General features: G+C 37.7%; 4 protein-coding genes across 8 annotated transcripts; 1 reads left to right on the forward strand and 3 right to left on the reverse strand.

Moving 5' to 3' along the window:
• Nucleotides 1-7,220: 7,220 nt before the first annotated feature.
• On the forward strand, nucleotides 7,221-20,094 carry ccdc33 (coiled-coil domain containing 33). Of its 4 annotated transcripts, XM_051884945.1 has the most exons (13): nucleotides 7,221-7,364; nucleotides 8,316-8,488; nucleotides 8,600-8,663; nucleotides 12,540-12,735; nucleotides 14,461-14,549; nucleotides 14,925-15,056; nucleotides 16,686-16,779; nucleotides 17,044-17,168; nucleotides 17,251-17,331; nucleotides 17,762-17,878; nucleotides 18,009-18,086; nucleotides 19,760-19,792; nucleotides 19,946-20,067. In XM_051884945.1, the coding sequence occupies exons 1-11, from the start codon at nucleotides 7,320-7,322 to the stop codon at nucleotides 18,069-18,071; spliced, it is 1,179 nt and encodes a 392-aa protein (XP_051740905.1). In that variant the 5' UTR covers nucleotides 7,221-7,319; the 3' UTR covers nucleotides 18,072-18,086; nucleotides 19,760-19,792; nucleotides 19,946-20,067. The 4 variants fall into 4 exon arrangements, with proteins under 4 accessions (XP_051740905.1, XP_051740902.1, XP_051740903.1 ...); XM_051884942.1 differs by lacking the exon at nucleotides 19,760-19,792 and having other exon boundaries at nucleotides 19,946-20,094; XM_051884943.1 differs by lacking the exon at nucleotides 19,760-19,792 and having other exon boundaries at nucleotides 19,857-19,997.
• On the reverse strand, nucleotides 19,847-27,472 carry LOC127507653 (cholesterol side-chain cleavage enzyme, mitochondrial). The gene is made up of 9 exons (XM_051884941.1): nucleotides 26,463-27,472; nucleotides 24,982-25,137; nucleotides 24,705-24,904; nucleotides 22,762-22,965; nucleotides 21,797-21,957; nucleotides 20,740-20,906; nucleotides 20,450-20,528; nucleotides 20,174-20,365; nucleotides 19,847-20,073 (listed from the first exon to the last, which is right to left on the reverse strand). Exons 1-9 carry the CDS (start codon nucleotides 26,717-26,719, stop codon nucleotides 19,951-19,953), a joined length of 1,539 nt encoding a protein of 512 aa, XP_051740901.1. The 5' UTR covers nucleotides 26,720-27,472; the 3' UTR covers nucleotides 19,847-19,950.
• A 4,206-nt stretch (nucleotides 27,473-31,678) lies between these two features.
• On the reverse strand, nucleotides 31,679-40,563 carry stoml1 (stomatin (EPB72)-like 1). Its single transcript, XM_051884663.1, has 7 exons — nucleotides 40,244-40,563; nucleotides 39,970-40,076; nucleotides 39,745-39,894; nucleotides 39,455-39,658; nucleotides 39,139-39,349; nucleotides 37,174-37,362; nucleotides 31,679-32,205 (listed from the first exon to the last, which is right to left on the reverse strand). The coding sequence occupies exons 1-7, from the start codon at nucleotides 40,419-40,421 to the stop codon at nucleotides 32,009-32,011; spliced, it is 1,236 nt and encodes a 411-aa protein (XP_051740623.1). The 5' UTR covers nucleotides 40,422-40,563; the 3' UTR covers nucleotides 31,679-32,008.
• A 61-nt stretch (nucleotides 40,564-40,624) lies between these two features.
• nr2e3 (nuclear receptor subfamily 2, group E, member 3) lies at nucleotides 40,625-50,822 on the reverse strand. 2 transcript variants are annotated; one of them, XM_051884665.1, is made up of 7 exons: nucleotides 44,125-50,822; nucleotides 43,912-44,015; nucleotides 43,553-43,822; nucleotides 42,702-42,883; nucleotides 42,258-42,498; nucleotides 42,035-42,140; nucleotides 40,625-41,912 (listed from the first exon to the last, which is right to left on the reverse strand). In XM_051884665.1, the coding sequence occupies exons 2-7, from the start codon at nucleotides 43,994-43,996 to the stop codon at nucleotides 41,780-41,782; spliced, it is 1,017 nt and encodes a 338-aa protein (XP_051740625.1). In that variant the 5' UTR covers nucleotides 43,997-44,015; nucleotides 44,125-50,822; the 3' UTR covers nucleotides 40,625-41,779. The 2 variants fall into 2 exon arrangements, with proteins under 2 accessions (XP_051740625.1, XP_051740624.1); XM_051884664.1 differs by having other exon boundaries at nucleotides 43,912-50,822.
• Nucleotides 50,823-58,614: the final 7,792 nt, after the last annotated feature.

Below are 58,614 nucleotides of genomic sequence, written 5' to 3' on the forward strand. Positions count from 1 at the left end.
AGTAAACTTTAGGGGGGAAAATGTAATGGCAATGAAAAAAAAATAGTCTAAAAAAGGACTGTTATGGCTCAAACAATGGGCATTCGTTTTGGGCGAGACTATATGCTTGTCCAACCAATGACACACAGGGAAACCTGTTTGGAAACTTTAGTTCAATCATGACAAATCTTCAAATAGTCAGACCACCAGCTTCCACCAGCTTTTTTCGTAAGTTGAATACGGAAGGCGGTCTGGCGGAAGCTAGATATTTTAAATCATTGTTAAATATGGATATTTTTTACACAAACACAACGCTTCGAATCAGAAGGCCTTTACTAACCCCCCGGAGCTGTGTGGAGTTCACGTTTATGATGGATGGAGGCACTTTCTTCAGCTTCATACTAGGGATGTGACGGTGAGAAAATTTTCCCACCGGTTAATCGACATGTGACAACACCGATAATACCAGTGTCACCGGGGGGCGGGGCCTCTACTTCTTTTTTTTTTTTTTCTTTTTTTTAAAACCGCGTCTTTTTATCTAAAAACGCGTGGAAAGCACGGCCACGTTGCTTTCTCCTTGTTTCCAAAGCGCTTGCGCTCCCGTGGCGTCTGTCATTGCTATGCATCTCGCAGCAGATCTAGGCAGGTGGAGCTAGGGAAGGTGGAGGGTTTCAGAGGAAATCTGCAGGACTAGCTTACAGAAAACAATGAACCAGACTATTTAAATGTTAAGTAAGCAATCTCATTGGCTGCAGAATTAGCAGAGGCTTCAGCTTGTACCATGTGATGTGATTGCTTGCAGACTGCATGTAAAGGATCGATCAGCCTGCACCATCTAGAGTTTCATGACTGAACTAGATAATTATTCTTCAAAATTGGTTTGTTGCTGTTAATGCTGCAGAATTTACACACTTTAGCCTAAAGTCTGCATTAAACGGAAGTTGCAATGATTTTTTCTTCTCTATTGTGATGTATGTCGAAGTGAAACGCTTCTCGAACAAGAACAAATTTAGGGCAGGACTTGATTTTGTCCATGGGGAATTGATTGAATGGTTGCGGTTTGCTATTGGTCGATCTCATGTGACTGACAGATTGTCCCGCCCTCCCATCATCAGAGAGAGAAGAGATGTTTTTGCAAGAGGGAGGGGAAGTTATTTTCATTAGATTACGAGGACACATGAATTTAAAAATAATGATGTGCACGGATAAATAATTTATAATAAATACTGCAATATTCCATAAAAAAAATTAAGAATTGTCCATTTTGATTTAATGGTGACTTTAAATGCATTTTGATTGTGTTGTGTTCTCACTAAAGATATCTGTTTTTAAAACATTGTTAAGTCAAAGAATGTGGTGTGTGTTAAAAATAGAAAGAACTGAACCAAGAAGCATACAGGAAAGGACATAGAGAGCGATAAATGAAGCGAAGGAGACAGAGCATCTCGGTGAAGAAGACTCTGGAGACGTCGCCCCGTTCTGAGGGTAATTGAGCTCCGTGTGGTGGCAGACTCAGTCCTGTCAGTCTTCTGAAGCCCCATTTGCTGTGTTTAGTAGGTTGTGTGCTGAATACAGATGCAGGGATAAAAAAGACAGCACAGACCGTACGGCACACCGCAATCACCGGCCAATCTAGTGTCACAGCCCTCTTACCCCATCTGTCAGTCTCTAACCTCACATCTTCTTCCTTTGTCCAGATCCGCCCTGGTCTGATGGAAACGGATCAGTTCTCGGCTCAGCCTGAGGTGGCAAGTGTTCTGCTGGTCTGAATGTGAAATGAAGGTTTTCTAAACGTTCCCCTTCCTGTTCAATGCAGTTTGCTCTCTCTTCTGCTCTCGTCGTCTCTTTCAGAGCACATAGCTGCAAGGACAGAGTGAATAATTCATTAGGAATTAAAGTAGTCAGTTTGGAGGAGTAATATTTACCTTATTAGATCTTGCTTATTATGTTTAATATTTTAAGCCTAAGAGGAAAGTCTTTAACTCTTGCTCAGACTTCCACAAATTGAAAATATACAAGAAAAAATTTGCCATAAGAATAAAATAAGCCACATTTTTGTCTTTGGTTTGTTATTTTTTGTTTTCGTCTGACTGGCGGGCAATTTTCACATGGTCAAGTGTTCGTCGTATGGTTGAAAAATTCTCTGCAGCACTCCTGATGGGTTCTGGCTTGCGGTGTTGCCATAGCAATACAAGTTAGAGGGAGGAATCATTGGATTAATTCACATTGTTATTTTTAAATGGAAGTCATTTAAAGAAATGAAAAACCCAAACAATAGCAATTATTGCCTCAAATTATTGCCTTTTTTTCAAAAAGAAAGCTGTTTTAGTTCTAAACTAATTGCATATTGTTATTGGACTCAGCATGGCTGTTTGCCGCAGTATTGCTTTTTGTCTCATGAGAGTGATGTGATAAACAGGCTCATCTAGACATGATTGACAGACACACACACTTACACACTCACACAGCCTTAAAGGGTTAGTTCACCCAAAAATGAAAAATTCTGTTATTAATTACTCACCCTCATGTCGTTCTACACCCGTAAGATATTAAGATATTCTGGATAAAATCCGATGGCTCAGTGAGGCCTGCATTGCCAGCAAGATCGTTTCCTTTTTCAATGCCCAGAAAGGTACTAAAAACATATTTAAAACAGTTCATGTGAGTACAGTGGTTTAACTTTAATATTATAAAGGGACGAGAATACTTTTTGCGTGCCAAAAAAACAAAATAACGACTTTATTCAGCAATATCTAGTGATGGGCAATTTCAAAACGCTGCTTCATGAAGCTTCAAAGCTTTACAAATCTTTTGTTTCGAATCAGTGGTTCAGAGTGCCAAAATCACATGATTTCAGTATACAAGGCTTCGTTACGTCATAAGTGTTTTGAAATTTCAATAGTTCACGTGACTTTGGCAGTTTGATATGCGCTCCGAACCACTGATTCGAAACAAAAGATTTATAAAGCTTCGAAGCTTCATGAAGCAGTGTTTTGAAATCGCCCATCACTAGATATTGTTGAATAAAGTTGTTATTTTGTTTTTGTTTTTTTGGCGCACAAAAAGTATTCTCATTGCTTTATAATATTAAGGTTGAAGCACTGTAGACACATGAACTGTTTTAAATACGTCTGTAATAGCTTTCTGGGCATTGAAAAAGGAAATGGTCTTCTGGCTATAGAGGCCTCACTGAGCCATCGGATCTTATCAAAAATACCTTAAAGGGTTAGTTCACCCAAAAATGAAAATTCTGTCATTAATTACTCACCCTCATGTTGTTCCACACCTGTAAGACCTTTGTTCACCTTCGGAACACAAATTAAGATATTTTTGATGAAATCCGATGGCACAGTGAGGCCTCTATTGCCAGCAATGTCACTGAAACTCTCAAGATCCAGAAAGCTACTAAAGACGTATTTAAAACAGTTTATGTGACTACAGTGGTTCAACCTTAATATTATGAAGCGACGAGAATAATTTTTGTGCACCAAAATAATAAAATAATGACTTTATTCAACAATATCTAGTGATGGGCGATTTCAAAACACTGCTTCATGAAGCTTCGAAGCTTTATGAATCTTTTGTTTCGAATCAGTGGTTTGGAGCGCGTATCAAACTGCCAAAGTCACATGAACTATTGAAATTTCAAAACACTTATGATGTAACGAAGCCTCGTTTACTGAAATCATGTGATTTTGGCGCTCTGAACCACTGATTCAAAACCAAAAATTCATAAAGCTTCAAAGCTTCATGAAGCAGTATTTTGAAATCGCCCATTACTAGATATTGTTGAATAAAGTAGCTATTTTTTTTTTTTTTTTTGGGCACACAAAAAGTATACTCGTCGCTTTATAATATTAAGGTTGAACCACTGTAGACACATGAATTGTTTTAAATATGTCTTTAGTACCTTTCTGGGCATTGAAAAAGGAAATGATTTTACTGGCAATGCAAGCCTCACTGAGCCATCGGATTTTATCAAAAATATCTTGAATGAAGGTCTTTAAGGATATGGAACGACATGAGGGTGAGTAATGAATGACATAATTTTCATTTTTGGATGAACTAAATCCTTTAATTTCATCATGGTTCTGACATCATATACAGATTAACCTGCTTCTGCAGCCTGGTTTCAGAAAATCCTTCTTTTCATCATGTCCTTTAAAGCAAAACCATAATATTCAGAGTTCATTGTTGTCAGATGATTGTCTAATGATTCATGGTGGCACTTAATGAATATTAATATGCGGTAACCTTTGGCATGGGGAGAAGAACACATTGTATTTGGAAGAGTACAGGTGTCATGCTGAGCTGACAGCCACTCTCAGAATAAGGAACAAGCTCCTCACAGCATGAGCAGAAGTCATTAGCAGTCACTGCTCATCAATCTCCTGCTACAGACCCGTGTGCCACAGTCCAGACCACAGCCTTTCTGTTAGCAGCACTGATTTAACATGGCCTTTCAGGAAACAGGATGGTGCTCTTTTAAGACAAAATAGCTAGAAACAAAATTAAAATTCATTAAAATCCTGAACATTTAAATTCAATGTGCTCAAATTAATTAATTTATTTTTCTAGCCAATACAAATGGTCTGTAACTTTATACTGATGCCTGTATCTGCATAAATGTAAAGTGAGATTGAGCAAGTATTATTTGGCTGGTCACGTGATCTCAAAATAGTGGCCACAGTGAGTGCAGACATCAGTGGAGGTACGAGAAGAAATTTACATTGCTAACTATATAGCAAAAGGCCCACCTATCAAAAGTTTTTTTTCTGGACCCAGGGTGGAGCCAACCTTATGTATATAAAAAAATTATTCTCTTCATCACGGCACCGGAGAGTGGGTGGGATATATTAGACAGCAAGTTAACATTTTGTCCTCAAAGTTGATGTATTAGAAGCAGGAAAATTGGGCAAGCGTAAGGATTTGAGTTTGACAAGGGCCAAATTGTGATGGGTAGACGACTGGGTCAGAGCATCTCCAAAACTCCAGCTCTTTTGGGGTGTTCCCGGTCTGCAGTGGTCAGTATCTATCAAAAGTGGTCCGAGAAAGGATCAGTGTGAACCGGCGACAGGGTCACGGCGGCGGCCAAGGCTCATTGATGCATGTGGGTAGCGAAGGCTGACCCGTGTGGTCCGATCCAACCGACGAGCTACTGTAGCTCAAATTGCTCAAGAAGTTAATGCTGGTTCCTGAAAGAAAGGTGTCAGAATACACAGTGTATCGCAGTTTGTTGCGTATGGGGCTGCGTAGCCGCAGACCAGTCAGGGTGCCCATGCTGACCCCTGTCCAACGCCGAAAGCGCCAACAGTGGGCTCGTGAGCATCAAAACTGGACCACGAGGCAATGGAAGAAGGTGGCCTGGTCTGATGAATCACGTTTTCCTTTACATCATGTGGATGGCCGAGTGCGTGTGTGTCGCTTACCTGGGGAACACATGGCACCAGGATGCACTATGGGAAGAAGGCAAGCCAGCAGAGGCAGTGTGATGCTTTGGGCAATGTTCTGCTGGGAAACCTTGGGTCCTGCCATCCATGTGGATGTTACTTTGACACGTACCACCTACCTAAGCATTGTTGCAGACCATGTACAGATCCTTTCATGAAAACGATATTCCCTGGTGGCTGTGGCCTCTTTCAGCAGGATAATGCACCCTGCCACAAAAGCAAAAATGGTTCAGGAATAGTTTGAGGAGCACAACAATGAGTTTGATATGTTGACTTGGCCTCCAAATTCCCCAGATCTCAATCCAATCGAGCATCTGTGGGATGTGCTGAACAAACAAGTCCAATCCGTGGAGGCCCCACCTTGCAACTTACAGGACTTAAAGGATCTGCTGCTAACATCTTGGTGCCAGATACCACAACACACCTTCAGGGGTCTAGCGGAGTCCATGCCTCGACAGGTCAGGGCTGTTTTGGCAGTAAAAGGGGGACCAACACAATATTAGGAAGGTGGCCATAATGTAATGCCTGATCGGTGTATATATATATATATATATATTACCTGCCTTCTGTTTGTTCTCTGCGTGCCACCAAACAGCACTGACTGTGGAATCCAAAGACGTTATCAGCAGATCCTTCAAGTCCTGTAGGTTGTAAGGCGGAGCTGCCTTGGATTGAACTTGTTTGTTCAGCACATCCCACAGATGCTCAATTGGATTGAGATCTGGGCAATTTGGAGGCCAAGTCAACACCTTGAACTCTTCATTTTCCTCAAACCATTCCTGAACAATGTGTGCAGTGTGGCAGGGTGCATTATCCTGCTGAAAGAGGCACTTCCACCAGGGAACACCATTGTCATGGGGTGTTCCTGGTCTGCAACAATGTTTAGGTAGGTGGCACGTGTCAAATTGACGTCCACATAAATGGCCGGACCCAGGGTTCCCAGCAGAACATTGACTTGTGCATCACACTCCCTCCATCAGCTTCCCCAGGTAAACGGTGCACACGTACACAGCCGTTCACATGATGTAAAGGAAAACAGGACTCATTGGACCAAGCAACCTTCTTACACTGCTCCAAGGTCCAGTTCTGATGCTTTTGTGCCCATTTTATGTGCTTTTGGCGGTGGCTCAGAGTGTGACGCACATGTGTATGTTGTGACGCATTCCTCCCATAAACATCATTAAACTTTTCTGTGACTTATGCCACAATAGATCTTCTATCTGTTCAGACCAGATGGGATAGCCTTCGTTGCCCTTGTGCATCAATGAGCCTTGGACGCCCAACACCCTGTCACCAATTTGTGGTTTTGTGCTCCTCGGACCACTGTCGGTAAATTCTCACCACTGCTGAGCAGGAGAAACACACAAGCCTTGCTGTTTCAGAGATACTCTGACCCAGTCGTCTGGCAATATCAGTTTGGCCCTTCCCAAAGTCTCTCAGGTCATTACTCCTGCCCATTTCTGCTGCATCCAACACACTGACTTCAAGAACTGATCATTCACTAATCATCTAATCTCAGAACTTGACATGTGACCTTGTTAGGAAATTATCAACATTTTACTTCACTTGTGAGTGGTCATTATGTTTTGGCTCAGCACTGTGTGTGTGTGTGTGTGTGTGTACAATTTATTTCATTATATTTCATAAATATATAAATGTATATTTCATTATATATTGTACATTTACATTTAAGTTCTATCAGTGTATCTGTGATCTTGATTAACATGAACGTTTTTTGCTTTCTGTTGAGCAGTTATAAAAGTTGCCAGGCAGGATTTGTGTTGTGGTAACCCAAGGTCAGGTTGCTAACACAGTCAGAGCCGTCTCTTCATCCAGCCATTTATTCACCTATTTAATATTCCTGACAAGATCTCAGAACCTTTCAGCCTCATGCAGAACTCTGAGAATGCACAGAATGAACCTGCGAGCGCACAGGTAACCTGTTAACAGATACTGGTGGTCTGATGTCCTTTACTGCTGATCTTAGAACAAGTCTTTGCATATGATGGTTTATGGCAGAATGGAGCAGAAATGGGGTCCTTGCTGAGTGAATGATAGAGAGAGGTTACACAGGGAGTGTTTGTTTGAACGAGATGGGTTGGTGGTAGTTGGACTTCTGTCCTATTTGCATTACATTGAGACAAAAACATATTGTATGTAGTTATCACAACAGACTGAATTTGGTGATGCGTTTAAGACCTTCCTCCTATCTTCATTCTCATGAAACTCTCTATGTGGACACGTTTTGGATTTTATGAGTAAATGTAGTTTACTATACACTTTTGAAAATGCAGAATTATTACAGGCCAGTGACCCGGTCTATAAGTACTGGATATAGAATAATATACTGTATTAGCTTGATGTTTGTTGTCTAGGCTTAAAAATAAGCTGTATTTTTACATTCTCTATGTGTTTAACTTTACATGGCAGGTATGTAATGTGTTATGCAAACCATACTGTTAAATGGCCTAATATTCAACTGTCTCTACTGCATTTTGTCAGGATATGTTATTAAAGTTGGCATGAACAGAATTTGCACTAGACTTTTCTAACTTATTGTGACATATATCCAAGTGAAACAGCTTCTTGAACAAGAAGAAATGTAGGGTGGGATTTGATTTTGTCCATTGGGACCTGATTGGATGGTTGTGGTTTGCTATTGGTGGATCTTATGTGAGTGACAGGTTGTCCCGCCCTCACGTCATCAGATAAGAGATGTTGCTGCAATAGGGAAAGTTATTTTGATTAAAGAGGCACATGAATTTAAAACAAAATTATGATGTGCACAAATGAATCATTTATAGTAAACACTGCAATAATCCATAAAAAATAAGAATTGTAAATTTTGATTTTATAGTGATTTTAAACGTTTGTTTTTTCCCTCAGATGGAAAGGGATTCCTATGATTTGCCGTCACATGACGCCCTCTCAAAGATCCTCCTGGAGTATCTTCACCTCGTCAAAAAGCCTAAAACTCAGACCAGGACAGAATCTGTACCACAGAAAAAATCTAACTCTCAGCTCAACCGAACATTTGATGTACATTCGGCACAAAAAAGGTAAAAGAATATCACATGATGGCTACAATGATCAATTACAGGTTTTGGGTTTGGTTTGAACCTATAATTTTCATTTACTTTTATTTGTTGCTGTAAATATTTCTTTTTCAGTCCCTCGGTACCTGATTTCAAAAATGACCCTCATGTAGGTGAAGTCACTGAACATCAAACTAAAGTAAGTAATAAAACTTTAGATTTATATTACATGTGCTCCTGCTAGAAGTTTCCCAGAAGTGCTGCCTTTCCTCAAAGAGACTTTCAAACTTATTCAGAACCAGACTTTTAGCTATTGGCAAATGGTATATTAGGCAATGTTGCTCATAAACACTTTTTTTATACTGGTTGAAACTCTCTTCACATCCTGATAGCAATCAATAACAGAAGTTATTGAAGTTACAAAAAATGTACATATCTTCTGTGGAAGTCTCAGGACCAAAAATTCGGTCCGAATGCAATGATAAGACTTGCCTATCAACCTATGTATTTCCATATCTCCGCGCAAACATCACACGTCATCAGCGCGCATCATCAGTAAGGCTATGCAGAGTTGTAGACAGACAGTCACCGAGTGCCACAAACAAACAGCAGCCATCTTTTACAGTTCCTCCTGAACCAAAACAACGAGCTTATGCTGTGTTCATGCAATGTCATAACCATAATTAAGAGATGGCAACCCGTGACGTTCTACTCCAAGCAGTTCACATCCTCAGACTCGGAATTACGCGTTTCTATGGCAACATTATCAACGCCAAAATAAATCCGCAGCAGTCAGGTGGTACAAGTAAGAGCTCTGTAAGTTGTTTATGTTCATTATTATTGTAATGTTATGTTCTTCGAGACATGGTCATTTAATGCCGTCTCTCGTCTTTGGAGAGTGCTCTGAAGGGAGTGTGGGATCTCATGCTTTCAAGGCTAACTTGTTAGCCTTTCCGAAATTTCCTACCCTACCTTTAATCCTTGTTCAGTATCTGCGCTACTTCTCTCCAAAAGTCATGACAGATAAAAATGCCTTTGTTTTTTTGTTTTTGTTTTTTTAAACTAGAGTAGTGTGTATCTCTTAATCGCCTCACAAACGCGCTTGTCAATGGGCGGGGTCTATTGTTGCTGCCTCTCCAGTCGTTTGTTGTGGTTGTTCCGTCTCTTCCAGGTTTTTTTTTTTTTCCCAGCTGCAAAACAAAGGCCCGGGACAGTGACGCCACCTTGTGAACCAAGTAATTAGAGGAAAAAAATAGAGTTCAGTACCTATACAGAGGTATGCCTGTGCCCGAATATGCATAATTCCATACTATACAATAGGCGAAAAACAATATGTGAGCTGAGTAGTATGTCTGAATTCATAGTATTCATAAAGGCGTAAAGCATCCGGATGACCTACTTCTTCCGGTTAGATTCTGAAGTGCTCATTCACTGGACACTTTACTATCCCATGTGGCCACGGGAGGGGATTTATGAATGGCAGTGAAGCAACGCAACTGATGCAGTAGGTCACATGACAGTGACAACATGGCTGATGTAGTACGTCTGAATTTCATTCATACTAAACCAAATGTAGTATTTACAGTATGCAATTTCAGACGCAGCATATGCAGCAGGTTGCGCGCCTATACTGCGTATTGTACTGATGACACTATTTACGTCACATATACTAGTATACGCATACCCTAGCATATGCGTAAAAATCAGAGTATACTTTATTTTGGCTGTTTTATTATACTTTATGAATATTCACACCATAATTCGGGAATTTAAATGAAAAGCCCTCAAGACCATCTCAAGGTGACCCTTATATGTCCACAGTGTTTATTCTACAGTATGTTTTGATGAAATGGGAAGACTGTATTGGCTTTGCTTTTCTCATCATAACGGAATCATTGCAAAGCACCCCACAGAGAAAGAAAAAGAGAAAGAGCAGCCCATATGTGCTTTTATAACGTGATTGTTTGAAGCAACAGTACAGACTAAGCAGGGCCTCTGTCTGCGGCATCTATGGGGACCAGTCTCTCTCTCCATACACTTTTTCATTGGGTTCAGATGATTCCCTCCGTCTCCTCCCCTCCGCGGGCCCCATCTCATCACCGATCATCATTCTCACCTTGCATGTGTGCCCTTTCAATTAAGCGCTCAATTTCTTTCAGACGACCCCAGGGAGCCACAAGCACACTGGCCCAGATTGGAATCGCCTAATCGGTCCCTCTCCCACCCCTCCCGTTTCTGCGCACCCGACACAGACCCCCTTCCTGCACAGAGTGACCCTGAGTGAAAAGCACACGCCTCGGTGGCATGTTACATGACATGCGACATACGACTAACACAATGGCACAAAAGGATGCCTGGAAGTGCGACACATCCCACAATGGCCCTGGTGTGCTGTCTGTTTAGTACAATACTATGTCTCAGTGCTATTGTTCAGTTCTATAGACTGAACTAAATACATGTTGACAAATGTAGATGTGCCAGAATGACTGCATACTAGTCTTATAATGACTTTGTTACACTTTGTTCATCCCATTTGTGTGAATACACTTGTGAAAAAAAAAGTACACTTCAGCATTTATTTTTTTTAAATGAGTACTTACAGAACTTATAATTACAGAAATAATATAGAAAGAATATACTTAAGTCTGAACTGAATGTAATGTCCACTTAAGTAGGACTTAAGTACACATCTTTATAAGTAATTTTATAATTCTGTTGTCTTTGAAATATGGTTGAAGTGTACTGCCGAAGTACTGACAAGAATTTGTGGTAAACTAAAACTTACTTTAACGTAATTCATGCAAGTCATGTATTTAAATGTATTTGTAATTAGTTTTTTTTTTTTTTTTTTTTTTTTAATGAGGAAGCTGAAATTCAGTTTTCTTTTTTTAAGGGTATGACTATGAGTGTGAACATATGATCTTAGCTCTACCTAGCTTTATTTTAGGTAATACTGTTTGCCTGAACGTTTTGATCCATGTCAGTTTCTGGAAATTAGTTTCTGGAGAAAGAAAAACAAAATACCTTTCATTTGGTGGACTTCATCCTAATCCCTCTATCCTCTGTACCTAGTTCTCATTCGGGTTCCAGTATGTGCCAGCAACTACAGCACGAGGATGACTGTTGATGACAGCCGCTGTTTTAACCCAACTACACTTACGACAGTATATCTGCCTTACTTTTAAAAATGGTTAAATGATACAAGCAAAGCATAAAAATGAATGTTAACTGGGCAGATAGTCTGGCTCAGACAGGCGTCACATACAAACAGACTGCTATTGATCGTGTTTTGGCGCGGTGTTTCCCTCAGACAGCATCCCGATTGAACATGTGACTTTGATTCCACCTAGTGGCGGGAAACTGCTTCTGCCCCTCCTTGACAGTTAAGCGTTGCATTAATGTCAAACGAATAATTATGCCAATGACCTCCAACTATGATGATCCTGTTTTGAGGCAACTCCTTACTAAAATATAAAGTCAACCATATATTTTCATGAATACAAACCCTTTTGTAGTCTTTGATTAAAAAATACATTAAGACAATAAAATACAAAAACTGACTACTTCTACATTGTCACCAAAGCAAACTGTTAAAATAATATGTGAAAAATATTTCCTTTTTATTAAGTTGAAAGCATATCTTTATCTAAATATTATCAACATTTGGCTAATGTGAATGTAAAAAAAAAAAAAAAAATCATTTTAACATTTTAAGCCAGCACTACTATGCATCACTCCAATATTGAATCTTGAGTAGCCTATTAAAGCTTTCAAATGGGATTGTCAGGTCAACATTGATTAACATTCAATGACAAAAACACACCACATGTTAAGATAAACACCAAATTACATGGTAGTGCAATGGTATTCTTTGAAGCACCTTGGATTACCATAAAAATACCTTGATAGGCTATATACCAAAGTACCATGGTATACTAGGGTTATGGTTTCTGCTCTTTCACTTTGCATGCTGTATTATTGAAAGAATCCCATAAACGGAAACTTATCGTTCACATTCTCAAACTATATTTGCAGGTCATTTTGTATGTACAAATCCATTTTTATTTCTCCATAGGAGTTGGAAAACTATCGTGCGGCTATGCATAAGATGGCGGATGACATCATTGGCCTGCGCTCTCAGGTGAGCAGACTGGAGTCTGAGAACAGTCAGCTACGGCATGACCTCTCCCTGCACCAGGACCTGGGCCACACCCTGTTGGACGACACCGACACTGACGTCATGACCAAGACCGAGATTGCTGACCGGATCGGTATAATTCCTCCCACTATAATCTCATTTAAGTATATAAAGATTAGCCAAGGCATTGCTCTTTATGTGTATACACTTCACCAGTTAAAACCTTAGCTGATTACCAGCTACAGTAAATGCTTTCATTTCTTCAGCCCTTTAGTAAAATGTTACCAGTCAAAAATTTTCTTTGGATAAAATCATCCCAGTTTTCTATCATAATATCACCCTGGCATCATATTGGAGACTTGCTGCCACAATGCTAACAAGTCTCTATCACAAAAAAACAAAAAAAAACAAAAAAAAAAACAAGCTTGCTTAGCAAACACTGCTAAGGTGCTCTGAGTGATGTTAGCTAATGATTTGAAGTATCATTCATATCCATAGTGCAAACTAACAAGTTATACTCTGATTAGTGTAACATTATGTATTAGCAATTGTTGGCTTACTTAGCATACACCATTAAGGTTAACACCATTAGCAAAATATTTGAGGTATCATTCATGCCTTTAGCACAGACTGACTGTGCTCTAAAACTTAATATTTAATGGTAAATACCAGCAATAGTTAGCTTGCTTTAGCTTAGCTAACTTAGCTAAGGTGTCATGAATGATTTTTAGCGCATCAGTTGAGGTTTCATTTACTGTATGTCTGTAGTGCAAACTAACAAATTACATTAGTAGTCAGCTTACGTATGTTTTGAGGTATTATTCATGTCTGTAGCACAAAGTAACAAATTATGCTTTGATTATATTAGTAATAGCTTAATTAGCAAACACCACCAAGGTGTTTAGAGTGGTTTTTAGCGCATGATTTGGCCCTATCATTTGTGTCCATAGCACAAACGAACAAATTACACTCTCATGGTAAGTATTAGCAATAGTTTGCTTGCTTAGCAAACAACACCAAGGTGTTCTGAATGGTTTTTAACGCAAATTATCAAAATTGATTGATAAATCGAAAATGGAGATTATACTTAATGGTAGCAGTAGCAATAGTTAGCTTGCTTGGCTAACACTGCTAATTAACATGGAGAGATGATGTACATATGTACATGCAGAAAGAATTAAACAACATCAGGTAAAAGTTTTGGGAAGCGACTATTGGAGTATCATATTTCGGATGTTAAAAGTTGTGAGCGTGAAGTGATTTGCACAGGTGTCATGTCCTCACTGAGCTGTGCTGAGGATTGATAAGACTTCTCATTTAGCTAAGGGAATCTGATAAGCACTTACTGCCTTATCTGCTGAAGGACAGTTTGCGTCCCTCACACACTCAAATGCACACAAACACAAGGCTCCGCTTAAAGGACACGTCAAAGACCTTTGAGGCCTTCAAAGCAAATGCAGGCTTTAATTTCCTCTCTATGGCGAATGTGCTGCTTGGCTTTCAGGGGTTTAGATAATGTCTGGAATGTTTTCTCCAAAAATATCTCCACAGTGTCATGGTCACACCATTTGTTGATGTTTCTGCAGTCCTCAGAAAGCATTTAAAACAGATTTTGATGTAACCATAAATACTAAATTATATCTATACATTACATTTAATAAAAAACAGAAATATAAATGTTCCCAGCTAACAGGTTTTCAGAACATATTTTGGTACCTCGGTTTGTCTTTAAAAGAAACAGAAGGAAGAGATTAATTTTAAATACGTTATACAGTAATGTTTTTTTATTATTATTGTTATTGTAATATGTTAGCTGGTTCATTATGTGCTCATTAATCTTCTATGACACTTTCTGCAGCCTCTCTGAAGTTCAAGCTCTCCAGTGAAAGCAGCAAAGCAGCTGCCCAGAAGGACAGAATCCAACAGCTTCAAAACGAGCTCATCAGGGTGGGTTAATCAAGGCCGTTCTCCCTCAGATCATTTAAAGTTTTTAATAAAAGCTGCAGCAGTGCTCAGAGACCGCACGTTTCCTTTCTGAAGCTCAAGGGGTCCATTGACTGGCATACATTTGCGATGTTTTCTGGCTTTAAGGAAATGCTGTATCAAATGCATTAATGGTTTCCTCTCAAGAACATTGATTGGATCAGGTCAATGAATTTGTCTCCAGACTGCATGGCATATTGCTTGTTGTATTTGATGCAAAGCTAAAAATACACAAGGCTGGCTGGAGTCTTAATAGACCCCTGGCGATTGAGTTAACCCACTGTATGGACTCATTGGGCCTGTGTGCAGAGTTTTATCTCTTTATTTTGTTTATTGCAGAAGAATGACATTGAGAAAGAGTTTGTCCAGCTGCAAAGAGCACATCAACAGCAGCAGGCTGTGCTAAAGAGATATCAGGCCCGTGGCAGTAAAATAACTGCACTGGAGGATACGGTTCGCCAACAGGAAAAGGTATTTAGCTTCTCAATACACAGTTTTTGTCATTTTTCGACCACCAAACAATCAAGCTATCAAAACACTCAGTTTGTTTGAGCATAAGTTTGGGACAAAATAATATTTCACCCCAAAATTAAAATTCTGTCATCATTTCTCACTCATATGTCATTCCAATAGTGTTATTTTAGTAATATTTATGTACTATTATAGTATTTATTCATATCAACTTTTCATTTAAGTTTATGTTATTCATCTAACATTTACACTGAATGGGCACTTTATTAGGTACACCTTGCTAGTACTGGGTTTTGCCTTCAGAAGTGCCTTAATTCTTTGTGACAGAGATTCAACAAGGTGCTGGAAACTTTCCTCAGAGATTTTGGTCCTTATTGACAGATTTGTCGGCTGCTCATCCATGATGCGAATCTCCTGTTTCATCACATCTCAAAGCTGCTGTATTGGATTGAGATCTGGTGACTGTGGAGTCAATTTCAGTATAGTGAACTCATTGTCATGTTCAAGAAACCAGTTTGAGATGATTTGAGCTTTGTTACATGGCGTTATCCTGCTGGAAGTAGCCTTCAGAAGATGGTACACTGTGGTCATAAAGGGATAGACATTTTATTTCAGCTTTATTTCATTTACTGAAAATTACCTTTAATAGTTAACACTGCATTCCAAAACCTCTGAGACTTTCTTCTTTGGAAAACATAAAAGTAGATATTTTGAAGAATGTCTCAGATGAAATGAATCCATGGCCCTGTTTACACCTGGTATTAAGATGCGTTTTGGTCGATCGGATCACACGTAGACGAGGCAGACACATTCCCGTTTACACCTGGTGTTTTAATTCGTCTCTTTTGTCCACTTTCAACAACTTCTGTCCTGATTTCTTTGAGGGGAGGGTCTATGGTCGGGTAAATGTATGGGTTTTTTTCAGATCTGTCGATCTAATGGACGAAATAAGCTTGCGCAATTTACATATGAACGTAACCGGAGATGACAAAAAAACATACAGAGAGCAGCAGCTTTTGTTTCTGCTCTGACAGCCGCAAGACCGGCCAAACGCAGTGAGTGCATGTTAGAAATCAGGAATGGTGAGAGAATATTGTGATTGGTATGTTTTTCATCTTCAAACCAAACTTGGGTCTTCAGCCAAAAAGTTTAAATCCCATCTGGCTAGCACGCTTCCCATAATGTTTATACGTTAGTTTAGTAGGTGGTCTTTTGTGGCTGTTCGAACGCATTCGACCACATAAGCGTTTACACTACAAAAGCAATCCGGTCTAATGCGTCTTCGACTACCTCTGGAAGTGGTCGAAAGTGGACAAGGTCAAAATGTTTTAGACCCTGCTTGCACCTGTATTTAGCGTCGTCCACTTGTGATCCGATCGACCAAAACTCATCTTAAGACCAGGTGTAAACAGGGCCCATGAGACTTAAGTGGTTTAATCCAAGTCCTCTGAAGACATATGATAGCTTTCTGTGAATAAAAATGATTATTATTCGCTAAATATATTAACTTCTTAGGTGCTTTCATGAAAAAATCTCTCCATGCTCTTGGTTGTGGTTGGATGAACTATTTCCTTATCTAGCAGGTATCTGATGTATAATGTATTGTATTTGTTTTAATTCACTGTGCAGGTCATTGAGAAGATGGAGAAAATATTGGATGCAAAACTGAAGGAAAGAAATAAAGAAAATTCAGACAAGAAGAGAACAGCTGTGAAACATAAAGGTGTGCCTTTACACCTGCTTTTGGTGGAATCACGCACAAAAAACATCAATTTCAGTTATAATTTAATAGTCCGAGCCATGGCTTAGTGGTTGGGGTGCTCATGCTGGGTTCGAATCTGGCCTGCGTCATGCCCTAATAACTGTTCTACTCTCTCTGCATAATTTCCAGTCCTCTTACTACTTTCTTTATCAATAAAAAGTGTTAAAAGCCCTCCAGAAATTGTGACTGACAAGTAATCGTACTATATCCTCTTCATCTATATAGATGAAGAGGAGCTCAAGAGAAGAGAGATTGAGTCTGTGCTGGCGGCAGAAAACTCTCGACTCCGAGCAGAGCTGGACAGGCAACGTAATCTACCCCCACCTGTCATCATTCAACAGCCTGTGCAGGTAAACCCAAGACCACCAGTAGTAGCCATGCTGCATGAATGCTTTATTGTGCACATTTTACTAATGGTTTTGATCCCATCAGCCTTTCTCAGACAGTGAGAAGCTGGACTTACTGACGCAGCTGGCGAGAGCTGAGGGTCGAATCCAGACACTGGAACAACAGGTTTGATCTTTAATGCTGTGAGAAGACATTTCACTTTGACACACAGTGTAAATTATGGGTTGGAGTGCAGTGGTTGGTGCGAGCGCTCTTGACACATTGAGCTGTGGTGCTTATGTGGGTGATCGAGGTTTGAGCCTGGCCAGTGACTTTTCTCATTTGTTCTTTCTTTCCCATATAATTTCCTGTATCACTTTACTTTTTTACCAAAGAAGCAAGTCCTAAAAAGTGACATTTGCCCAATCTGAGGCTCTGTTTCAAAACAAATTCAAGTTAAGTTATCATATTGTTTCTGTGTAGCTCCATAGAATGGATGTTTTCGTTTACACAAATACTGGAACAAAACACTCCAGTCAACACAAGAAATTATAATAAATAATGTTTTTTGAACACTGCAGTGCTTGTGTCTTTGTGATATTGGTCATTTGTGCAGCTGAAAGAGAACTCCAGACAATGGGGGAAAGAGAAACAAGAGATGTTGACCAGACTCAGTGAATATGAACATGGATTCGCTCGAACATCAACCATGATTCTTCTTGATCTGCCTGTGGTCAGTAAATGACTGCTGTTTATGTATACTTACAATTATTATTATTATTATCATCATATTTGTTTGACCTTGGAAATATATAGACTATATGGTATCGTCTATTGAGTCATCCTTTTTTATTTCCTAACAGAAAAGTGTGACTGAGTCTGTATTGGGACATTCTCGACACAGGCAACTGGAACCTCTGAAGTGATCACGTCTAATCAGTGTTAGTATTTTTCAAAATATTTTTGAAAAAAAAAAAAAAAAAAAAATCTGTGTATTTTTTTAATATAAAAACATAACATTTATATATGCCATTTTTTTCTTTTATTTATATTAATTCGAAACCTTCAGAATATGTGGATGTATTTATGTTTTAAAAATCTGTTCAAATTTATTTAAACATTTTTGTTTTTGAAATATAACAAGACAGTCTGACATTTAGTACCAGTCAAAACTTTGGACACACGCACTGTACTCATTGTTTTAAAATCTGGAAAATATTAATAATAAAGTCATGAAAACTTTTAAACAAATGAGGAGAGTCATCAAGAAAAATTTGTTAATTAAAATGAAATGTGTTATTTTAGTAGTTTTTATTAATATTTAAAACTAGATTTTATGTTTATATTTTCCATTTTTGTTTTAATTTCAGTTAAAGGTTTAGTAATTTTGTAGTGTGTTTTTGTCATTTTTATAAGTTTTTTAATGAATACGTAATAGTTTTTATTAATTTTTATTTCAATTTTACGTTTTTTTTAGTACATCAAGTTAAACTAAACGAAAATGAGAAATGTTTCCTTGGCAACTAGCTGAAATAAAATAAAATAAAATTTTGTTTTAATTAAAGGGATAGTTCACCCAAAAATGAAAATTTGATGTTTATCTGCTTACCCCCAGGGCATCCAAGATGTAGGTGACTTTGTTTCTTCAGTAGAACACAAATGATGATTTATAACTCCAACCGTTGCGGTCTGTCAGTCGTATAATGCATGGCAATGGGAACTCCATCTATAAGAGTCAAAAAAACATGCACAGACAAATCCAAATTAAACCCTGCGGCTCGTGACGACACATTGATGTCCTAAGACACGAAACGATCGGTTTGTGCGAGAAACCGAACAGTATTTATATCATTTTTTTTACTTGTAAATACACCACTATGTCCAACTGCCTTGAGCGCACGCACAGCATCCGGTGTGTGAGGTCTGAATGCACTCTGATGCAGGAAGTGATGTCTCGCACTCATTGACATATACGCGCGAGAGATCACTTCCGTCATCAGAGCGCGTTTTTAGACCTCACCAACCGGATGCTCAAGGCAGTTGGACATAGTGGTGTATTAGAGGTAAAAAATTATATAAATACTGTTCGGTTTCTCACATAAACCGATCGTTTCATGTCTTAGGACATCAATGTGTCGTCACAAGCCACAGGGTTTAATTTGGATTTGTCTGTGCATGTTTTTTTGACTCTTATAGATGGAGTTACCATTGACAAGCATTATATGACTGACGGACCGCAACGGTTGGAGTTAAAAATTATCATTTTTGTTCTACTGAAGAAACAAATTCACCTACATCTTGGATGCCCTGGGGGTAAGCAGATAAACATCAAATTTTCATTTTTGGGTGAACTATCCCTTTAATGTTTATTTTATTTCAAATAACAAAAATGTTTTTTATGGTTTTAGTTTTAGTTTCAATTACAATAATAACCCTGTTTTAAATTCACAAAATATTTAAACTTTTTTCATTTTTACTCACCTTCATGTCATTTCAAACGTTGGAACACAAAAGAAGATATTTTGAAAAATGACTGATTTTTTATTTTATTTTTTTCCCCCAATGTTGTTTGGTTCCCAACATTCTTCAAAATATCTTCTTTTGTGTTCCACAGAAGCAAGAAAGTCAGGTTTGGAACAACATGAGGGTGAGTAAATGATGACAGAGCAATCAGATCATGAGAACTTAAACTGAGTCCAATCTTTTGACAGGTATTACATCTCAAAGACAGATTGTTTGCTGTCCCTAAAGCTCAGTGTTCCATCCAGTTCAGTCCTCGACATCATTTCCCTGTTTGCAGCTTTGCTATCTGCCGGCGTTCAGTGGTTTGATGGTTAGCATGATGGGCTTCTCAGGCAGTAAGATGAGCTCAAACGTGCTCCTGATCTCCACCTGCCTCTGCTTCTCAAACCTGAAGTTCTCCAGCATCTATAAAGATGACAAAATGACAAATAAGAAAGAAAACCAGCCCAACGTTATTTTGCCACTTAAGAGGATAGGATGGTCCTCTCTTTAGAAATCCACATACGTGAATAAGGAAGAGCTGCATCTCTGTCTCGGCGATCCTGCGGCCCAAACACTGGCGTGGGCCAAACCCGAAGCTCAGGCTCTTGAAGTAGTGGCTCTGGGATCTGACCCAGCGAGAGGGACGGTACTGCTCTGGGTGCGGGAAGACCCGGTGATCACGACCCATAGCGTACAGACCCAGCTGAACTAAAGTCTGATCCAGACAGACAAATGAACAGTTGTACTTTGTCCAATTCATTGTGAATTACAACAGTTATTTCCTTAAAATCACACTCACCCCAGCTGGAATGTGGTAATTTTGAAGGACAATGTCTTCAGTGATGTATCTTTGTAGACTCACTGCTACAGGATGTAACCTTCAAAAGAAATTATATGATTTCAGACACATGGTAAAGCCAGATGCGAGTCATATTTATTCTTTTATTTCTGGGTGTTTCTACAACCACTTTGAACTACCTTGAAAAAAGTTTTAATGAAAAACAACCCCTGAAAAATAAAAGCCCCTATAGTTGAACAGAAAGGTGTTTTATGCCGTGATATCTTGAAGTGAATTAATTGTTTGTATACCTCAAAGTTTCCTTCAGGGCTCCTTTAAGCAGAGGAACCATCTTGAGCATCTGCACCACGTCTCCTTTAGAGGCGATACGAGCAGCCGAGATTTCCGCCCGGAGCTCCTCCTGCAGATCTGGGTGTCGGGCCAACTCATAGAGCGTCCACATCAGTGTGATAGACGTCTGACCCACACAAAAATACAGAAAATATACCAATACATCAACCTTGAAAACATTTCGATTAAACACACTTTATATAAGCTGAGTTCATATTCTGTAATACAACCCAAAGATGAAAATATGCAATCATTTACTCAGTCATGTCATTCTCTTACTTCTGTCAAACACAAAAGAAGATATTTTAATATTTTGAAGAATGTTTTTGTCCATACAATGAAAGTCAATGGGGTCCAAAACTAATAACAATGGCCCCCACTGGACAAAACATTTCTTAAAGGATTAGTCCACCCAAAAATGAAAATTCTGTTATTAATTACTCACCGTCATGTCCTTCCATACCCAGAAGACCTTTGTTCATCTTCAGAACACAAATTAAGATATTTTGATGAAATCCGAGAGCTTTGTGACCCCCCCCCCCAATAGTCTGCAACGCAATTACCACTTTCAAGGCCCAGAAAGGTAGTAAAGACATTGTTAAAATAGTCCATGTGACTTCAGTGGTTTAACCTTAATGTTGTGAAGCGACGAGAATACTTTTTGTGCGCTTTTTGTGCTCTAACGCTTTTCACAATCACTTTTAACGATGTCTTTACTACCTTTCCGGACCTTGAATGTGGTAGTTCTGTTGCTGTCTATGGGGATGTGAGAAAGCTCTCGGATTTCATTAAAAATATCTTAATTTGTGTTCTGAAGATCTTACGGGTTTGGAACGACATGAGGGTGAGTAATAAATGACAGAAGTTTCATTTTTGGGTGAACTAACCCTTTAAATAATCTTCTTTTGTGTTCTGCAGAAGAAAGTCAAACAGGTGTGGAACGACCTGTGAGTGAGTAAATTATGCCATTTTTATTTCTGAATAACCTATTCCTGTAGCGTTGATTATTTATCGTACCGTGTCAACCCCTCCAGCCATCAGCTCCGTGACACTGGCCTTTATGTCCTCGATGGACAGTTTGTCCAGCATTAGAAGGCTAGCCAACACACCAGGGTACTTCCCGCTGGCTTCTGGATCTTTCCTCAACTGTCTGTAGATATTCTGGATACATCGGTCGGCTTTGGAAAAACAACATTGGGGGATTAAAAATCATTGGATGTTTCAAGAGGAAAGGCCCTGATATACTTAAAGTGAAATCGAAGAACTGGTGAGTTGTAATTTTAAACAAAATCAGGCAAAAATAAAGTTCGTTTGGAGTTCGTCTGGGAGTTCAAAAACAGCTTGCCAAAGCAAACTTTTGGGAAAAGTTCACTCTTGCTGGTTAACACCTCCGAACTATCATTGGTCCATGGTGATTACATAATAAGTAGGTGTGGCTCTGAAGCTCTGCCTTCTTTGACGTGGAAATCTTCTCCGGTTCATTTCTTCTGTTCAGTCTGTCGAGGTCGGACCTCCGTGAGTAAAAACAAGAACACACTGGAGAGTGGCTTTATAGTAGAAAATGAAGCTGTAATTCTAATTGAAAGAGATACCGACACTGTTTTTTCATGTTTAATATTGTAAAGCTGCTGCTTTAAAGCAATATATTGTAAATAATGTGCTATATAAATAAACGAATTACAGATCTTGTGCAAACATCCACATCGCTATGATCAGATGCTTTCTTAACTGCTGTTTTCTCACCGCTGTCATTTTTATTTTGTTGTTAAATATTCACATATTCATCTAAACATCGTCTTCAGCAGCATGGGTGGTGTCAGGATGTTTGCTAAAAGTAAAACACTGGTCACTTATTTCAAAATGCTTTTTATCCCTATGCAAAGAAAGAAAAATAACTTTGCAGTGAGTATATCGAGGCCTGAAGTGTTTCCCGCCAAAAAGACCAGCATGAATTTCACTCTATACAACCAGTGTCATGTTACCCTGGTTAAAGATGCCATCCCAGGCCTCCACATGGTCCTTCCAGATTTTGGCCCCCATGCGGCGGAGCAGGGCCGGGGAGAGGTACAGCATGGGCGAGGTGGTCTTAAACATGAGGGTGATGCAGTCGATGAAGTGCTGGGCGTCTGGATCAATGTAGTCCAACAGCAGACCCAAACGCTCGCCGTACAACACAGTGCTCACAGCTGAGAGAAACACACAGGGTTTGCTTTCAAATCCCGTTCACTTCCACACAAGAATGATACAGAATTTTCATTTTTGGGTAAACAACTATCCCTGTAAAAATCATTTGTAACTTTGATCAAAAACCTCAGTTGAATTAATGTAAATTATGTAAAAAAACAACAAAACAAAAACATTTAAAACATTTAGCAACAGTATCGTGTCATCATATATAACTTTCTTTTATCACTTGTATAAATTTCTCTAATGCGGGATGATCCCTGTTAAAGTTTTATGCAAAGCTAAAAGGCTAACATAAAAATGTAATGTAAATTGAGTAACTAATGTTATATAATAATGTTATTGTGTGTGTATGAAATAATTAAATAAATGAGTTTGTAGAAACAATAAATATTAACCAGAAACATTTTATAGTTGCCTAATGTGTTTAGATTATATATATATATATATATATATATATATATATAGGTTGTCAAAATTAATGCGTTAACGCGTACGTTTAATTTTTTCAGTTTAACGTGTTAAAAACATTTAACGCAATTAACGTAGCATCCATTTTCTGTTATCCTTTGGCTGCGCTACTGTATATGATCAAGCTATCATTCATTAAAGTGCTATTAAACCATTCAAGTGCGATAAGACGCAAACAAAAAAACAAAAAAAAAAAAACCCTCAAATCTGCACTGGCACGCACATCCGAAACGTGCACACAGAATGCCGCTTCACCCTTCAGACAGCACGCCAGCGCCACATTAAGTTCTCTTTCGGACAAAAACACAAAATTCCCGTTTTGTCGAGTATCCTCCTAAGCAGTCTTAAATGAGTTAAAAGTGTTAAATGAACGTAAATAGTTGTGAGAAAATAGGATGCGTGTCAGATCCGCATCACGTGTGTCACGTCTTAAAGTGACAGCAGCCTAATAAACCTGCTGCTGTCTGTCATTAATGTTAAGAACAAAAGACAGAGAAAAACACTCACTGCTCTTGACTAAATCACTTTTGTTTAATGGTTTAATAAGGATTAATCTATATTAAAATCATAATTTATACAGTGAAGACTGTGCAGTGTTTATTAACTGCACAGATACAGAGATTATTCAAGAAATTATTCCATTTCTGTATATTTACCTGTTAGACCTTCCTGAAAATCTTAAAGCACTGTTTACAAGGTTACATGGGTCAAAAACAACGAAAACAATAACTTTTTGTGCATATTTGCAGGGCAGGTAAAAATCTGAACCATTTATTACATACGTTTATGACATTTATTACAATGGGTTTATTTGAAGATTGTTTTAAGTTCACTTAAATTAAAAGTTGTTATATTTTTTAAAACCTGTAAAAAAGTCACAAATGATAGCTTTCAATTATACTGTTATGTTCAGTGGCTATAATTAATGGCTAATATTGAGGGAAAAAATCAATTTAAAGAGACATCAGTATCAGTAATGATTCCATTAAACAAAAATTTAAAATATAATGTCTTTTATGTTGTTTCTACATTATTTTCGAGATTCAATGTGAAAGTATAACAACATAAAAGTATATTTAAAACTTTAATGTTAGGTGTGATAAAAAAAAAAAAAATGTGCAATTAATTTGATTTTTTTACCGATTGATAGCACTAATATATATATATATATATATATATAATTATTTGATTACTCTTTCACATTTCAGTGTACAGACAATTGTAATAAAATAAGAAAGCTGTGTCTGTTATTGATGGTGTCAGACCTTACATTCCAGTGCATACTTGAAGAGTTCATGGGACAGATCTGTGGTCCATTCATTTTGTCCACTCCTCTCAATCTTTTTATAGACACGAGCCACAAAGTCCTGACCGACCTCATCCAGGAGCGGCACGAAGTTCCCCTGCACCTTTGGAGAAATCACCTCCTTGTTTAGAACGATCCTATTATATTTCCAGTCCTCTCCATCTCTGCAGGAACAAATCAATATCTTTTACTATTCCAGTAAACATGGTAATTATAGCAGATCGGTAAAGAAGCTGCCTACTTTAGCAGGACGCCATATTTGCGGTTCCTGTAGTCCCTGTAGGAGGTCCACGCTTCCACCCGGAGTCTCTTGGGATAATGACCCTCGGCTTTGAACAGGATAGCAGCGTCTTCAGGCTTGATGATGTTCACACTCTCGTAGTATCCGACTTTTTCCCTGTCCAAATTTATTGTGCAGAAATAGGCATAATATAATGTTATAATATGCTTTTGTACAAGGGTCAGTGGTGTCACCCTTATTTTATTAAAATTAAAGGCTATTAAAGTTTTAAATATGAAATTAAATGTAAATATAAATTAAAATAATCAAATGAAATATAAATTAAAATATATCCATTCATACATTCATTCAGACATAAATTACTTTTATCACCCAAAAAAAAAAAAAAAAGACTTTTAATTTAGAAATTGTTGCTAATAGTCTGTACTTGAAGGGTTCATGGGAACCTTTTCATCATCAAAGATGTATATTAAAGGGATAGTTCACCCAAAAATGAAAATTCTGCCATAATTTACTCACCCTCAAGTTGTTTCAAACCTGTATGAGTTTCTTTGTTCTGTTGAACACAAAAGATGATATTTTGAAGAATGTGGGTAACCAAACTGTTTCTGGTCCCCTTTGACTTGTGTAGTATTTTTTCTATACTATGGAAGTCAGTGGGGTCCAGGAACTGTTTGAGGGTGAGTAAGTGATGACAGAATTTTTATTTTTGGGTGAACTATCCCTTTAATATACCTCTTTGATGATGAACAGACTATTAGCAACAATTTCTAAATTAAAAGTCTTTTTTTATGTTTGTGCGGTGGTGTAAAAATGTTTAGGTGACATAAATGATTGTAAAAGGAAAAAGAAATGAGGACAATTTTTATTATTGTTTCTTTAAAAAAACAATAAGCAAAGGGTTTTGCACGCCAAATAAGTGTGGTGTAACCAACATGCAAGTAGCCATTTTGTTGTCATGTGACAAAATAAAATGCCTCACTACTGCATGTCAAGGTCAGTAAGGTTTATTATTATTACTATTATTTTAAATATCAAATATTTTGACCTTTTTATGGCATGTTGTGTTTAGTTCAAATCAAATAACGCTAAGAAATCATTTTGATATTCATAAGTCAAAAATTTGTGATATTTGTACCTTGAACAAATGTCAGGATTTTTTAAAGTATTTTAGTACTTTTTATGTCATTAAACCCATTTTTGTAGAATAAAATGTATGAAACAAACATAAATACGATGATTAAAATTCTTTTTGACCACCTTTGACCAATACATTTCTATGACTTTCCAGTTGTCTGTGATTACTGTTAAAAAAATATTATGCAATATTTTAGAAAAAAAAACATATCTCAAAGAAATAGAAATGTGTATGACTTTGTATTTTTAAAATGAATTTCCATGAATTTTTAATCACATTTTTCATGTCCGTGGGAATATATAGCACAGACTATTAGTTAAAAAACAAAAATGTGTTGTTTTACCTGTAAATGGGACCAAACATATTGAAATTGTGCACCATAATCCGGTGGATATTCCTGAGGCCATCCATTTTCCAGAACGTGTAGAGATTCGCTACACTGTTCTTCCATACTCCAGGAATCTCACTGAAGGGCCGTACGGTAGAGTTGTCCTTTCGGACTGCAGGTACTCGTCCTGCGTGGGTCATCCTGACCTGTGACAGGTGCTTCAGTGTGGACAGACACTGAGCCAGACGGGCCCTCAGACTCCAGCGGTCCATCACACCCTCTCACTGCCTCTCTCTGGTGCTCTTCTCTCTCGCAGTCTCATGGGAAGCAGCTGTTTGTTTTTATATGACTTCCCACTTCACACGTCAAGGATGATGGAGAAGTGTGCTGAGGACAAAGCAAAATAGGCAAAGAGACCACCCCAAATTTTCTGGGACATTCATAAGATGTAGAGCCTCATACTGGCTATTATTGAGGGCCTTATTCTCATGTCTGGACCTCCTAATTAGACTTCTATGGGGGGGAGAGAGAGATCCTTCTTATTCTATTCTATTATTTTTTATATTTTTTTAAATTATTTTTTTAATAGGGTTCTTCTGATGTCCTTGGCCTTTTATATTTCTGCAAAATGTAATAAAAAGATGTCATAGTAATAATAAAACTACATTTTCTGCGACCCTCCTACCCAATAAACACACACACACACACACACACACACACACACACACACACATATAGTCAAACCAAAAATTATTCAGACATTTTTGATATTTTTGATATATTTTTACTAGTGGGTGCAGGACACTATAGTTCATTTATGTAAGTGAGGATAGCAAAATAAAGTAAACTGTGACATATTATACCCAAAAATTCTTCATACAGTGGACTACCAGTAAAATTGATAATAATTTGGAACTAAAATTATTCAGACACTTTGACCTGAACATGTTTTGCTTAAGTGTTATGTGACATAATTAAGATTAATTTTTTCTGACACAGTTTAACTTTAATAAACTCTAATTAACTTTTTGGTTTTGGTTTGACTGTATATATATATATATATATATATATACATACAGTGGGTACGGAAAGTATTCAGACCCCCTTAAATTTTTCACTCTTTGTTATATTGCAGCCATTTGCTAAAATCATTTAAGTTCATTTTTTTTCCTCATTAATGGACACACAGCACCCCATATTGACAGAAAAGATGTCATTTGTTGACATTTTTGCAGATTTATTAAAAAAGAAAAACTGAAATATCACATGGTCCTAAGTATTCAGAACCTTTGCTGTGACACTCATATATTCAACTCAGGTGCTGTCCATTTCTTCTGATCATCCTTGAGATGGTTCTACACCTTCATTTGAGTCCAGCTGTGTTTGATTATACTGATTGGACTTGATTAGGAAAGCCACACACCTGTCTATATAAGACCTTACAGCTCACAGTGCATGTCAGAGCAAATGAGAATCATGAGGTCAAAGGAACTGCCTGAAGAGCTCAGAGACAGAATTGTGGCAAGGCACAGATCTGGCCAAGGTTACAAAAAAATTTCTGCTGCACTTAAGGTTCCTAAGAGCACAGTGGCCTCCATAATCCTTAAATGGAAGACGTTTGGGACGACCAGAACCCTCCCTAGAGCTGGCCGTCCGGCCAAACTGAGCTATCGGGGGAGAAGAGCCTTGGTGAGAGAGGTAAAGAAGAACCCAAAGATCACTGTGGCTGAGCTCCAGAGATGCAGTCGGGAGATGGGAGAAAGTTGTAGAAAGTCAACCATCACTGCAGCCCTCCACCAGTCAGGGCTTTATGGAAAGGTGCCCGACGGAAGCCTCTCCTCAGTGCAAGACACATGAAAGCCCGCATGGAGTTTGCTAAAGATGGTGAGAAATAAGATTCTCTGGTCTGATGAGACCAAGATAGAACTTTTTGGCCTTAATTCTAAGCGGTATGTGTGGAGAAAACCAGGCACTGCTCATCACCTGTCCAATACAGTCCCAACAGTGAAGCATGGTGGTGGCAGCATAATGCTGTGGGGGTGTTTTTCAGCTGCAGGGACAGGACGACTGGTTGCAATCGAGGGAAAGATGAATGCGGCCAAGTACAGGGATATCCTGGACGAAAACCTTCTCCAGAGTGCTCAGGACCTCAGACTGGGCCGAAGGTTTACCTTCCAACAAGACAATGACCCTAAGCACACAGCTAAAATAACGAAGGAGTGGCTTCACAACAACTCCGTGACTGTTCTTGAATGGCCCAGCCAGAGCCCTGACTTAAACCCAATTGAGCATCTCTGGAGAGACCTAAAAATGGCTGTCCACCAACGTTTACCATCCAACCTGACAGAACTGGAGAGGATCTGCAAGGAGGAATGGCAGAGGATCCCCAAATCCAGGTGTGAAAAACTTGTTGCATCTTTCCCAGAAAGACTCATGGCTGTATTAGATCAAAAGGGTGCTTCTACTAAATACTGAGCAAAGGGTCTGAATACTTAGGACCATGTGATATTTCAGTTTTTCTTTTTTAATAAATCTGCAAAAATGTCAACAATTCTGTGTTTTTCTGTCAATATGGGGTGCTGTGTGTACATTAATGAGGAAAAAAAAATGAACTTAAATGATTTTAGCAAATGGCTGCAATATAACAAAGAGTGAAAAATTTAAGGGGGTCTGAATACTTTCCGTACCCACTGTATACACACACACCCACACACACACATATATATATATATATATATATATATACAGGTGTTGGTCCTATAATTAGAATATCATCAAAATGTTGATTTCACTAATTCCATTCAAAAAGTGAAACTTGTATATTATATTCATTCATTACACACAGACTGATATATTTCAAATGTTTATTTATTTTAATTTTGATGATTATAACTGACAACTAAGGAAAATCCCAAATTCAGTATCTCAGAAAATTAGAATATTGTGAAAAGGTTCAATATTGAAGACACCTGGTGCCACACTCTAATCAGCTAATTAACTCAAAACACCTGCAAAGGCCTTTAAATGGTCTCTCAGTCTAGTTCTGTAGGCTACACAATCATGGGGAAGACTGCTGACTTGACAGTTGTCCAAAAGACAACCATTGACACCTTGCACAAGGAGGGCAAGACACAAAAGGTCATTGCAAAAGAGGCTGGCTGTTCACAGAGCTCTGTGTCCAAGCACATTAATAGAGAGGCGAAGGGAAGGAAAAGATGTGGTAGAAAAAAAGTGTACAAGCAATAGGGATAACCGCACCCTGGAGAGGATTGTGAAACAAAACCCATTCAAAAATGTGGGGGAGATTCACAAAAAGTGGACTGCAGCTGGAGTCAGTGCTTCAAGAACCACTACGCACAGACGTATGCAAGACATGGGTTTCAGCTGTCGCATTCCTTGTGTCAAGCCACTCTTGAACAACAGACAGCGTCAGAAGCGTCTCGCCTGGGCTAAAGACAAAAAGGACTGGACTGCTGCTGAGTGGTCCAAAGTTATGTTCTCTGATGAAAGTAAATTTTGCATTTCCTTTGGAAATCAGGGTCCCAGAGTCTGGAGGAAGAGAGGAGAGGCACACAATCCACGTTGCTTGAGGTCCAGTGTAAAGTTTCCACAGTCAGTGATGGTTTGGGGTGCCATGTCATCTGCTGGTGTTGGTCCACTGTGTTTTCTGAGGTCCAAGGTCAACGCAGCCATATACCAGGAAGTTTTAGAGCACTTCATGCTTCCTGCTGCTGGCCAACTTTATGGAGATGCAGATTTCATTTTCCAACAGGACTTGGCACCTGCACACAGTGCCAAAGCTACCAGTACCTGGTTTAAGGACCATGGTATCCCTGTTCTTAATTGGCCAGCAAACTCGCCTGACCTTAACCCCATAGAAAATCTATGGGGTATTGTGAAGAGGAAGATGCGATATGCCAGACCCAGCAATGCAGAAGAGCTGAAGGCCACTATCAGAGCAACCTGGGCTCTTATAACACCTGAGCAGTGCCACAGACTGATCGACTCCATGCCACGCCGCATTGCTGCAGTAATTCAGGCAAAAGGAGCCCCAACTAAGTATTGAGGGCTGTACATGCTCATACTTTTCATGTTCATACTTTTCAGTTGGCCAAGATTTCTAAAAATCCTTTCTTTGTATTGGTCTTAAGTAATATTCTAATTTTCTGAGATACTGAATTTGGGATTTTCCTTAGTTGTCAGTTATAATCATCAAAATTAAAAGAAATAAACATTTGAAATATATCAGTCTGTGTGTAATGAATGAATATAATATACAAGTTTCACTTTTTGAATGGAATTAGTGAAATAAATCAACTTTTTGATGATATTCTAATTATATGACCAGCACCTGTATATATATATGTGTGTGTGTGTGTGTTGAAAAAAGTTGCATTTATTTAATCAAAAATACAGTAAAAACAGCAATATTGTGGGGAAAAATCGATTTAACATATTTGCTGAGTTGATGCTCAAGGAAACATTTATCATTAAGTGTTTCAAATCGATTAATCGCATCTAACAAAAGTTTATAAATAGTATAGCAAGTTTATATAATATTATTATATATAAACTTGTGTGTGTGTGTGTGTGAGTATATATATAATAGTAGTGCTGTCAAATCGATTAATCGCGATTAATCGCATGTAACAAAATTTAGACGTGATGAATCGTGATTAATCGTTTTGACAGCACTATTATTATTATTAAAACAGTGATCAGTATTTCTGTGGAAACCATGGTATTGCATAATGTAAAATCTTTATTGTCACTTTTGATTAATGTAATGGATCCTTCCTGAATAAAATCATTTTTAAAAAATTATATATTTATTTATTTATTTATTTGGTGGGTGTTTGTGTGTGTGTACATATACACCAAATAAATAAAACTACATTTTTTTTTAAATATTATTACAATCTGATTGTTGTGCTAAAATGTGAGTAAATGTTTATGCAGTTTCTCCCTTTAGTAGTGTGTAGAAAGAGTGTTGAATACTCATTCAAGTGAACAAATATACAGTATACATATATATATATATATACACCAAAATGCTCATAGTGGAATAACCTTGTTAAGTTTTCTGTATAAACAGTTGTACAAGGGCACCAAATATAAGAGGGTCAAAGGTCGAGAGACAGTCAGCCTTGGACAAGACAACGAATCAGCCCATAAACACAAACCTCAAGGATGAGGCTAAGTGTGTGTGCAGTAAATCCAAAACTCACCAGACCAGTACAATATACATTTATTAGAAAATATATTTCCGTAATGTCAAGACAAGTCAGTTATAAATAGATTTTAAATCAATAATCTATTGTGCAAATACATAAATTGAAATGCTTGGGTTACAACACTTCACATTACTATAAATAACTGAACAACAAAAACAACAACACTGACACACCAGGAAGTGAATGCTGTGTATGCATTCACAATTAAATGTATTAAAAAATAATTATTTAAACATGTATTTAAACATTCACAGTGTAAACCTTAAATGCTTTACAAAGGCCTTTGATAAATTGAAACCACTACAAATGAAAGCATTATAGATCATGTCATGTCTTGAGGAGTTTGATGAGTGTCTCTAGCTTCATAGCGGTGTTCAGATCCCCCTGTACTCTCAGTTTGCCGCTGCTGTAGGCGGCGAACGGTCGCAGGCCGCCCTGGAACATGGCCAGCAGATCCTGCTCGCTCATGCACAGGGAAACATCCGGCTCTCTCGGCAGGACGCCCACGCCACACGCTCCACGTCCTGAACACAGACACAGTAAACCGCTGAGGCAGCATTCAGGGGATTTCACTACAATGCACAAACGGTCTAGAGACCATTCCAAAATGGGGCAGTCAATCCAAATCTTAATACGTGGTTATTAATTTTCTCTGCATGTAATAATATACTTTGAGTAGTAAAGTAGGTTAGAGATTATGGATGATGTTGGTCTTCATTTTGGTGTTGTGTTGGTGTTAGAACTTTTTTATATACTGTAAATTAAAGCACAGTGTAAAAAATGCATTTCTTATACTCTTTTTTTAGGCAACCAGATATTCACCATTCAATAACCTTATCTGATGTTTCATGTAGTAACACATCTGCCACTGTGTTATTTTAGCTTTTATTTTACCTTATAGTTTTATTAATATTTAGAATTAGCTTCAATTTTTTATATTTTTAGTTTTCATGTTAATTTTAGTTTCATGTTTAGTAATTTCTAGTGCTGACAAATCAATTAATCGCATCTAAGAAAAGTTTGTGTATATATAATATGTGTGTATACACACACACACACACACACACATCAATATATATATATATATATATATATATATATATATATATATATATATATATATATATAATTAATAGTGCTTCAACTTAAAATTATTTCAGTTTAATGCCAAGGTAACTTTTCTAATGTTCTTTTAGTTTAAGTTTTTCAATTAATAATTAGATTTTACTTTATTTCAATTTACAGAAATGTTTTTTTCCTCATTTTTAATAATAGAGTAACATTAGGAAATTATAGTAGAAAGTTTTTAGAATGTTGCAAGCCAGGCTTGAACCCAAATCTCCCAAATGAGCATCACCACTAAGTCACGGCTCCATCCTGATATTGTTCCTATATACAGTGCACAGCATAAATGAGTACACCCCCTCTGAACAAATACAAAAGATGTATTTTCTTTATGATCACTAATACAATTCATGGAAAGATGGCAAAACTAAAATGTATTAAACATACACATAATAAAAACTGAGAAATATATGTCATTTATAGCCATAAAATAAGTAAATTTTGTTTAAATTAAGGATTGCAGAAATGAGTACACCCTAGATTTAATTCAACAAATGTATAATATTCTAGCACTTAGTATGCCCTCCATAATTTTCAATATACTGCTCTGACCCTTCTTGGCACGGAGTGTATAAGTTCATGACAAATTGTCACATCTGTCCTGTTTAACTCCTGGACGATGAGTTCCTTAAATGCCCTGAACTTAAATGGGGAGTGTTGCTCAACTCGTCTCTACAGAATCCCCCACAGGTGCTCAAGAGTGTTAAGATTGAGTGCAATACATGTCCACAGAAGGTTTTTCACCTTGGGAGAATGCATATCCTCATTGTCATGTTGAAAAAATGCCCAACAATGCAGGGAATGAAAAAAGGGTAACATCTTCTGTTTTAAGTTTGTGTATTTAATTACACAGTGGTGTGGGAATTAATGACAGCATTGATAAAGCACAACTCCCTCACACCTTCAGCACTCATACATCCCTATATGAGAGCTTTACTACCACTGAACTTTACTGTGGGAACCAGGCACTTTTCACTGTACTCCTCCTCCAGCAACACCATAACATTTTGGATGCTGTTAGATCCAAAATGATTGATTTGGTCTCATGAGACCAGAGTATGGATTCCCAGAATCTATATTTTGTAAATATGGGCTTTGGAAATGGCTACCTGACTTTATTGTGCTTTGGCTACAGTAGGTAGTTCCAGTGAGAACAACAACCATGCATGTCATTTCTGCAGGCTGCATCTTACTCTGTGAGATAAACAGTCACTCTTTTCATAGCTTTTGCTGGCTCTGAGACACTCGCTTGGTATTTCTCCTGCTCTTTGTCTAGCAAAAAAAATCCCTCATCACTAAATGAAAGCTTAAAATGAAGGCCTGATTATTTCAGGGGCCTTGTCACAAGTCCATTGTTTTTGAATTTCTGTGTTACTTTTGCTATATTTTCACACTTAAAACAATGATTTGGTAATCCTCTTGTACCACTGTCCTCTTTTGTGCTAAGAAATAAGTCTCCTGACAGTTCTCTCCCAAGTTCTCTCCCAAGTGGTTCCACTGTTGTCAGCATTAAGTCTGAGAATGATTCAGTGGGCTATATAACACTTTTAATTGTCAAGAAATTACTTCTCTTTAAATGTTTTGGTTCAACATACTTACCTGTTGATCAAACACTGCCTTAAACTTACACCAGAAAATTTTTATTTCGTTTTATTTAGTAACTTTTAGGAGGGTGTACTAATTTTTGCTACACATTTTATCACCAATAATTTTGACATGCTTCTTTGGTAATTGATTAAGCAGACTTGCTGGAACATTATATCTCTAAAGAACCCTAATATGTAATTGAGTAATTGCTGACTTTCAGAAGTTTCAGAGGGGGTGTACTCATTTATGCTGTGCACTGTAGATTCAGAATACCAATAGCAGGCAGTACACCAGGTGTAGGCAGTGAAATGGCATTGGTAAATGGGCTTTTTTTGTTTATATAATACTGTTCTCTCATACAAAGTCTCAAGGTCCGTTCACACCGCCAGCGACACGCAGCGACAAAGCAACATGATTCCATTCATTTTCAATGGAGGGCTGGTGACTTCTGGCAACAAGAGTGACAGTGACCATTGGCGACAGAATGTAGGCGTGTCAAATGACGCGAGTCATGTGACAAAATTTCAGAAATTTTAACTTTATGCACATGTGCAGTGAATTTCGTGACTGACAACCAATAGGAGCAAAGACTGTCAGTGGACTGTCAGTGCACTGTCAAGTGAAGGCAAGACAGACAGGACAGAGTTCCGGAGCAATTTCACCATTTTATATAATTTGACCTTATTCACATACATTAATATAATAAAATGATGCTTGGAAAAGAAACTGTCAGCAGTCTTGGTGAGTTTGATTCATATATTGATAGTTTGTGTTATTAATTATGATGCAGTGACAGTGAGCAATTTAACACTGCTGCAGTTCATATTACAGTTTTCCCTACATTATGTTGATTATTAGGGACACATTTTTTTTTTTTATTATTTGTCAAATTTGAATGGCGTTTTAGTCATTTTTGACAGTATGAGTGAGTTAATTCTTTGATTGATCGATCCTTAATCTGGTTAATGTTTTAATCACTGAGCACTGCTGTAGTTTATATCATAATACTCTCCAACAGCAGAATGCTACTTTTAATTCTTTTAAGACTAATTAGAATGCTATCTTATTGTTCCAGCAATATACAGGTGCTGGTCATATAATTAGAATATCGTGAAAAAGTTCATTTTTTTATTGTAAATTATTTTAAAAAATGAAACTTTCATATATTCTAGATTCCCTACATGTAAAGTAAAACATTTCAAAAGTTGTTTTTTTTTTAATTTGTTGATTAGAGCGTACAGCTAATGAAAGTCCAAAATCCAGTATCTCAAAATATTAGAATATTTACATTTGAGTTTCATTAAATGACCATCCCTACAGTATAAATTCCGGGTATCTCTTGTTCTTTGAAACCACACTAATGGGGAAGACTGCTGACTTGGCAATGGTCCAGGAGACAATCATTGACACCCTCCACAAAAAGAGTAAGTCACAGAAGGTCATTACTGAATGGGGTGGCTGTTTACAGAGTGATGTATCAAAGCATATTAAATGCAAAGTTGACTGGATGGAAGAAATTGGGTAGGCAAAGGTGCACAAGCAACAGGGATGACCGCAAGCTTGATAATACTGTCAAGTAAAGCCAATTCAAACACTTGGGAGAGCTTCACAATGAGTAGAATGAAGCCGGAGTCAGCGCATCAAGAGTCACCACACTCAGACATCTTCAGGAAAAGGACTACCAAGCCACTTCTGAACCAGAAACAACGTCAGAAGCATCTTACCTGGGCTAAGGAGAAAAAGAACTGGACAGTGAACAGTGGTCGAAAATCCTCTTTTCAGATAAAAGTAAATTTTGCATTTCATGTTGAAATCATGGTCCCAGAGTCTGAAGGAAGACTGGAGAGGCACAGAATCCAAGCTGCTTGAAGTCTAGTGTGAAGTTTCTGAAGTCAGTAATGATTTGGTGGGGCCGTGACGTCTGCTGGTGTTGGTCCATTGTGTTTTATCAAGTGCAAAGTCAATGCAGCCATCTTCCAGGAGATTTTGGAGCACTTTATGCTTCCATCTGCTGACAAGCTTTATGGAGATGCTGATTTCCTTTTCCAGCAGGACTTTAGCATCTGCCCACAGTGCAAAAACCACTTCCAAGTGGTTTGCTGACCATGATATTACTGTGCTTTATTGGCCAGCCAATATGCCTGACCTAAATCTATGGGATATTTTCAAGAGAAAGATGAGAAACAGTCGATCCAACAATATACAGATGATCTGAAGGCTCAATAGTGCCTCAGCAGTGCCACAGGCTGATCACTTCCATGCCACACTTCACTGATGCAGTAATTTGTGCTAGGAGCAAGTCATTTGCTGTAATATGTCCTGCCGATCAAGTATTGAGTGCACAAAAGAACATACTTTAAAGAACTTGAACTTTTCTGTTTTGCAAATCCATTTTTTGATTGATCTTAGGAAATATTCTAATATTTTGAAATACTGGATTTTGGACTTTCATGAGCTGTACGCTCTAATCATCAAAATTTAAAAAAAAAACTTTTGAAGTGTTTTACTTTACATGTGGGGAATCTAGAATATATGAAAGTTTCATTTTTAAAAATAATTTATAATAAAAAAATGAACTTTTTGATGATATTCTAATTATATGACCAGCACCTGTATATATAATTTGTGAATGCATTTTCTAAAGATATGCCCAGACGTGCAGTCTACCAGTAACATTAGAGCAACAGCACTAGGAACAGCCACAAGCATCTGCACAGTACAGAGACTAGCGACATGCAGCGACAAAATTGCTGGCGGTGTGAACGGGGCTTCAGTCTTACCTTGTGTTAGGTCCACATAGTAGTTGTTGGTCTGTCCAGAGTCGTTGGTGATCTGAAAGTGGTAACAGGCCCCCACCTGATGAACCAGCTCCTCTGACAGCACTGATCTGACCCCATCCATTAGTCCATCCACACTGCTGACACTCGCAGCTGAAACTGAATGCAGCTCATCTGCGAAGCTTACTGTATCTGGAAAGAACCACAAAATAGGGCTTCTTTTTATTATGAGGGCTTGAAATCATTTTAAGTGATGATAGATGAAGTTCTATTTAGTCATACGGCAGATGCTTTTATCCAAAGTGAGGAATGTAACAAGCAATTTATCACAGAGTAGGGATGCAAACGATTAATCCTGGTGGATGAGTGATGATCTTCCAGTGCTGTTTCAGATGTGCGGTCCTATTCTATGGCTCATGGTAAATCAAGAGCGATCAAACCAATCCAAAAGTGTTCCAGCTGTAAAACAGGGTCCGATTGGTAGGGCTGTGTATTGCCAAGAATCTGGCGATACGATACGTATCACGATACAGGGGTTACGATACGATATATTGTGATATATTGCGATACTGTAAGAAAGGCGATATATTGCGATATTCCTTTTTTAGAAAAAAGGATGTAATTTTAGAAAAAACGGTCATAAAGAACACCACCATATGCATAAAACCTTACAAACAACTTTATTTTATTTAATCAATGCATTTTATTTAATCATTTGCATTTATATCACTAATCACTATTTTATGCAATCTAAGGGAAAATAGTAAAGTGACTGCAGGATTCTTTAGGTGTATATGTTTTTAAAAGTTCACGGTATAGCAGTTTTTAATTTCTAAACAATTTAACAACTAGTGCATAGTCCATTTCATGACTGAATATCTGTTTGTTTTATATTTAATACTGTAAAGCTGCTTGCTTTAGCAGTCTAATGTATAAAGCGGAAGCGGAATAATTCTATCGTCTTGTGAGCTGGGTTTGCTAACGCTAACGTTAGCGATGCACCTTGCGCTTCTCCGGCTACGCATCACTTTACGTTCTGAGATAACACTGCCATCTAGCGGTTGGGTTTTATACAGTCTGTGGTTTAAACCGAACACAAAGCCACGAATCTTGGATCTAAATAAATAAATAAATAAATATCGATACAGTGTTTTTGAGAATCGATACAGTATCGCCAAACATAATATCACGATATTCATGTGTATCGATATTTTCTTACACCTCTACCGATTGGTCTCTACACATCGCCCCTACCCACCAAACCAGTTTCCATTGGTTGAACTTTCAAATGACGTTGGAAAACACTGCGTCATGATCACGACGCGATCGGATCCCGGAAGTCCTATAGCTTTAGCCAAGCAGCATGTCATGTCTCTCCGTGTTTGGGCTCGTTCGAGACCACCTGCTCTACGTAAAGATTACTAATGTTTCTCGAAGTTACAAACAAAAACGTGGCGCAAAAGCAACTTTCTGACATTTTTTCACAAAAATACTTAGTATAGTTTGGCCTCTAACTGAAACAAAAGCCGCATTTCCACCTAAATTACCCGGAACAATTTGCCCCAGGAATTCCCCCCCAACCCACTTATTTTATCATGCTATGAAAATAGAGCACTTCTAATATGTCAGCAAATTTAAAAGCATTTGTTAAGTGATGGTCATATTCCCTGTAAACTGTAACATATTCCCTATATTCACTGTAATGCCAAGCTTTAAAGCTTAAACGACACCTATTTTGTGTTGGTTAAACAAGTGGTTAAGTAACGTGATAACTTAGTAGCCCCCCACTTTGGATTTAAGAGGTTAAGGTTAGCGATTAATCAATTAATTGATCATTAATTTAAACAACAATCAATTATGGGAATTTATGTAAATTTACATCCCTATTCAGAATCCAATCATATCCTTTATTCTGATAATTTTAATCGCTCTTTATGTTCATGAATATGTGGAGGACTTTAACATCACCTTGACTGCATTGAGACGCAGCTGTCTGGCTCAGGAAGTGCATTGCGAGCTGCTGTATAGGTCCGGTGAGACCTTCCAGCCCTGGGACAGAGGGGGGCATGATTAAGGGCCCCGAGTGACCCCCGTCTGGTTCCCGGAGCACACCCTCCAGGATCAGCTCCACACGGTCCACCTCCAGCCCCCATGGCTTCGTCATCTCATTCATGTCCATCTGCATCACAAAAGCAATTTAGCTTAATCTTTAAAAAAAAAAAAAAAAAAAAAAAAATCGCGGAATTCTGTGGTTAAAAGTGTTTTTTTTTTTGGTGTCTCTCACCCCGAGATGTTCCCCTAGTTTGATTCTCTCCGTCTGTATCTCTCTCAGGGTCTTTTTGCTCAAGGTCTGCATCATGGCATTCTGTGCAGTGAGACGGGTGGAGGCGTTCAGATCCTGCACGGCCACCACTGACATCACCGGACTCCAGATCCGGAACTGGATATCCGCTCCAACCGACACCAGACCACCGTCTTTGGTGCTTACCTTTTGGCAAAAAATTGTGGGAATGTCAAAATACTTAGTATATAGAAAGATGAGTTTTTAAAAAAAGCACTGATATTTCATTGCACCTTGCATGGCGGGATGTTAAAGGCTCTGGTCCGCAGGTCAACTCTCTTCCACTGATCAATCAAGGGCAGAACCAGAACCACTCCTGGACCTTTAGGAGGACGGATCCGGCCCAGACGAAAAACAACTATCCTCTCATAGTTTGGTACAACCTGAAAATAATACTTTACATTTAATAAGTGCTTAACAAAGACTGAAACTCTGCTAAAAATGTGCTTAGAACTGACCTTTAGGACAAACCATCCAGATATGGGAAAAGTTATGAAAGTAACTAGAAAAACCAGGGACGTAACGATCAGGTTGCAAATCCAGGACAACAATCCTTGAGATTTATCTGAAATGCAGAACATATATATATATATATATATATATATTATATATATATATATATATACTTAAACACACACACACACACACACACACACTACATTATGCAGTATTATAGTATCATAATCATATTTACTTATGTGCACCGTAGTCACTATAACGTAGAGTGAATACCTGTGAAGTCGTTTTGAGAGACTTTAGGGACATAATCAAATGAATGTCCTCTCTGATCATAATGATTTTGAGTGAATTCAGCATGAGATGAAAACAGTCCAGGACTATCACTGTACAATTTATCTCTCTGCGACAGACATTGATACTCATAACCCGAAGACTTCCCGAATATTGACATGCCGTGTCAGAATAGATCTCGCTCCCTCCGTGATGACTATGATCGTTATTATTCTGAAAAAAAGGGTAAAACTCAGTACATGGAGAGTCAAAACAAGAAGCACTTCCGCGTTTTGCGACGTTTAACGTGACGTCCTGCGCTGAGGTCCAATGCAACGGCGCCCTCTACAGTAACGGAAGTGACATATGCATCATACTGAGGTAATATCATCTTTTTTTATTAGTATGGAAAATTATATTGTTTTCAGTATCAATTCTAGTGTATCCACCTTTTTCCCAACAAGAATACTGCGTTTAGGGAAGTTCCACTTAAAAAGACTTAAACAAATCATTTAAAATCATAAGGTTGCGCTACAAATAATCATTATTCGTCAGTTTGCCTGAAAGAGCTGTAAAATGTCTTTCATGTTCTCATGTTCAGACTTCAAGAGAATAATGTAATGCTTGGTATTTTAATGTGACGCAGTATAACAAGAATACCTTAAAGAACTCATTTCAGTCGCTGCATTATTTTTTCCCTTTGTATTCCGCTGTAACAGTATGAAAACGACAGCATATTCTGTGGATTTGTGGTCTGCTCTCCCAATTTAATTTATGATATATCCCATTAATAATTCACTGGACTGCACTAAGAATCTCTCGTTTTCTACCCAAATCCCCAAATGTTTTCAGAAGGATGATTTAAAATGTAGGCTAATTCCCCTTTTCACTTCTAATCCATAGCAGTTTAGTTTACTGGAATGTTTCTAAAGCAGGTAAATACAATATATATTGCCAGTCAAAATGATGGAAATCACTTTGAAATATTCAGTTAATTAACATTTTTTAATAAAAGGCTACGTGTTACATAATACAGACATATTACTACAGTGATGTTTAACACGTCTGTAATATCGCTGCGGAAATAATCGAGGCGGGGGTTAGATAGATAGATAGATAGATTGATTTCTGTAAATAAAAAAAAATTCAAGAAGATCAAAAATAAATTTTATTTATAAGTCCTACAATGAGACATATCTTCCAACGTATACCAATCATATTCTAAATAATCTTGCATTATAATGGCCTTGGAAGGCAATTTGCATTATATACATAACCAGGCTGTGTCCCATAATGAGGATGCATAGACTTATGAGCATTATTATGAGTATAAAAACTACAGTAACACAAAAAAGAGACATAAAATAAGACATAATGAGACAAAATAAGCAACCTATGCAAAAGTATAAATACATTTGTGCTTTTTTAGCATTCAGGCAGATTCATTGGCATAGCACTGTAACTAGCATGGCAGTAAAGCAAAGCACCTGAAGTCTAGAGGATTTTGCTCCTCTACAAACAGTCTTTCAGAAAAGCTCTTCAGTTTTTGAACATGTCACACAGCAGTTTTTCCATAGGCGTGTTCCCGATGGTTCTTTGGAAGAAAAGGTGCTCGATCCTTTCTGAACTCACAAAGTGAAGAGATGGAAGGAGAAGTAATAGTCTGCCAAACCTAAAGACAGATAATCATAAAAATAATTTGTATTAGTTGTGTCTTCTCTCAAACATACTTTTTAACTTCTTTATGTGTGTGTGTGTGTGTGTGTGTGTGTGTGTGTGTGTGTGTGTGCTCACCTGGCGACTTGACTGGGGTAAAGAGTGTGGATATGTTGAGCTAGCAGCACTTGGGACTGATCTTGTAGATTCTCCACCTGTTCTGGGTCTTTAAGTCCTCGTGTTTCTGTTACAGAATGCAAAGATTTCTCACTCAGAACACCATTTATACCCCACCAATTTAGTTTTTGTAATGCTTGCTATCATTTATGCCCCCCTGTGGCAAAAAGAGGGAAAAACCTACCTGGTTTAAACAAAACAATGGCTTTCAAGCATGCAAACTCAGTTGGATCCACTTGCAGGGGCTTGAAGCGGCTAAACACTTCTTGCAGGACCCTCAGGTCTGAGGCAGAGGGGCTTCCCTTGCCCTGTCCCGGGGGTGAGAGGTCAGGCAGGGAAAGCAGGGGGCAGTTGTCCAGAGGTAGTGACCACTGAATTGCACACAGAAGAAATAGCTCACTCCACGCTTCCTCAAGTAGAATCACCTAAAATCACAAAAATGGTGGGTTAAAACTTACAGTTTTGGATAGTGATAGATTGTTAGGGTGATTAATCAACAATATTTGTTATTTTGAGCGGCATTGGCAGATAATTGTACCTGCCGATTGATATACAGTGTGCCTGAAAATAGCTCACTTTGTGGGCAAGAAAGAGTAGAGCGAGAAACAATAGTGTGCATGACTCTCACCTGGTCTCTGAAAGGTAGATGGGAAAACACTGGCAAATTCTTGGCCCATTTCACAGACATGAAGAGTAAGCGGGCTGAAGTCTCATATACACTCTCAGGGCCGCGTGAGGGGTAGAGAGCACTGCCATACTCCGGAGAACTCCTTTCAGGTTCATTACTGGTCACATCAATGTTCTCATCCACTGTAAACACAGTTACATACAAAATATTGAACTGATGAAATATGGATAAAGAGTTATTAGCCTGTTGAAAAGGTCAGCTTAGACCAATATGAACTTTCCCTGCTGGTCCAGGCTGATTTATGATAAAGTATTTAGGGTTGGTCTACCCGGTAGACCAGCATAGCCATGGACTGTGTCCAAAACCTAAGGCAGCACTGTCTCACTACCTAGTCAGTCAATGACTTAACAGGTATCATTTTGTATATTAAGGTGCCTTGTACACTGTCAGAAAAAAAATTTACTTTTAGAGGTACAAAAGCTTAAAGGGACAACTTTGTACCTTATATACCAGTAAAAAGTTGCATATTGGCACCTTAGTACTAGTAATATGTACCCTAAAGGTACTACTTTCAACCTTTTAGGAGCAAATAAGGTACAAAGTTGTCCCTTTAAAGGTACTGCCCCAGTGACAAGCTTTTGTACCCCTATCATTTTTAAACATATTTCTGATAGTGTAAGGAGGCTTCCAAGGCACTATAACGTCATAAAGATCTAGAACAAATTCAAAGTGAGCTTTACTTTAAGTGAGTTTTACTTTGTTGCCATCCTATCTCCGATCTTTCAGATATGGTGTTCATCAACAAAACATAGCTAGTGATGCTGGTTGACCAAGTTGGTCTCATTCCTTACCATCCTCTGGTTCCAGCTTGGCGCAGGTCTCGGCCGTCATCAGGCTGGCCATGAAGCGATGTCCGTTCTTGGGGCTGTTGTGTTGGCTAGCATCTGTGGAGCTGATGCTGGAGCTGATGGAGGAGCCCAGCATTGGGCGGTTGATAACAGAGCAGGTGGATGAGGATGTGGGCTCCAAGGTGGTGGCGAGGTGCTCCTTGTCCTTGTCCACATCCAATGCGTCTAACCTGACTTGTGCGGTGCTGCGGGGCTGACGTTCATTCTGAACAGCTGAGAGGAGATGGAAGGAAAGGTTTAGAAAGCGGCGACAACACAGGGAGAAGTCAAAAAGAAGAGGATGCCTTTAAAAGTTGACTCACCATCCTTGTTCATGCCAGCTTGAAGGCATTTCTTTAAGCGACAAGCCTGGCACTGATTCCTGTGGGCTTTATCCACAGGACACATGCCTGTACCAGCTTGACATCTGTAAATTTTAATATCAGAATCTTAATTTATGTTATTGCACCAGTTTTATAGGTTCTACCTTCAATTTTCTCTGCTCCAAACTTTAAATATGTAAGGTGTTTTCTCACCTGTAAATGAGTCTGCGCCTCACACTGCGCTTGAAAAAGCCACTGCAACCATTGCAAGCATATATCCCATAGTGTTTCCCACTGCTGGTGTCAGAACACACTTTACAAAGAAGTCCTGAGTTCAGGACCTTGCCAGGAGCGGGGCTTTTACCTGGGAAAGCAAGGAAACAATTATTTGTTAGTCCAGGTCAGAATTGCCAATTTCCAATCCAATTATTAGGAGTCAACTGGCATTTCATATTAGTTGAGGTATAGGGCAAAGTGTCCAGATTTTGTCTATATAAACCTTGCTTTAGAATACAGTATTGTAGGACTTTCGTTAAAATATTCAAACTAAAATTCAAGAATACCAGAAGTTGGAAAGGTCATTGCCACTTGTTGCATGTCCACTACAAGCTAAAATGAAGAAGCAATTACTCACCCTCTTGACTGTCATCTGTAGAGTTGCTCCTGGAAGACTCTGATGGTGATACAAATTGTACCATCGACATTTCTGACATTGGATCCTCCATTCAATGTACTGTAGAAGTTCACACAAGTTGCTCCTGAAGTGTACCCTTAGAAGGATCTGGCTTTTGAGATCAAAATGTCTGTTCCAGGTGGATTAATTGGAATCCTAGAGGGTCCTCAAAAAGATCTGTCCAGCCTTGAGAATGTTAGATGTTTCTTCAAGTTCCTTCAAGGTCTCTATCCTGATGGTCCGTACTTTACTCTGGGTATCTCTGTCCTGTAGAAGTTCTTGTCTATTGCTTTTGTAAAGTGAAGTGTGGTCTGTCACCTCCTCCTGGTGAGTCTAGCGATGCCGGACAGTGAGTGACTCTGAGGCTACCGTGGGCTCCCTAAAGGAAGACAAAGGGATTAGCAGCAAGCGCTGTGTAAGCAAGTGCCTATTTGTCATCCTCTTAATCTTTACTGTCCATCTAGGGGTGGATCAATCAGTCACACTCAGTATTAGCTCCATCCACAACAAGTGTGGAGAGAGACGAATAAACAAAAGGATTGGGGTTGAGTCATAACTCTCCATCCATCCAGCTCTCTCTCTCTCTCATGCTCTCATCTCTTCTCTTTTGAGGGTTTCCCCTCAAAATTGATGAATGAAGACTTCGTTAGCATCACACCTCCAAAACTTTCAGTACTCAGCTATTGATTGATTTTTTTCTTTTTTATGTGGTTGACTTGGCTACCAGTGGTTTCTAAGTTTCAGGAATCAATATTGATTTCATGGGTCAACGCCTGTTTTTGTTATGATCAGTGATCCAAAAAGGCATTGCTCACTTTTGACTACACAGGACACGAGACATGAAGGAATTCTAATGTCTATCTGTATCTATAATTTTTGATGTGTAATTACTATCTTGTTTTTTTTGTTTTTTTTTTTAAATGAATGATATTTGTACAGTACACATGCTGTAGGGAACATCTGCTAGGGGATTCTTCCATAAAGTTTTGTGGTATTTCATCATTGTTTAATCCTCAACTGTCCTCCAGTAATGATGAGGCAATGCTAATCTCTATTGGCTCCAGTTAGCCAAATCTGCTGGATTTAAATCTTGTTTTTACTAAAAAAAAATGATGTCCAACAATGATTGACTGTGGAATGTTTGCCTATAAGGACACTGAAATTCAAATAACATTTTTTATGTCTATGTTTATGTCTTTTTTTTTTTTTTTTTTTTTTTTTAAATACAAAAAACAAATCAATATTTTAGGTTAACATTTATGTGAATTTATAAGGGAAAGTAAGTTTTTGGTGTTGTAATTGGTCTGCAATTCTTTTTTTTTTTTTTTTTCTTTTTTTAAACATTACATTTTAACTTAAACTTAAATAGTCATGGTGAAACAATTTTTTTGTAAATACAAATATTCAATTTCAAAATGTTCCATTTCAAAAGATGTGATGATAAAAACATTAAAAATAAAATATTAATAGCATGTAATATATTCCACACACACTTGAACTTTCATGTTTTTGTTCATATTTGTTGTGTGTATTATTTATTTATGCAGTTTTTTTATTTAAAGTTTTTGTATACTTACAACATTGTTACGGACTTATGATATGATATACTCAACTGATGTCAAGTGTTATATAATCATGTTTAATTTACATAAACAATGAATACATTTTTAAACATTTTAAGAAAAATAAATGTAATACTATCAAATGTTTTATGTATGTATTTTTGTACCATGCACATTGCACCTTCATATTTGTATTACTTTACATTTTTATACACTTCTATATGAAATATAATTATAAAATAAATACACCCATGAATATTTTATTAAAATACATAGTTTTACATTTTACATTTTTCTTCGTAACTCGTACTACAGCATTTACACTATGAGACAGATTGTCTTTTTTATGACCAAACAGCTACTCTCAGATCAACAAATGTTAACTCTCTCTAAATTTCAGAGCACAAACACGCATCACTTCAGCAGAAGTCCAGTCTGCTCCTGTACCCCCGCTAGCATCCACTAGCACCCACTTCAAATCAGCTAAGCGGCTTAGCCTACCATAAAACGTGTTCTCTCAAGATAACAAAGACCTCAAATGAAAAGAGGGGGAGAAGGGAAAGAAAACAATTAGCTGCTTGTGAGGCTGTGGGAGCCGCATGGGCCCCGACAACGACACCGGTGCCATATGGTGGCTGCTCTCTGGATCCAGCTCTGCCTAATTAGTGACCCCTGTGTGATTTACTGGTAATTAGAGGGCTGAAGTCAGTGATTTGCTTTTTTCTTTTGATTTGTGTATCTATCTTATTAAAGTCTTAAGCAGTGCAAGGTCACACACAAAAGCCAGACAGCAGCACATGCCATCTTAAACCCATCTTTCTTATAGTCTCCTCACCACGGCGGAGGGTCTTTCATTGGAGCCACAAGCATAACAGGTGGTCAGATTGCTCATAAACATGTAACCACAATAAAGTGACCTTTTAATTGGGAAAAGCATTGTTTTGTTTGAACCCACCGGACTTTTGACACAAAACAATAGATTTGAAGAAGTTTAACATGCCTTATCTTGACTCGGTTGATGTAACTCTTCTCTAATTGGTTTGTTTAAACTCAAAAGATGAATATCCAGCAGACAGTGTGTAGTGTAGTCTGATGAGGAGATGATCTCTGTGAACCAAGAATCCTCCTTAATACTCTGTTGGCATTAAATTGGTGTCTTAGTCCCACTGACAGAGCACTCTCTGTTGACCTAAACGAGTGTGTAAAAAGATTACGGCTCCTCGATTAGGTTGGGGTCTTCTTGGGGAGCAGACGGAGCCATTTGAACTCTGAACTGGAGACTTTAAATTAGTTCTGTCTCACAAAGGCCTTGGAACGTAGACCTAAGTGAACAACAATCTCACATCTTTTTGGACGCATGTGTAATTTGTGACTTGCATACTGTCATATTTGACGTAACAGTAACTGTCATTGTAGCGATTCAGCATAATGAAATGACATGGTTGCCAAAATCCTAGATACTAGACAATACTGTTTTGTGTGTGAATAAAAAATGTTTGGCTATGGAATATGGTTACTACATTACATCAGTCACTTCTGATGAGCCGACCGCAGTAGATACCGTGTGGGTTCTCTAGCATATGGACTGAACTTAACTTTTACATGGTTGAAGTTGATATGTTTAAGTTGTGTGTCGATGATAACATGTAAGTCCTTTAATGAGTGTTTTCTATTTAATGTCAAATACGATGAATAATTAAGACATTGCGAGCTTGTTCGTTCGAGGATTGATGATGACTATCCTAGCATCTAGCCTAAGATGTTGATTTCAAATACCCTTGAGTTCAGTATAATAATGCTCATTAATTGATACTTCCAATGTGTAAATGTATGTTTGAATAGTGTATAGATCTGTTTTGTAATAATTATATATCGTTATTAGCTATTACATCCTAAATGTTCAGTCCTTCATCCAGCCTACTTGGAAGAATTTGTTCAGTATCCAAATCTAAACTAAATCTTATCTGGTGGCACAGCAGCCACATGGGCAAGAAGATTACCAGCACTGTGATAGAAGGATGGCACACTGGCACAATTTCAGCCATCATAGTACAGATGAGGGACCTGGCAGCAAAACACCTGATTTGTTTGATGCAAGAGTCCCAGCAAAAGAGCCCTATTATCTCATAAAAGACCAGTGGAGTGAGAGAGATGAGTATTCTCCACAGAGGGAGACCTATTCCATACCCTGGGAATCCAGGAAATAATTGCATGACCTTGATAGAGAGAACAGACAGCTTTGTCAAGGACAGCAAACAATTAAGACAACTGTTGGAGATCCAGAAAGGTATGCAAGAGATACTAATGAGAAACCACCCAAGTTCAGCTTCTCCACTTCCTAAGCAACAGCCCTTAGCCCCAACACCTCCATTACCCTCGCCTAGAACTGTCTACAGAGAAGCAGAGAAACCTGTTCCAAGAACAGCCCCTCAAATCCATCCAGTACTAGCCTCACGCGGACTTCCTACCCCACTGAGTAAAGAGCGTATTGATGCTACAGATATTGAGACTCACCTTGTTCCATCCCCAGCCCAGAGTCATGACCCACACAGCTTTATTTGTAACTCATGTTCCTTCAAACACGCTTGAACCCTTCAGAAACCAAGAGGTCTCATGGCAGGTTAAGACAGAAATGACAACTTCTACTCCTTTAATGCCTGCTGTTTCTTCCCATTCTAAACATTATGGGCCACCAGCAAACCCTGTGACGTGGCATCCAGCGTTTTAATCCTGATAAGCGCTCATTGTTACAGTTGTAAACGCGATGGCATTCTTCTTCCACAAGGGTGTTTGGCATCATGGCATTTGTTTCCAGGTGGACCATTAAAGAACATGACACACACGTCTCCTGGACATCCTGTAGAATTCAAACAACCAGATGACGACTTCGAAAATCCTGAAGTTTTTCCAGTTAAGTGTACCATATGCATCAGACGTTCAGCCAACGGTCCGTGGGGATGATGTCTGAGGCTGATACTAATCAGAAGTCAATAATCTACCCAACAAGTGGAGCCAAGGTCCATCATATTTACTCAGACCTGAACCGGAATGGCCAGTCACTCCTATACAAGCTCCTATGGATAAAACTGAACAGCGAAAGGGAATTTTCTGTGGTATTATGAAACTATTGCCACTAACATTCCTGTCCCCCGCTAACTATACTTCCTGGAGTGATCTTATAGAAGCAATAGATAAAACCACTGAACAACCATCGGCAGCGGATTACCAGGCCACAGAAATGCTCCTCTTCCCGAAATCACAAGTTTCCCCGAGGAGTATAGACTCGAAGCAAAGCTCAAAGCAAAGAGATCCATACACTCAACCAGTCAGCTGTTAACATTGGCACCAGAATATGATGAGTCTTACCAGGTCATCCGAGTTGGTGGTCGTCTATGTCATGCAGAAAAATTGAAGCCATCAGTTATCCACTCTATAGTGCTAGATCCTCACCACATAGTCACCAAACTACTAATAAAAGACTATGATAACAAGCTCTGCCACCCTGGACCAGAGAGAGTATTTGCAGAAATAAGGAAAATCTTTTGGGTACTAAGAGGACGTGAAGCTATCTGTAAGCAGCAACATCTATGCAAAGAATGTCACAAGAAGTCATTCCAAAGATGGCAGATCTACCACCAGGCAGACTGAGACTTCAGAAACCACCTTTCTATAGTACTGGCATGGGCTGTTTTGGACCATTTCATATCAAAATTGGCAGATGCTGTGAGAAGAGATGGGGGATAATCTTTAAGTGCCTCACCACAAGATGTGTTTACCTCGACCTGCTTACTTCTATATATACTGATTCTTTCCTAATGGCCTTGAGGCGGTTTGTAGCCTGTCATGGTAGGCCTTGTGAATTACTCTCAGACCAGGGCACAAATGTTCATGGTGGGAAAAGAGAACTTCAAAAGGCCTTTGCATCCCTTAGCCTTCAACTGCAACAGTATCCACTTCAACCCACCAAATGCCCCACACTTTGGTGGTTCCTGGGAAGGAGAGATTCACTCTGTAAAAAAATGCCCTTCGTATCAGTATCACCATCACCATCACCATCGGCTCACAGACGGTAACTGAGGAGGTGCTCCTGACTGTACTTATTGAAGTGGAATGGATCCTGAATTGTAAACCTCTGGGGTACACATCTTCCAGTGTTGCTGACTTTGACCCTGTTACGCCCAATCATGGGGTGGCCTGATAGTTCATTACTCAGCAAAAGACGTTTTGGATAATTCCATTTATGAGCGCTATGCCTAGTGGTAAAAATTGTTATTACCGCAAAGAATTTCATGTTTATAACGGACAGTCATCAGGATAAGTGCCAGTTATTGTTAATAAAGATGGAAGTGTTTGATATTAGCTAATTATAGTTTATTATTCACTGTTTCAGACCACACAAACATACACCTGTTATTACAATTACCTATAAATTCTGAGAAGATATTTCTAAGCAATGCCCAGTGGTCTGACTGTGCGGTTGATTTGTGCCGATTATTCATGCTGGACTTAATTAAACTGCTACATCCGATTCAAAATAAAATGAAATGAAATAAAATAATCCTGGCTTAGCCTAAGCCCTGTCTGTGAAACCGGCCCTCAATAAAATAAAATATTCCATTATATTATATTAACAAATGTATGCTTACACAGAAAATTTGCAAAAAAAAAAAAAAAAATGTCAGTGATTCATTTTCTTTTTGCCTTTGCCCCACCTGCTGATCTAGAATTGTAGTGTTTACCTGACCACTGCACCCACTTTATTGTGTCTTTTGGTTTGCTTTTATTTGTTTCCAGACAGCGTATTGCACGAGAGAATGAGAGCTGAAAACAGGGGTGTCAAAACATGTGACTGCGAGTTTCCAGAACTAAAGCTCGGCGCATGACACATTCCTGTTGATGTCATGTGTGAGTGACACACCTGAGCGTGTGCTTCACTGCAGCTCGGCATTAGCTGTGTTTATGTAACTACCAGGTGGCAATAACACATAATGTTCCTAGTGGCTTTTTAGGACAAGACTTGCTTAGATGAGCAGAGCAGAGATTACCATAAAACAAAGAGATTAGACTGGCCTAAAAATAGCAGGAATATTATGCACTATGACTGATAAGGTTTACAGGTAACCCTTTAAGTTAAACTTCGGCTCATTTCAGGTCAAGGCTATTTACTAAGATGCTGGTTAAGCATGTTTGGTGTTCAAATGGTATTTCATAAGCATCTTTAGGGCTCAAGTTCTGTATCTTTTTTACAACTCATTTGGCGGTTGTATTAAAAGAAAAACATTTTTAGATATATTGCTAATTTAAAATGTAAATATATTTATATATTGTATATTATAAGTAAATTATAATTTTATAACTAATTTTATGTTTCCCATACAGCATATATATATATATATATATATATATATATATATATATATATACAGTTATAAAATTATAACTAGTATAAAATAATATATTAATAATTACTAATAATATACAAACATAATAAACAACAACAACAAAAAAATATATGGGCAAACTCAACTGTTGGGTTTAAAATTTACGTAATAAATATAAACCAAAAATATGGACAAACCCAACCAACGGTCCATATTTCACCCAAACATGTGTTGAAACAACCCAGAATTTTTTAGAGTGTACCGTCATTTCATTGCATTCACTGAAGTCACTGATAAACACTGAATTCAGATTATAACATACACATTTAGCTGTGAACATCCCTTAAGGCAGCAACAAAAGACCTACACTGATCACAATGGCATTTCATTGTCACAGGTTTAGTGTAGTAGAGCAGTCATGGGGCGCATTTAAGGCGTTTAGAGTCTGATCTGTGCAGTGCTGACAGTGTAACTCAGCAGGTGTTACATAACCGTATGCTGAAGTCTCTCGCTGTGTCTGCGACCAGACCGTGAACGCCACAGATTACTGTAGGCTCCCTATACGTCAGGGGAAAGCTGTTGATGTAAGACACTCCACACACAGGACAACACAACTGCCCTGCTTATTAAAAACACTTATCCACTGTGAAGCCTAATTAGTTGATATATAATATTAAAATAATTACATTGAGAAAATAAGTGAATTAAAATGTCTTTTGAAGTACAGAGAAATATATGGTATAGTGTATATTTATGTAAATGAAATGGCAAATAAAAACATTGTCTGTATATTGGCTGTACCTATAAAAACTGTAAAGTAAAAACCCGTACACACAGTGTAATGTTAGTAATGTTAATTTCAGTGGGGAAAAAAGTAAAAACCTGTTAAAGGGGGACTCAGTGATATTTCAAATACACTGTTTGGAAGTTAGTCGGGCCGAGTCCAACAACAAACGTCTAACCATTCAGCATCAGGTTTGATCAGATTTGAAAAAAACTGCAGAACGAGAAATGGGACACAATACAAAAGAGCTCAAAAGAATATCACTGGAATTAATGTTTATGACTGGGCAAGCGCTTTAGGACCCGGTTTATATTAGGAAAGCTTTCCAGCGCTGGAGAGAGCTAAGAGGGAAGGCCTGAAAACTGCTTTGATCCCGCTTATCATGTGAGTACACTGGGTTTTGATTGTCTGGAGCTGCTGTGCTGTTTGCGACTAACAATGAACACTTTGTATTTACTCTTGTGTACTGTATGTTCATTTTTTTGTGCTTCCTTGTCGTTCGTTCATCAACTGCGCTTTATTTTTTGTGAAGCATTTTGTTGCGCGTCAGCTGTGATAAACAGACATCCACTCGCATCGCGTGTGTAACAGCGGCCAGATAGTGAGAGTTGTACAGTTAAACCACTGCATTCTCCTCGCATGCCAGCAGCGATTGGGCCGGGGCTCAAGACCGACTCAGAGCAGGGTGGTTAGGATTGGAGTGTGAGTTTTGGAGGCGGAGCAATGAAGAGAGGCAAGGTTCATTGCCAGTATTTACACTGTAAAAAAGAATTGTTGGTTTAACTTAAAAAAGTAAGTTACCTGGTTGAGTTTTTGAGTTCAAATTTTGAGTTCATTTAAATTAAAAATTTGAGTTAATACAATGAAGGTGATTGGTTTAATAAACAGAAACTCAAAATATTATTTTATCTGAATCACATTAATTATCTAAGTTGATTTGACAAAAGAAAAAAATGTTGTGATAAAATAATATTTTACAGTGTACATGAACCATTACTGTTTTGACTTTATTTAAAAAATTATATATATATATATACACAGTATCTCACAGAAGTGAGTACACCCCTCACATTTTTGTAAATATTTTATTATATCTTTTCATATCTTTTCATGTGACAACACTGAAGAAATGACACTTTGCTACAATGTAAAGTAGTGAGTGTTCAGCTTGTATAACAGTGTAAATTTGCTGTCCCCTCAAAATAACTCAACACACAGCCATTAATGTCTAAACTGCTGGCCACAAAAGTGAGTACACCCCTAAGTGAAAATGTCTATATACACACACACACACACTGGAGTTTTTTGTTTTCATGTTTAGTTTTTGTCATATGATGGTTTGTCAGGGTAGCACTGAGGGTAACAGTGCAGGTAAAAAATTTTTTTTTTTAAATTTTTATGCAAATTTCCATCTTAATAAATATGCACAAATTTGTAAATTATATACATTAGGCCTATATACAAACACAAAATGTAAATTTAGGGGTCTCTACCTATTGTTAAACTTGCAATATAGGCTTTTATCTTTCAAAAATGCTAACCAATGCTAATGTAGAATCATAAAACATTGTTATAGGTGTTTTATTCTATTAAATATCTAAACGTTAGTGTGAAGAAGAAAAATGAAAAAAGTTTTTAGATATCAATCTGCATATGCGAGGGACATCAGTTATGCTCATCTTTGCTCGTTCCTTTTAAGTTGTCTTGAATAAAACACCTAGCTTTTTCATGAAGCACATAAATGATCTAAACCGGAAGCGATCCGATCTGTTTTAGAATACGGAAGTTAAATTGCATAAACCCTATTTTGAAAGTTTGGTTTGAAGTTGCAAAGAATTTTATAAAGTTAAGTCTAAACAAAACGATCACTTAAGAGTATGTCTAATGAAGATGAGCAGTAAGTTGTCCGTTTCTCAGGTGAGAACAGAGGCTTCTGGACGGTTCTAGAGGCAGAACGCACGCGGTGCTCAGGGTGTGTGTCACACAGCGATCCTCCGCCTCAAGCACGGCCTGACCTAGATCTCTGACAGTAAACAGATGCCGCGCAGGCCGTAGCGCTGCTGCCATCAGCAGAATGCAGCGCTGGGCGGATCACTGTCAGATTGCCGCTGATGAGGCTCAGACCGCTGAGGAGCTCCAGCCGCCCCTGCCATCACTGCTGCTGCAGGAACGAGCTCACTGACGGCTGACTCGCCGCGCCGCGCCGACGCCACGTGTCACCGACATTATGCCACGAGTGGAAGGAATGATCGTGAAGCATAAAATCAATAAAGACATGTCATATTTAGAGATGTTTAGAACTTCATGTTAACTTTGCCTGAAAATGTGTCCTGAGGGTGTAAGTAGGTATATATATATATATATATATATAACCATGGAAATACCATCAATTTTAAAATGTGCTTATATAAATGATTAATTAATAAGTTTTTAAGTAGGCTATATATTTTCGTGTACCATGACATTGTTTATGTCCAAAAAAAAAAATATATATATATTATATCATATATATGGAAGCTTGTTTCTGCCATGGATTAAAAAAATAACTCTTCTTTTTCTCACATTTCTGACTTTTTTTATTTTTATTTTTTTATTCCATGGTGAAAATAAGCTTCCATAAATATAATATCAAAATGATTGTGTAAATATATTGAAAAATTGGTGTAAAATACTGTAGAAAATACATAAATACATGCATGACAATTGACTTATTTATTATTATATATAAATATTAATTAATTAATTAATTAATTAATGATTTGGTTTAATTAATTAGATAAAATAATTATTTATGCATTGTAGTGTTGATTATTTATAGATGAATTTGCTTTTTATTTATTATAACTATAGGATATAATACAGGACAAAAGAAACAGGCACCTGTGCAGCAGAAACAGCCGCGTGTTTTCCGCAGGTGAAGTGAATGTCCTTGAAGGCGTATTGACAGAAGTTCACATCTCCGTGCATCACATAAGGCGCTTTGCGTATAATCTCTTTGAATGTCAGCTCTTGTCAAAGAGTGAGGGTAACTTTTAAAGTGTGCAAGAACATGTGCCTGTTGAAACAAGATGGCGACTTAGTGCAGACATTAGTGCACATATTCATTTTGCTTCTATCTAGGTGTCATTATTGTTTGATTATGATTTCACTACAGTATAGTACTTATTATGGTAATAGCAGCACTGTATAGGGTTACAGTCAGCCTCAGTGCTTGAGCCCCGACATTCAAAGCAGTGCTTTTCACACCTCACAGAAACATGCCAAGGTCACTTTCTACAAAACAAAACAAGAAACAAAACAAAGCCAAACAAAGGTCACAGATGTCTTTAGATGTCTTTAACTACTAGTTTAACTCCTTTACTTACATAAAATTGGTAGGTTTTGGTGGGTTAAGGTAAGGGAAGGGTCAATTGTATCATTATAGATAAATTATAGATATTACAGCTCATAGTAATACCTGCCCTCATACATAGCTAATTACATGCAAGTATTACATTGTAAGTATAATGTAAAAACATGTAAGAACACAATAAGTGCATTGTATCAAATAATTAACTTAAACGTTTATAGTAGTTAAAGATGCCTAATATAAATTGGGTCATAAAAAAACAAAAACACAAAACAAACAACCAAAAAAATAACAAAATAAAAACAAACAAACAAAACAATACAAAACCCAAAACAAACAATACAAAACACAAAACAAACAAAATACAAAACACAAAACAAACAAAATACAAAACACAAAACAATACAAAACACAAAACAAACAAAATACAAAACAATACAAAACAAACAAAATACAAAACAACACAATACAAAACAAAATACAAGACAACACACAAAGCAAACAAAATACAAAACAAAACAAACCACAAAACAATACAAAACACAAAACAAACAAATACAAAACAAAACAAACAAAATACAAAACAATACAAAAACAAAATACAAAACAAACACACAAAACAAACACAATACAAAACAAAACAATACAAAACACAAAACAAACACACAAAACAAACACAATACAAAACAATAAAAAACAAAATACAAAACAAAAACTAAGGCATATTAAACATTACAACTAAATACAAATCTGTATATTTCATAAACAAATTAAAGCCACTTTTTAGGACTATTAATATTTGTTTGCATTATGCATTATTTTCATAGCAAACAAACTAATTTCCCTCCATATAGTCATTTTATGTATGCATGTATGTTATTTATACATTTATTTATTGATTTGTGTAACTCGCATTAATCTCAGTGATTAGATTCTCATAAGTAAAATGTATTGTTTTTTACTGTACAACAATGTGTAAAATTACTGTAATTTCAAGGCAACTAATATTTTCAATAATATTTAAAATATTTTATTTTTGTACATATATTTCAATATTAATATTTTTATCACAAAGTGAATTGTTTTTTTGTTTTTTTTGGCATTACAGTAATGAAAACGGGGGAGGATGTGCTTAATTTAAATTAAACATTGAAACAAAGCATTTCAAAATCTGAATAGTTCAAAAAATAGGCTTCATTTTCAATTTTCCTTAAGTAAATTTTCTATTGACTGAAACCTGGACCTGGCATGCCTCATTGCCTCCTATGAACTTTTCTCAGTTCACTGTAGCTTTATGGCTTAAGATGAGCGCCGGTGAAGTAGTTGCCTTGACAAACTGCACACAGATCACTGAGTAAAGTAAATTAGACAGAGACGGGGATAATCACTCCAGGATACGGATGTGAGTCTTCAAGAAAACAAACTGTGCGAAGGGTGAACAATTAGAGATCCTACATCTCCCCCCCATTTATGATCCAGATCGGTCATTTGTTGTAGCTATTTGACTAATGGCTGAGTTTTATTCATGTAAAACAATGACATCTAACACACTTTTTAGATCATTTATGTAACTTGTACATAGTTTTAGAGCTACTTCTAGTGAGTGAAACAATGCAGCTGTCCTTTTTACAATATGGCTTATGGCATACAGTTGCCAATAATAGGCTCTAATCATGAAATAAAAACTAATAAGCTCTAAAATCTAATTAGAGCCTTTTATCATATTCAGAAAAAGCCCTAATGCCCCTGTCATGGTGGAAGGAAGCCAGCGATTTATAAATCTATGACTCATCGTGATTAATCTTTGTGTTCGGGATTAAACGCATTCATGGACACAAGCGGCCATATGCTGCTCATGTTGAACTTGTGTAATTGGGGTACTGAGGGAAATTGGCACAAAACAACACGCCTTGTTTTAGCACTAATTAACTAATAAGATTATTGACTAGATTTCCGAATCGACATTAACCGACAGAGAAATTGCAAGTTGCTTGCCAAGAAAGGAGAATTTGGCGGGAAATCTCTTCAGCTGTGCACAATACATATAAGCAGATAGTATTTTGCTCACAATACATAAATAATATGCAATATATAACTTTGTAAGATGATATTTTATCATTACTTCAACAATATTTGCAAGATATGCTTAATATGAGGTGTTTTTTGCCTTATAAACAGTAAAAGTAGCTATATCCTAAAAAGTAGCTATATTCCTTTTCTGAGTCCTTAAAACGTCATTCCAGGTTATCATTGTCTACACATCCATAATAAGCTAAAGGTCATAAGGGTCATTCTACCAACCTTCACACTGGACATGTAGATGTAGGGGAACAGAAAAGGGCAGGTGGGAATGGGGCGGCACCACTGCCTTCTGGGATTAGCCAATCCCTGCCATCTGCTAGCGGCAGCATAATCCCGTCAATGAGAAAATCAATTGTCTAAGTAAATATCAAAGGCATGTAAGCTCATTTTGGCAAGTAACTTAAACATTAGGAGGACTTAAGTTAAAAGACCATGTTAGTGCTGAGCAAGGGATAGGGAGGCTTATTCATTACGTGCAACTCGCTGCTGAATCGTCAAAAAAGGATCAAGCCGCAATTAACAGAGACAACAAAAAACGAAGACTCAGTAATACAAACTAGAAATACTAAATCTCTTGTCTGATACATGAAATTATAGTGCTAACATATTTAATATTTAAATTATATATAAATTAATATTAATTTCTGTTTTTTAAATAATACTATATTTTTTAAATAATACTATAAATATATATATATAGAGAGAGAGAAAAATAATATTTATTATTAATATGATTATCATTATTAAATATTTATTTATTTATTTATGTAATTAGTGGGAAAAAGTTTATTTAAAAAAAATTTAGACCCTAAAAAAAAAAAAAAATCAAATCAAATCACAATAATAAAAATTATTATTAATATGATTATCAT

This window comes from Ctenopharyngodon idella, chromosome 24 (assembly GCF_019924925.1).
Source record: "Ctenopharyngodon idella isolate HZGC_01 chromosome 24, HZGC01, whole genome shotgun sequence".
NCBI classification, from domain to species: domain Eukaryota; kingdom Metazoa; phylum Chordata; class Actinopteri; order Cypriniformes; family Xenocyprididae; genus Ctenopharyngodon; species Ctenopharyngodon idella.

What these genes read in the sequence shown, in the direction of transcription:
- ccdc33 (XM_051884942.1), top strand. Translation starts at nt 7,320, where the DNA reads ATGCAGAACTCTGAGAATGCACAGAATGAACCTGCGAGCGCACAG. An exon ending in ATGAACCTGCGAGCGCACAG is followed by an intron (nt 7,365 to 8,315) that starts GTAACCTGTTAA and finishes TTTTTCCCTCAG; the next exon opens with ATGGAAAGGGATTCCTATGA. An exon ending in TTCTTCTTGATCTGCCTGTG is followed by an intron (nt 17,879 to 18,008) that starts GTCAGTAAATGA and finishes ATTTCCTAACAG; the next exon opens with AAAAGTGTGACTGAGTCTGT.
- LOC127507653 (XM_051884941.1), bottom strand. Translation starts at nt 26,719, where the DNA reads ATGGACCGCTGGAGTCTGAGGGCCCGTCTGGCTCAGTGTCTGTCCACA. An exon ending in AAATATGGCGTCCTGCTAAA is followed by an intron (nt 24,905 to 24,981) that starts GTAGGCAGCTTC and finishes TTGTTCCTGCAG; the next exon opens with AGATGGAGAGGACTGGAAAT. An exon ending in TGGCTGGAGGGGTTGACACG is followed by an intron (nt 20,907 to 21,796) that starts GTACGATAAATA and finishes TGTGTGGGTCAG; the next exon opens with ACGTCTATCACACTGATGTG.
- stoml1 (XM_051884663.1), bottom strand. Translation starts at nt 40,421, where the DNA reads ATGTCAATATTCGGGAAGTCTTCGGGTTATGAGTATCAATGTCTGTCG. An exon ending in CTGGATGGTTTGTCCTAAAG is followed by an intron (nt 39,895 to 39,969) that starts GTCAGTTCTAAG and finishes TATTATTTTCAG; the next exon opens with GTTGTACCAAACTATGAGAG. An exon ending in TGCGTCTCAATGCAGTCAAG is followed by an intron (nt 37,363 to 39,138) that starts GTGATGTTAAAG and finishes GGTTCTTTCCAG; the next exon opens with ATACAGTAAGCTTCGCAGAT.
- nr2e3 (XM_051884665.1), bottom strand. Translation starts at nt 43,996, where the DNA reads ATGTGTCCTGTGGATAAAGCCCACAGGAATCAGTGCCAGGCTTGTCGC. An exon ending in CAAGCTGGAACCAGAGGATG is followed by an intron (nt 42,884 to 43,552) that starts GTAAGGAATGAG and finishes CTGTGTTTACAG; the next exon opens with TGGATGAGAACATTGATGTG. An exon ending in ATCTACCTTTCAGAGACCAG is followed by an intron (nt 42,499 to 42,701) that starts GTGAGAGTCATG and finishes TTGTGATTTTAG; the next exon opens with GTGATTCTACTTGAGGAAGC.